The sequence below is a fragment of the Symsagittifera roscoffensis genome, chromosome 6, assembly GCF_963678635.1.
Source record: "Symsagittifera roscoffensis chromosome 6, txSymRosc1.1, whole genome shotgun sequence".
Taxonomy (NCBI): Eukaryota; Metazoa; Xenacoelomorpha; order Acoela; family Convolutidae; genus Symsagittifera; species Symsagittifera roscoffensis.
In genome coordinates, this window is record NC_087067.1 from 50133361 (window position 1) to 50204894 (window position 71534).

The following is a 71534-nucleotide window of genomic DNA, read 5'->3' on the forward strand; positions in this document are numbered from 1 at the left end:
GTGATGAAAGCAAGAACAGAAACGGAACTGATAGCAGATTGTCATGGAGGAACCGAGGTGAATCTAGTGACTGCAATAGGATTCTACAGCATGTTTGGTTCTTTAGAGTCACTATTGAATCTAGAACAGAAACATGAGATGGTCACAGCCATCAGTGTAGAAGTATTCCCAGGAGTTCTGCAGACTGAGCAGAAATACATAGGAAAATGGAGGGAAGCAATCGAGACGGAAATGAACATCAGACACAGTGAGACTTATTGTAGACCATCAGGAGCACGATATTTGGTGGGTTCGACATTGGCTCCAATGTGCAAGAGCAGATACCCTGTACATTTTGTAGCTGTGGACGTATAGAGTACGAGAACGATCGTGGATCAAGCCTTCTCAGTGCCGAAGTGTGTGAGACTGGCGAGAATGTCCGAGAAATCTTACGAGTTGCTATGTAAGATGTTCTCAGCAGTTCCAGAGAGAACCAAGGAAGAATTGAAATCAATACTAGGAAAGAAGTTTATGGGATACGTGAGCGGGAACTTCAGTGACTTTGAGAGACAGAAACAGAGAGGATCAACTGTCACAGATTACAATACAGTAGACGAGAATGATGAAGTCCACCGAGTGATGATGGAAGTGGAACCATTAATGGAAGCTTCGGGAAAACGTAAGTGGAGGAGCATCATGTTGACACATGACGAGTTTCCTTGCCACTGCTTGCTGCAGACCTGGTGGTATCCCAAGCGTAGTAATCTGATGTTGATCTGGGACTCTGGAGAGCTGCTCTCCATGGGTTTACCAGACTCATCACAGCCCATAACAATAGTGATAGTGGGAGTTATGATGGCGATACGATGGCTGGAAGCTCACGTAAGAGAAAACAATAGACAGGAAGCGCCAACGAGAGAACAGTTGCGGAAATTGGATTGTCTAAAAGATTTAGATCTTTTTGAGACAATGTGCAAAATTCTAAACATTCCTATGGAAAGGAAGAAGATATGGGCAAGGAAACGATTGATGCCATGGTTCAGAGCTAACATGACTGCATGGTTGTACGAATATGCGAAAAAGCATATGTCGAAGCGCGGCAGGGTGTACAGTGAATATCAGCTGGTCATTGGAGCAGGAGCTTTCAAGCGAGCTCTCGTGACTAATCGGAATGCAGTGACCACCGCTGGGAAAAGAATTTCCAGGACGAGTGAACGTAGTGGAAAGGAGAAGGCAGAGATGTTAAAGGAAGATTTGGAGAGAAAGGTGACGTTGTGTCTCCACAACAGCTTCTGCAGGAACAGAGAACCTAATGTGGTACAAAGGGTAGAAGAGCAGAAGTGTTGGAGGACGGCTTCCAACAGCGTCAGGATAGCTAACGACGTGTTGCAGGATACGGAAACTGAGAGTGCAGAGTCAGTGTCACAGGAGGAAGAAATGGAACATTGACGAATGACCGAAAAACAAGATGCAAAAAGAGACGACATTAGAAGAATTTAGAAGTTTTAGAACTTCTAAACGACGAAAAAAGAAGAAAACAAAGGAGTGATGAAGAGAAAGTTAAAATTCAGAATTGTTTTATGTGTGTGAAAAAACTCAAGTGAGAGACCAAGCAACCAAGTTTTAATTGAAAACTGAAACATTTAGTTGAGTTTTGAAATTGTTGCATTTATAAATTTGCATTTTGATTTTAATTGAGTGGCTTTAGAGACACTCACTTACTATTTATTTAGAAAGGCTTGAGTGAAGGAGTATATTTTAATATTCCAGCCTTTATGACTGTTTTTAATCAGCTAGGAGAACTGATCACTTTGTGGTGACATGGAAGGCTTGGGTGATCTCTCGAAGAGGGAGATTGTTTCATTGTTCTTTCTAACCACAGAGTTTCTTAGTTTTAATATTCAGGACAATAACAAGCAAGATTTCCGAAGGGAAGAAGCATAGTAGGATAATTTTAGCTTGTTGGTTGGCAGGACTGTCCTGCAAACCAACACCTTTTAAATCTAGGAGAAAAAGTTTTAATCGGGACATTGACATTGGAAGTCGGAAAATATGTTTTATCTTAGGTCATATCCTCAATGTGCAGATTAATGAAAGAATTTGAAGGCTATAGTGATGTGGTATGACGCCATTTATATTCTGCAGTGAGTCGATGTGACGTGGATAAAAGTAATTTCGTGCATGTTGTAAATTCTGTTCGATGACACTGTATCTATTTTACGAACATTGTGTGATTCAATGAGGACATTGACCGGAATGTCCGGGGAGTATGTGACATTCGACCAGAATGGACAAAATGCAATCTCTGCAGATTTCGAATTTTTAGCAGCGGACCTTCCGAATTAGTGATTTTGAAGGATTAACGACGTTATTCGGATGATTAGTAGAACGGTGAAGGTCAAGATATTCTGGTATTTTGAAATTTTAAATTTTCGAAGTGATGACGTAACATTTCTGAGAAACGTCAGAAACGGCCATTTTGGCAGAAGAGCTAAAAAGCAACAGAACAACATTAGTTGCGATTGCGAGAACAGCGGAAATTGTGATTAAGGAACGACAACGAATCACGGAGTTAACAGAGAACGTTCCGAGTTGCAACTATTGTGTCGCTACAATAGTTGCAAGGCCGTTGCGAACAACGGTGAAGGAAGGAAGACAGCCTTCCGGGTTACGGAGGAATCAAGTTTAACGTGCTTGATTCAGTGGATTCAAGAATCCGAAAGGGTTTCGGGACTGAAACTTTTATCCTTTTATATAAACTTTTAGCTTCCTGTCATGTCCTGAATTGAATTTAATTAACAACTGGATTAATTTTGATAAGGATGAGAAGCTAGGAGTTGGGGGAAAGGGTTGATCCATCTTCGATGGAGATGATGATTTTTATCTACTGAACAAAAACAATAATAATTCAATAAGTAGTAGTTGCCTTGTTTTTAGGAGTGACCTCGTGGTCTGGGGATACTGAGACCCAACCATGAGCTCACTATTTTTACATGTAATTAAGTTAATTTGAGTGTTTTGACCGAAGCCGAAAGCAGTAACGTTTTTTGTCGACCCGATGTTAGAAAAGACCACCGAAAGTACTGGCTTGGTAGAGACGGTGAAAAGCATGCAAAGCTCTGTTTAGACGTTAGCCAGTCGTCTTAGGACTTAGTTTTGTTCTCCGTCGATATGTATCTTCCGGGCGAATGTTACACCATATGTGACTTAAGTAGGAGACTGTTACAATAATTGCGAAGTTGTGATTGGTTAAATTTGTTTGAAATAGTTACGGGAATGACACTTTTTATGATCTTTGATCAGCTGGTTCAGACAGTTAAGATTTTCAAAACCTGAAGATGCACAAAACTGTGCGAAAACGTTTGTTTGAATTTACAGTTTTAACGCATTCTGTAACCAAGTTAGTTTGAGTGGTTCGGCCGATAGCCTTCAAGCTGTAATGATTTTGTCGACCCGATGTTATGAGAACCACATTAAACTGGCTATGGCAGAGACGGTTAAAAGTACGTAAGGCTCTTTTTAGACGCTAGCCAATCGTATCAGAATCTAGCTTGACTTTCTGTCGGTATGCACTTCGGGGTCGAATGTTACATACATGGAAGCTATGCTGCGATTGTGCAAGTTCTCGTAACATATCGAAAATCTTCTAACAAACGTGAAAAAAAAGGGATGAACATGCTCTGCAATAATACCGGGAATCCAAAACAACAATAGGATAGTTCTGAACGAGTACCCAACTGGTTCTGAAGCCTAGTTTGTTTGGTTTGTTAAAGTTCCTTCTATTCTGATCAGACCTTCAACGAGATCGTGCTAAAACAAGTAAAAACAGATGCATAAATTAGATTTCATAAATATGGAGCAGTTAAATCAAATGTCGGACGACAGTTAATTAATAAAAAAATCTTCATTCAAATTTTTCGTTTGTCATATTTTCAGGCGCCTAATGGAAATTCCAGATTATAGTCCGTTATTCATTGCCGTAGTTCTCTTCAAATGGGCAGTCTTTATTTGGGATGAATACCTAACTTGGCGACAAAGAAGAGTAGTGTTGAATAAAACTACAGTTCCAGAACCTTTATCACATGTACTAGATGAGGAAACGATGAATAAAACAAGGAGGTACTCTTTGGACAAAATGACTTTTGGATTTTGGCAGAGTTTGTATAGTGAAGTGGAGACTAATATCATTCTGCTTCTGTTTGCACTTCCTTGGGCGTGGGACCGAAGTGGTGATATTCTCAATAAAGTACCTCTAGACTGGATAAAAGACAGCGAAATTTTCCAATCTCTGATCTTCGTATTCTTCTTTTCCGTCTTCGGATTAATAACAGGTTTTGAGTTTAGTTTATCCGTCTACTACAAGCTCATAGAAAGTGAAATTTGGTACGACGTTAAAGCCCTTTTGAGCGTGATTGGGTTTCTAAAAAAGTTCAGAAAATTACTGTGTCGAGAGAAACTGTGGTCTGATTTTTTTTCGCTTTTCCGACAAAATAAGAAGAAATTTGATGAGGCTTAGCTTCGAATGTAAAGTTTAATATCAATGTAGTAACCAATTTTTTATGCATTTGTCTGAAATAATGGCTTTTTCTAACGAAGATAATACTGTGAATTTAGAGAAATATCAGTTTGGTCGAAATTTTCTCTGTGTTACTTGAACAGCAACTGGCTATCTTTTTTCTTTTCGAAATATATGTTAAAGTCTTCTGTTAAAGTTTGTTACCCTTGCAATAAGCAAGGGTATTGCAACCGGGTACTGGACTTTTTTTTCCCGTTAACAACCTTGTTCAAAGAACCACTTCTAGAGTATCTCTAGATGATCTTCATTTTTTTAGTAGGATCTTCACTTTCACTTTTATCATTTAAGTAGTAATTAGTTCAAGTCCGTTTCTGGTTGTAATTATCTTTTCAAAAAAATCTCAATTTTTTCGTGTTCACTGTTTTCGTCTTAGTTTCTGTCGGTTCATTTTCCGTTTTTTTTGAACGCTATGTTTTTATCTGGCTGGGTTTTTATTGATTCACTTTTTAAAGCGTGGTTTTTTTGCCAATTTAAACATTTTTTTTTTAACTATAACTGAAACTTCACAAATTTGTAAATTTACCATGTCTGATTTTGAGTTTTTTTTTCGTGTTTTTTTTTCAAATTTTCAAACAGTTTTAGTTTATATCGACTTAGTCAACTTATTTTGCGTAATTTCGAGGGCAAAATGTATCCGTTTGGGTTTATGTATTTCGGTTTGGATGGGTCGTAAAAACTTTCAAATTTTATGAAGTTTTTTATGACAACAGATTTGTTTTCGTCTCAACAGGTTTCGACCCAATGTTTGTCGCCCTTGTTAACGCTCGCTAAATGATTTCCATTTTTAAGGGCTGTTTATGAACTTCATCCGATACAAGAATAAAGTTTTTGTATCTGTAATCTTACAACTTTTGTCAAGTAATTTTTTGAAGTAATTTTGTTTTTCCGAATTTTTTTTGACTTCATTCTTTTTTTATCATTCACTATTTTGTAGCGCAATGTGTTTTTTGTATCGCCAGTGCTGCGACGCTCCGCTTCGCCTCTGCGTAAGAAATTTAAATTTATGCTTTGTCTAGGTCTACCCTGGTCAATTTATTCAACATTTGTGCTGGAAGCACGTCACAATTTCAACAAACAAACGCCTGGTTTCTTCGTCAAAGATACTATCAAGAAGTTCATTGTGATGCAATTAATCGCGATGCCGCTTTTGGCTCTTCTGATTTGGATCATAAAAATTGGAGGACCATACTTCTTCGTTTACGCGTGGCTGTTCACACTTGCTGTATCGATTGTCTTGATCACAGTTTATCCGTCTTACATTGCGCCCTTATTTGACAAGTTCACACCAATGGAGGAGGGTCCACTCAAAACAGCCATTGAGAAGCTGGCGTCTTCAGTGCAATTTCCGTTGGCGGAGTTGTTTGTCGTTGAAGGTTATTCAATAGATCATATTTTATCATATTTTTTGTTTTCAAGTTCAAGAAGACAATTTTAAAACTATTTCCAACGAGATGACAATTTGTCTTTTGTTTTATCTTGAAAAATTTTCATTCCTTCAGCCTGGCCTTTGAAATTTTCTACAAGTTTGATAAAATTACTCGTACATCTAAATTGTTTATTTTTTGTTTGTATTAGGCAGGGGAAGTGTTTTATGCAAAAACTAGTAACATAAATTAAGCTACTGATACATTTAGGTTCCAAGAGGTCGTCTCACAGTAACGCGTACTTCGTGGGACTAATTAAGAAGCGAATAGTTCTGTTCGACACACTCATGGTGGGCCTGCATCCTGACAACAAAGTCGACGAAGAGAAGAAAGATAAGGCAGGGGAAAATCAGGTACGTTGAATGAAGAATTTCTATTCATTTAACTCTTTAGTAGTTACTAATATATTCACATCAATTGAATGCTTTGTGCATTTTAAATAAGGTTGTATGATTTTTTTTTTTGACTTCCGAGATCAGACATTACATGTTTGGAGGGAAACTGCATTTTGAACGCTTTTGTAAAATAGTTGAAAATTGGCCGTTATTTAAGATTTTTGTTAATTTATTTCTATTTCGCCTTCACTGATTTGTGGGTGCACAGGAAAACATTTAAAAAAATAAATGCATTTCTACCGCTTTTGGTTAATCAGGACGAGAACAAGGAAGCAGAGCAGCCGACTACATCGGGCGAAAAGAAGACGACAAATGAAAAGAAGCGAAAGGGCTGCACTGATGAGGAAGTCTTAGCTGTGTTGGGTCATGAACTGGGCCACTGGAAAATGTGGCACATACCCAAGAACTTCCTTATATCCGCCATCAACACATTCCTATGTTTCGCCGTATTCGCATATCTCTACCAGAAGCCAGAGATTTATCAGGTTACTATACTTTCTAGGCTATTAAAGTTTCTGCGCCAAATTAAACTGAAGTCATATATATCGTTTTTTTTTAATGATCCGTTGGGATTACACTTGCGATCTGCATAATGTGTTATTACGAACCTTCTTTTTTTTCTAAATTAGCTCGCAAATAAAAATGTTCCCTTATTTAGAAATTTCACTGTAGCATTGGAAATTGCATAGCATATGTTCTCTGCTTTATATGTGACTAGTAATTAGCTATTACTTAATACGTTTTCGTGGCTGAGTGGTCAGGGTGTGAGAACCTTAATCTCTAGGTCACAGGTTCGAATCTCAGATATAGCTGATTTTTTTTTGCTAATTTGAGGTTTATTTCAACTTTTTCCTACTACACTTTTTAGACCTGCTTTTTTCTCGTGTTCGTGCTGGTGTTTGCAAAGCGAAATTTCGCCTCTGTGTTTCGATATGGTAAGTTCAAAACGTTTTTTGATTTCCAGCAGCATTCCTGAAATAATGTGAAAGAAGAACTGAAAATTGCGGTTACTGTACAAGTTGCGCAAAGGATGCTTTAAAAATTTTTTTTTGTATTTTTGTGCATTAGCTATGGCTTACTTCTAGCTAAATAGTAACAAAATTGAAAACATTTTCTTCGGGATTTTTTGATTCTTTGAACAACTACAGCTGCAAGCGTTATCAAATCATCATATGGAATTTTTCAGGTTACCAAAATGCTTTTGAAAACTTGCATTACAATAAATTCATTGTTATTGGCTTCTCCGGTCTAATCGAAGGTAGTTTTTTATGTTGGTGGTAATTTTAGGGGCTTAATAACATTCGGCTAATTTCATATCGACTAAGTGACTGAAAAAAGTTTGTGTGCGTGTTTGTGTGTGTTCTTAAGGGAAGGGGTAATATATGCGTTTTGGATTTTTTCGGCATGAACGGTTTCTGCTCAGGTTTTTCGTCTTTGTTACCGCCTGATAAGTATAAATAATTCATTCAACGATCTGGAGCATCTGGCGTAGAGGTTACAGAACTGCTCGAGACGGCAAAAGCTTGTAGTTCAAATCCGACCGGGACCGTTTTTTTTGCAAACTAGAGTTTTTGCACTTTTTCGGACAATCGTCCGTCTGTTTAATTTTGTCAGCTCAGTTCTCGTAGCACCACGTTTTTTGAAGGATTAGCTTTCCTCCAATTTATTGTAACACCCATGTTTGAGACGACAAAAGCCGGGAGTTCGATTCTAGTCGACACCTGTTTTTTTTTTTGCAAACTGAATTTTTTCGGCTAGTTTTGATGATAGTCTGTCTATTTATGTCGGCTCTGTATCGCAGCAAGGATTTTTTTTTCGAAAATTTGTTTTTCAGGTAAATTTTTTTTAAATGTGAAATGAAGTTACCTATTTAACTCGAGTGATTTTTTCGGTTTTTCAGGAAATTCTTAATAGTTATTCAAGTGTATGTTCTTGGTGTTTGGATTTTTATCGTTTTTTTTTAAGTTCACAACCAAACTTTCTTACCAGATAGAAGAAACTTACTCTCCGCGATGAAAAAATAATCAGATGTAAAAAAAAATCGATTGAACTTTGGAGAAGGAAAAATGACCTTTACAACTCTCCGCAGACTATGTTTGCTAAAAAACCAACCGTTTCTGCTTTTTGGCAAAAAAAATTGAAGAAATGAAAATTTTGGCAAAAAAAGAAATTCGGGAAATGAAAATTTTGGGAACTATCTGGAAATTGCAACAATTTTTCATTGCTGGAATTATTTCTTTGATATAAACTTTAGCTCATTGATTCGTAAGTGGTGCTAAAGCCTGCTTCGCCTATATGGGATGAAAATATGTGTTTGAACGTAATATATATTGATAATTTACGTTCTGGGCGCTGATAAAGCAATTTGGTTTATCAAAAAATGTTGCAAATTCTTGTTCCAGTGACAAGATATGGAAGAATTCTTTCAGCTTGAGTTCTTTGTCGATATCGTATTCCAACTGGACGTTCATAGTTATGGCGTTTTTCACCTGTGTTTATTGTATAGTTAGTGCCAAATTGTTGGCAAAGCTTTTCGGTGAACGAATCTGAATGATGTTAAATAACTTAAAACGAAGTGGGATTTTAGTTTCTCTTTGATCTCCACACGTAAAAACCGCTTCCTGAAACCTAATTAACCTGAAATGCAGTTTTTTTGATCGATTAAATTGTTCAAGGTCACCGATATTGCCAACAATTTGGCATTAACTATACTTTGATTGGTTTTGTGTTTTTAGGCATTTGGCTTTCACAATTCCATGCCCATTTTGATCGGCCTCTTCATCATCTTCCAGTTCATTTTTGGACCCTACGAAATGATTCTCTCCTTCGCCATGACTCTCTTGTCCAGAAGATTTGAGTTCCAAGCTGACGAATACGCTGTGAAACTGGAACTGGAAGGAAAATTAGATGACGGAAGCACGAAACTCAAATCAGCACTCATTCAGCTCCAAGTTGACAACCTAGGATTCCCTTACAGCGACTGGTTATATTCTACGTTTTATTATAGTCACCCACCGATACTGGATCGTCTGAAGGGAATTGATGCGGCGAAAGAAGCTCTGAGTAAGAAGACGGATTGACTAACCGTCCAAAACCTACAGGATGTTGATGCATGAGCTAGAGCAAAATATTCTCATTAAAAGGCATTACATGGCGCGCAAGAGGCATTTTCAATACCTGAAATAAATTATATCAAAGCTCTAAAAACTGAACGACTAGCCCAATAGATTTTTTTTCGAAGTTACAATAGTTACCAGAATAGCCAAAACGATTGATCGAATTAGAATTATTGTATTTAGAAAAATTCGAGGTTGCCGAACCCAGTAAAACTTTTTTTGCTGATTTGGTTTCTCAATCCATTCTGAGTTTTAGCGAATCTGTAAAGGCTGTTTAAATCGTGTTGGCCTTGCTAGTATTGTCTGGATTTACTGGATGAATTTAAGAGTGAATTTAAGGGATGATTTTTAATTTTTTTTTTTTGGTTAAACGAGGTTTGGGACCTATCAGTTTTTTTGGTGAATTTTTTGAAGCTGGCATGTGCTTAGGACTTGAATGAAAAACTACGAATAATGGCTTCAGGCTGCTCAAAAGAGAAAGGCGTTGCTCATTGAAAACAGTTTTGAGTGTGCGAAGTAGCGAGTTCAGACTTTTTCAGGTTTACTTTTTGTTTAACAAAATCACTTGATTGCTTGAATTATAATTAAATCTAATTTCGTGGCTTTTCCGGCACTCTTGGCCTAAATCAACGTACGTTTGTTGATTTTGGGTGCCACTCTCTTTTCATTTAGTTTCCGTGTTCTCTCGGGTGAGAGCTCGTGCTGGTCGCCGTCCCACTCCATTGGGGAGATTCTCGCTACCCTCCAGTTCATTTTTGGTTCTTTGCTTTAACTGTCTACACATCATATAAGAATGGTTTTATTGTATCCTACATGCCATTGTAAAGTGTGATCTTAGGTTCATGCCCAAACCCACCATGGCGAAACTCATCTTTTTCCTCTTAGTAATCTTTTTCAACTTTGTAAAGCTCACCGTCTGTGATTTAGATCGTTATCGATCTGAGTTGTAGTTCAAATTTATAGGGTTATAAAAATATAAATACATACAAGGACTTAATTAGGTGTAAGACAAATTTTTTTCTAGGGTGGTTTGTGAAAAAAGTCGATACTTCAATTCTGAATAAATAAGGCTCCAACTTCAAATCAATGCATAACTGTGTTAGCTAGCACACACTCTCAATATCAAACTGGCAGGTACTTAAGTAAATCAATCCAGGATTCCAGACAGCACGCACCGATGGCGCCAATAAACAAACTCAACTAACTCAAAACTATTCATCATATGAAGTGTATATATATGTCATTCCCTTGAGTTTACTAATTTTTGTTTTAAAATTAAAGTTACACCAAAACAGTAATTGGGTTGAGTTTTAGACCAGCGGTCCGCCCTCTCTCTGGGCATAAAGTTTAACAGTTTTGGTTCCGAGTTTTAGTTCCGCCGATATCCGATGGCACGTCCGAACTTAGTTGGTATCCCGTTCTCTCGCTCTTTCCCCCTTCTTTTGCCCCTCCTTGAAGATACTATCGATTATCACTCCACCGAGTTTCGTCACCGCCGTTCGCTTCCTCGAACTTTTCTGCGACCCCGTTTCATCCGAGTCTTGGCTGGAATATGGCACCAGTTGCTGCTTCCTAGGTCGTCCAGCCTACTTCTTCGATCCATTCGCGCTCCTAGTCGCTCCCTCTTCGCTACGTTTGGGGCACTATTCGCTCTTTCCGTAATTACCGCGTCGCATTTATTCGCTCCCTTTACTATGCTATTGTCCGCGGCATTGTTCTTCTCCATCGGCGTTTTTTTGGCCAAAATATGGGGAACCACCGCTTGAGATTGGTCAGGTCGCTTCCGTCGCTTGCTGTTCCGCCGCCTTTTTACCGGCCAATCGTAACGGCTCGTATTCAAAGGTTGAATCTGAATCATCATCATCGTCCCAGTTTTGTGATTTTGATCGTGGCTGGCTTTTAGAACGTGTGGTCTTGGACTGAGGAAGGCGTTCTTTGTTCAGCTTTCGCCTAACATCCTCAACTGTAGGAGGCTTCAAATACTTCCCCTTAAGCAATAGCTTTTTCAGCGCCCGGTTAGCTTTTTCCGCCACACCGCTTTTCCTAAGCGAAGACCCATTTTCTAGAGTCAAGAAATGTTTAGATTCTTTAACGACTTTCTTATTTAACAGTTTGTACCTTCGATTTCGGTCTTTAATCCGTTGGAACACTAGCTCCGTCCGCTGTCTATTCGACAGGTCTTCAGTTTTAAGGTTCCTGGCGCCTTTGGAGACAATGCCCTTGCTCGCCCCTTTGGCGTCTTGAGAGTCTCCAGATCTACTGACCAGCTGGTCGTCCGCCAACCTTCTGTTCAACATCGTACTCGTACAAATTGGTCTGTTGGGTGGGGCATTCGATTAGTGCGTGGATCTTCAGTATCTAAACATGCAGATTTTTGTTTCCACACTTTCGCCCAGTGAAGGTTTTGTAGCGACGGTTTTTTCGTGATGTTCCTTAAGACCGTGTTGTCCTCCCGGCCGTAGTGTGCCTCGAAGGACGTGATTTTTAGTGTAGTATCTGGTACAAATCTGATGGCGCTAAGTGCGCGTATTACCATTGAATCTAGATTTTCGCGATCTTTTTCTTTCGCATAGGCCAAAACAAAATTATTTCAACTACCTATCGTGCGTTCTACGCAGCCGGTGGCTCAATGATCGTTTTACTTGCGAGTAAGTGATTTGTATTCCCTCGGTATTACAAAACGATTTTATTTCTTTTGGCGTAAAAATAGACCCTGGATCCATGTAAGTTTTCCTTGACTCTCCATCGTGGGAAATGTAGTTTTTCAGAAAGTTTAGAACCTTATCGCTTTTGTTATTAAATATCATAGCCGACGCTCATCGTGAAAACCGGTCCACCGCGACTAGAACGTGTTTGTCCGATTCATTTAAATATTCAATAGGGCCCCAAAAATCTAATTGTAAGCATTCGTTCGGCTCCTTAGGTTCATAAATTTTGCCAATGTCGCCTTTAGCGCACGTTGGTTTCAGACTTTTACCTGCAGCGGTACACTCTTGGCATCCGTCGGCGGCGGCCACCAAACTCCGGGGGAGGTACGGAAACCACACGTCCAGTGCTGCGTCAAACATTCGTCCGTGGTGGAAGCTGAATGCTATTGACCACCGCAGTCTTAAGGGTCATAGGCATGACTAGCCGTTCGTCCACCCGCAAACAATTCTTTTTGATGTAAAAATCGTGCGTGTGTTAGCCGAGATATGCTCCAATCGCTCGGACTTTCCGGTCCAGATGAGGGTCTTTTGCCTCCACCTTAAACCCCTCATTTGGGGCCTGGGTTAACTTTAGGCTAAAGAGTTCGGGCCGGGTGTCACTTTTGCGAACCTTTTTACAATCCCGTGAGATGACCGACATCACTACGTTCGCTGGGTAAGCCGGTGGAAATATCTTCCCTCCAAACGCTAATGGAATTGAAGTTACAGTGTTACGTTTGACGTCACTCAATCCCGTTGTCATCGCCTCCAATCGCGCATCCGCCACCTCAATTTCGCTACTGCTCCCGCTCGTGATATCTGGATGTCGTAATAAAAGTGTATTAAACTTCTTAAGAATTTCTAACTCACTCAATTGACACCCAGTAATGGATTGGACTACCTTAGCGCCTCTTCGGTCGTGATTCGGTGACCTAACCATTTACATTCTTTTCTTGTGAACTTTTATTTCTCCATTTGCAGCGCTATATTTTCTTTATCCACTTTTTCAGGATTTTCTTGACCAACGCGATATGCTCGATCTCGGAACCTTTAGTTATTAAGATATCGTCAATGGAAGCGTGCACAGAGGGAAAGTCTGAGACTATCGTGTCCATGACACCTTGGAGTTGCGCAGGCTCTACCGATGATTGATGGTCGACAGCCCCCAATTGCATTGATTTCTAGCTGAGTTGTCCATCCATTGGAGTGAAGGGTCCCCATCATCTTCAAGGGGTTATTTCCATAATCCCTGACTTGGTCGTCCTTCGGATCTATGGACTGGAGCTGCACGTTCTGCTTCCCTAAGGTACGTTTTAGTTCTCTGATGGTGAAAATGGATATAGGCGATCCGCTGTCGATCCGGGCCTGCGCTGCGTGGAATGTCCATTAGTTTTCAATGCTAATTTCGCACCCGCTACTTTCAACAATCTTCCTTTCTCAGTTTGATCGACATAACAATGTAGTCATTCGAACTATCTGAGTCCCAGCGGTGGACTGCTTCATTTGGATCGTTCAACCATCCGACCGAGCTTCCGTAGTGCGATGCGTTCTCGTCCTGGTCCTGTTGAGGATCTCCACATGCCTCGACATGTTCGCTTGTAGTGTCCGGTTTTTCTACAGAAATGGCAAGAAACATTTTTTCGCCGGGCACATCTCGATTGTTTTCTCTGAGGGCTCCTCTGCCACCCCGATGATATGGGCGTCGGTAACCACCGCGAATCGCTCTCACCGGTTCCGTTTTTATCTGAAGCGCCGGCGCCGTAGCGAGTCCTCCACCGGAAACGTTGTAAGTTTTGGCGTAGTTATCCCCTCGCTCGTTCGATAGTGCAATCTGGTTAACTTCATCCGGAGTCTTAGTAGATCGACAGAGTTCCGTTTGCGCCTCCTTATTCGACACATATAAATAAGTCCTGTAGAATCCTTCGCTCTAGCGTTCCCAGTTCGCAACTTGCCGCTAGTCCGCTTAGTTCTGAATGAAACATTTCTAACGTCTCCCCGTCCCTCTGTTTTCTAGACAATAATTGATAGGTTTCGAACGTCTCGTTCCTTTCCTTTCTGAAAACGCTCTCGAACTCATCCAGCACACTGAGATATCTCGTCGTTGCCAAGTCCAAGTGGGGCTTCCGATTGTGGAGCTCATCATGACCCCGCTCCCCCAGGCAAAGATAAGATTTGACTAGAGGGTCTGCTCCGCCTCTACACGATTTTTTCCTTGCACCTCCTCCGGCAGCGCCGCAATTCGAGTTGCTGTCAACTTCCGAGCGAAATAAAACGGCGTAGGATTAAATGCATGCTTTTCTATTTCTTTGTTATTAAATCATTGTTTCGGTTTTTCATTGGGTATTTGCGTACGCATTTTTAAAGACCTTGAAAATCGTCAAAAGAGTGGTTCGATCAAAGAAATTTACAGATAGATTTTTAAGATTGCTGCTTAATGAAGGAACTTCAAACAAGGCTGCTTAGATTAGTTTCGAAACCTTTACAAGTTACTCGTTTTCGTTTTGATTTTAGAAAATGAGAGCTATCAAAACCAAATTGAATTGTATCAAGATGTCAGTAATTGAATTGCTTGCTTCAGAAACTATACATTTTTTCCGATTTGATTAAAACAATCAAACTAAATTAATAATTTCAAGGTTTCAAAATTTGAAAATCTTACTTCAAGAGTTTTTACCTGTTTGCCAGCCAACCTTTATTACGGTTCCTTGACATTCTACACTATTTCCATCTACCCTGTGCTAATCTACCCTATACTATTCTATCCTGCATGCTAATCTACCCTTTTCCAATCTACCCTATACCATTCTACATAATAATTAAAGCAATTGAAACTTAGCCCATCCTCTTGAAGAACCCGAAACAGCTTATTTTCGAACAAATCAAAGAACCATTAATTGTGATCAAAGAATAATTGACGCACGTGAACAAAATATCAAAGCAACGTAAAATTGTTCAAAATGGAAATGAGTTCAAAGCATGAACGAACCGAATTTTGAATCCAATTTTGCTATAGAAATGCGTTGCGGCGATTTCTTAAACAAACAAAGTCATATCACATCAAGTCCATATATCTTAGCGGATAATATATGTGTTTCAAAACCAAAAGTTTCAAAGATCAAACCGCTAAGTCAAATTTTGAATGAAATTCGGAAATTATTGAAGGTTTGAATAGTTTATCACAAAAAGAGGGGTAGACCCCCGAGTAAATTGCATAAAGTTTGATAAAATAAACAAAATTAGGAATGACTTAATTGCGCGAGAGAATACAAATATTTCGAAATAGTCTTTGTTGAAATTGTTGCAAATTTTTCTCACTTTCTCATTCAATTCCCTCAACTTCTTGCGACTGGAGTTGCTGTTTCCCACATTGCTTTCATTATATTGAATTTTTGATTGGCAGCATCCAATTTGATTTGTTCCAGAAAGGTGTGAATGGATGGGTGGTTTCTTTTAAAGAGAGTAGCACAGCCACGATGCCAGCCTTCTACAGCATTTGTGGTCCTTATTAATCCAGCAGCTGCTTCTTCGGAACGATTCCAAAGGTTTACTGGAAAGAGAGGGTCGCGAGAATTCCTTTCGATGGTTTCGCCTTGGATGTAGGTGCATTGGAAGTATGAGGCTACCTCATCAAGTTTTCAGTGATGTTGTCGTCGAGATCAAATTGGTCACACTTTTTCGATCTCCTCAATAACCAAATCGAAAGCAGCATTGACCATTTCAACTGGTACAAAACTGAGTGCTGTGACTAAGCGCAATGACAAATTGAGTTCGTGATTAGTTTCTTAGTCTCTTTAGGCCCACATCGTTTATTTTCCGGTTGAACGCCTGACATAAATGAAAATAGCAGTCTTTAAGCAACGTTCCGGTATGACTAGCGAAAGCATTTAGTGCTGCGCGTCCAAAATTGAGGAGAATCCTGTGAGGATCGGTGTTTTCGGTAATGGCTGATAATCCCTTCTCACCCTTTTTTGTGTGCTCTCTTTTGTTTGGCAAAAATGCATAATTGCAGGGGCGTTAAAACCAGCGAGTTGAATGTGGATGCTGTAAAGTTGATAAAATCGAATAGGGCAAACTTTGAATGTTCCGTCACACAGCCAAACATCTCGATGTAATATCAAACTCTGGATTTTGTCGCGATCTCCATTCTTTGTTTCCTGTTTTTTGGTAACCTCGTGGCCACCGATTACAAGCCTTCTCTGATTCTGTTGGGATAGACACCAAGAAATTTGACTCATTTTGGTAAATGTCATTCCAAGGAAAACTGATATAATGACGTAGTTTTTGTTTCATTTTTGTACGTGATATTGAAAATTGGGGATTAAGACCTGTTAATTGAATCAAATTTCAGAATTTGAGGCTCAAATTGCGATTTAGTCTGTTGAACAATTTCCTTAAGTGAAAGACTCAAATTGAGTCCAAAAATTTAGACTCAAACGAATTAACACGTGCTGCTAGCTTTCCGATTCTAATAAGGACTTTGTAAGATTACATTAACTATGCGCCAAATCGACACAGGTTAAACTGGTATATAGGGCAGATTAGTATAGGGTAGATTAGTCTAGAGTAGATTAGTATAGGGTAGATTGGCTTAGGGTAGAGTAGTATGTAGGGTATAATGGCATAGGGTAGAATGGTATAGGGTAGTTTGGAATAAGGTAGATTGTCCTGCCACCTATATTGCTACTTGCAAACCTACAGACGCTATCGAAATAACTTTCAATATTTCAAAGGTTTCAAACGTTGAAAAACTTACTTCAAGAATTTTAAACTGCTTGCGAACCAACCTATTTTGCTGTAGAATATGAAATTCTAGGCTAACCTAAGTAGTGCGTGGACACATTCCTGTGACTAGAGCGCTGTAACCCTCCCCTTTTTGTCTCCCCTCGGATTGTACGCGCTACCATACATAAATAGCTTCTGCCCCAGTTCGGCCTCGCTTATGCCCGGCGACGTAGTTCCATTTAGGAGGGTTCAGGTCACTTCGGTACTCGTAGATATGCACACCGTGTAGTTCAGCCAAAGGTAGGAAGGGTGTTCATCTCATGAAGCACTATTTTTCCTCTCCTGTAAAGTGTGTTGTCAGTCATTGTGAACGGGGCAGCTTTACGCTTAAACGCCTTCCGTTGAGGATTACTTAGGTCGGTAAGGGGCTTACGATCCCCCGTTATTACAGCCCCGCGATAATCGACTATTTTCTTGTATGTTTCGAACTTCATGGTTTGCGAGAGTTGGGATTGATTAAAGCGCACGAGTTAATAGTGGAGTCATACGTTGTAAGCTTAGTTTAGTCAATAGAGCTAAGTAGCAGAGTAAATTATTTGTTAAGTTGGAAAATCGACCAAAACAAACAGACTAAGTAGGATTTTAAAACGGTACCGATTTTGCAACCCCCCAACCCCCAAATGGAAACTACCGGGGCTAGCTTTATGAAACTTATAGGACGGACACTAGAGATGATTTGACCCCGGCATGCAAAAATCCAGACCCTTCGGACCCCCGGCCCGAGGTGATAACGGTCCCCGGAAGTGTAAATGGTCCTATCAGAACTCGGAAGCTAGCGGTGGTTTTGGGCTCAAATTTTAGTATGTTGTAGGCCTAGTAAAGGGAAGCTTAAGTTTAGAATCCCAGACTCCTAGGACCCCTACTTACAGTTTTACGCCCTAAGTAAACAAACCCACCCCTAAATTCCGTAGGTCGTTTCTCGGCCTCCAATGAGTGCAGGGAGCTGAAACTTGGAGGGATGATAGGTAGTGGAAAGACACATCTTGTATTATAATTTGAACCAAATCCGGCGGTTAACACTTGAAAAACATCCCCCCAGACCGAAAATAGGCAATTTACGCGAAATGATGAACGGTAGCATAATGATTTTATTGCGGCAATGGACATAAGATACGAACCCTGAAAAAATACCCCTAGTGAGTGAAAACTCTCCGGCGACTCCTTCCGGTGTTAATAGCCTTTTTCCGGAAAAATTTGATAATGGACCTTAGGAATGGGATAACTTGTGAAGTATTAATGGGATATAAATGAAACTTAAATGTAGTTAGGACCCCATGGTATTCTAAACCCAAATATGGAAGTTTGATCCCGGTTGACCCCTGGGTGACCTTAAGTTGACCTTTGGATGTTTTTACCCTAAAATTGCATGGAAAACCCCGAGATTAACACCGGAAAGTGGCGTATTCCCCAGCCCAACCCCTGGAAATGAGAATGGGCCACCTTGCCAAAGTGTGGGGGAAAACTTAAATATTGGGTACTAAACATTGATTTCTACCTTAGTTTGCATTGATTTCTATCTGAGTTGTGCATCCATTGGAGTGCAGGGTCCCCCTCAATGGAAGCGTGCACAGAGGGAAAGTCTGAGACTATCGTGTCCATGACACCTTGGAGTTGCGCAGGCTCTACCGATGATTGATGGTCGACAGCCCCCAATTGCATTGATTTCTAGCTGAGTTGTCCATCCATTGGAGTGAAGGGTCCCCATCATCTTCAAGGGTTTATTTCCATAATCCCTGACTTGGTCGTCCTTCGGATCTATGGGCTGGAGCTGCACGTTTTGCTTCCCTAAGAAACGTTTTAGTTCTCCGATGGTGAAAATGGAAATAGGTGATCCGCTGTAGATCCAGGCCTGCGCTCCGTGGAATGTCCATTAATTTTCAATGCTAATTTCGCAACCGCTACTTTCAACAATCTTCTTTTCTCAGTTTGATCGACATAACAATGTAGTCATTCGAACTATCTGAGTCCCAGCGGTGGACTGCTTCCTTTGGATCGTTCAACCATCCGACCGAGCTTGCGTAGTGCGATGCGTTCTCGTCCTGGTCCTGTTGAGGATCTCCACATGCCTCGACATGTGCGCTTGTAGTGTCCGGTTTTTCTACAGAAATGGCAAGAAACAAGTTTCGCCGGGCACATCGCAATGTGGTAAACCCACCTCGAGTGTTTCCTCTGAGGGCTCCTCTGCCACCCCGATGATATGGGTGTCGGTAACCACCGCGAATTGCTCTCACCGGTTCCGTTTTTATCTGAAGCGCCGGCGCCGTAGCGAGTCCTCAACCGGAAGCGTTGTAAGTTTTGGCGTAGTTATCCCCTCGCTCCTTCGATAGTGCAATCTGGTTAACTTCATCCGGAGTCTTAGTAGATCGACAGAGTTCCGTTTGCGCCTCCTTATTCGACATATATAAATAAGTCCCGTAGAATCCTTCGCTCTAGCGTTCCCAGTTCGCAACTTGCCGCTAGTCCGCTTAGTACTGAATGAAACATTTCTAACGTCTCCCCGTCCCTCTGTTTTCTAGACAATAATTGATAGGTTTCGAACGTCTCGTTCCTTTCCTTTTTGAAAACGCTCTCGAACTCGTCCAGCACACTCAGATATCTCGTCGTTGCCAAGTCCAAGTGGGGCTTCCGATTGTGGAGCTCATCATGACCCCGCTCCCCCAGACAAAGATACAGATTTGACTAGAGGGTCTGCTGCGCCTCTACACGGTTTTTTCCTTGCACCTCCTCCGGCAGCGCCTCAATTCGAGTTGCTGTCAACTTCCGAGCGAAATAAAACGGCGTAGGATTAAATGCATGCTTTTCCATTTCCTTGTTATTAAATCATTGTTTCGGTTTTTCATTGGGTATTTGCGTACGCATTTTTAAAGACCTTGAAAATCGTCAAAAGAGTGGTTCGATCAAAGAAATTTACAGATAGATTTTTAGATTGCGGCTTAATGAAGGAACTTCAAACAAGGCTGCTTAGATTAGTTTCGAAACCTTTACAAGTTACTCGTTTTCGTTTTGATTTGAGAAAATGAGAGCTATCAAAACCAAATTGAATTGTATCAAGATGTCAGTAATTGAGTTGCTTGCTTCAGAAACTATACATTTTTTCCGATTTGATTGAAACAATCAAACTAAATTAATAATTTCAAGGTTTCAAAATTTGAAAAGCTTCAAGAGTTTTTACCTGTTTGCGAGCCAACCTATATTACGGTTCCTTGACATTCTACACTATTTCCATCTACCCTGTGCTAATCGATCCTATACTATTCTATCCTGCATGCTAATCTACCCTATTCCAATCTACCCTATACCATTCTACTTAATAATTAAAGCAATTGAAACTTAGCCCATCCTCTTGAAGAGTCCGAAACAGCTTATTTTCGAACAAATCAAAGAACAATTAATTGTGATCAAAGAATAATTGACGCACGTGAACAAAATATCAAAGCAACGTAAAATGGTTCAAAATGGAAATGAGTTCAAAGCATGAACGGACAGAATTTTAAGTCCAATTTTGCTATAGAAATGCGTTGCGGCTATCAAATCGCTAAGTCAAATTTTGAATGAAATTCGGAAATTACTGAAGGTTTAAATAGTTAATCATAAAAAGAGGGGTAGACCCCCGAGTAAATTGCATAAAGTTTGATAAAATAAACAAAATTAGGAATGACTTAATTGCGCGAGAGAATACAAATATTTCGAAATAGTCTTTGTTGAAATTGTTGCAAATTTTTCTCACTTTCTCATTCAATTCCCTCTACTTCTTGCGACTGGAGTTGCTGTTTCCCACATTGCTTTCATTATATTGAATTTTTGATTGGCAGCATCCAATTTGATTTGTTCCAGAAAGGTGTGAATGGATGGGTGGTTTCCTTTAAAAAGAGTAGCATAGCCAAGATGCCAGCCTTCTACAGCATTTGTGGTCCTTATTAATCCAGCAGCTGCTTCTTCGGAACGATTCCAAAGGTTTACTGGAAAGAGAGGGTCGCGAGAATTCCTTTCGATGGTTTCGCCTTGGATGTAGGTGCATTGGAAGTATGAGGCTACCTCATCAAGTTTTTCAGTGATGTTGTCGTCGAGATCAAATTGGTCACACTTTTTCGATCTCCTCAATAACCAAATCGAAAGCAGCATTGACCATTTCAACTGGTACAAAACTGAGTGCTGTGACTAAGCGCAATGACAAATTGAGTTCGTGATTAGTTTCATAGTCGCTTTAGGCCCACATCGTTTATTTTCCGGTTGAACTCTTGACATAAATGAAAATAGTAGTCTTTAAGCAACGCTCCGGTATGACTAGCGAAAAGATTTAGTGCTGCACGTCCAAAATTGAGGAGAATCCTGTGAGGCTCGGTGTTTTCGGTAATGGCTGATAATCCCTTCTCACCCTTTTTTGTGTGCTCTCTTTTGTTTGGCAAAAGTGCATAATTGCATGGGGGTTAAATCCAGCGAGTTGAATGTGGATGCTGTAAAGTTGATAAAATCGAATAGGGCAAACTTTGAATGTTCCGTCACACAGCCAAACATCTCGATGTAATATCAAACTCTGGATTTTGTCGCGATCTCCATTCTTTGTTTCCTGTTTTTTGGTAACCTCTTGGCCACCGATTACAAGCCTTCTCTGATTCTGTTGGGATAGACCCCAAGAAATTTGACTCATTTTGGTAAATGTCATTCCAAGGAAAACTGATATAATGACGTAGTTTTTGTTTCATTTTTGTACGTGATATTGAAAATTGGGGATTAAAACCTGTTAATTGAAACAAATTTCAGAATTTGAGGCTCAAATTGCGATTTAGTCTGTTGAACAATTTCCTTAAGTGAAAGACTCAAATTGAGTCCAAAAATTTGGACTCAAACGAATTACCACGTGCTGCTAGCTTTCCGATTCTAATTAGGACTTTGTAAGATTACATTAACTATGCGCCAAATCGACACAGGTTAAACTGGTATATAGGGCAGATTAGTATAGGGTAGATTAGTCTAGGGTAGGTTAGTATAGGGAAGATTGGCTTAGGGTAGAGTAGTATGTAGGTTATAATGGCATAGGGTAGAATGGTATAGGGTAGTTTGGAATAAGGTAGATTGTCCTGTCACCTATATTGCTACTTGCAAACCTACAGAAGCTATCGAAATAACTTTCAATATTTCAAAGGTTTCAAACTTTGAAAAACTTACTTCAAGAATTTTAAACTGCTTGCGAACCAACCTATATTGCTGTAGAATATGAAATTCTAGGCTAACCTAAGTATTGCGTGGACACATTCCTGTGACTAGAGCGCTGTAACCCTCCCCTTTTTTGTCTCTCTTCGGATTGTACGCGCTACCATACATAAATAGCTTCTGCCCCAGTTCGGCCTCGCTTATGTCCGGAGACGTAGTTCCATTTAGGAGGGTTCAGGTCACTTCGGTACTCGTAGATATGCACACCGTGTAGTTCAGCCAAAGGTAGGAAGGGTGTTCATCTCATGAAGCACTATTTTTCCTCTCCTGTAAAGTGTGTTGTCAGTCATTGTGAACGGGGCAGCTTTACGCTTAAACGCCTTCCGTTGAGGATTAGTTAGGTCGGGAAGGGGCTTACGATCACCCGTTAATACAGCCCCGCGATAATCGACTATTTTCTTGTATGTTTCGAACTTGATTAAAGCGCGCGAGTTAATAGTGGAGACATACGTTGTAAGCTTAGTTTAGTCAATAGAGCTAAGTAGCAGAGTAAACTATTTGTTAAGTTGGAAAATCGACCAAAACAAACAGACTAAGCAGGATTTTAAAACGGTACCGATTTTGCAACCCCCCCCCAAATGGAAACTACCGGGGCTAGCTTTATGAAACTTATAGGACGGACACTAGAGATGATTTGACCCGGCATGCAAAAATCCAGACCCTTCGGACCCCCGGCCCGAGGTGATAACGGTCCCCGGAAGTGTAAATGGACCTATCAGAACTCGGAAACTAGCGGTGGTTTTGGGCTCAAACTTTAGTATATTGTAGGCCTAGTTAAGGGAAGCTTAAGTTCAGAATCCCAGACTCCTAGGACCCCTACTTCCGGTTTTATGCCCTAAGTAAACAAACCCACCCCTAAATTCCGTAGGTCGTTTCTCGGCCTCCAATGAGTGCAGGGAGCTGAAACTTGGAGGGATGATAGGTAGTGGAAAGACACATCTTGTATTATAATTTGAACCAAATCTGGCGGTTGGATCGGAAGCTATTAGCACTTAAAAAAAACATCCCCCCAGACCGAAAATAGGCAGTTTACGCGAAATGATGAACGGTAGCATAATGATTTATTGCGGCAATGGACATAAGATACGAACCCTGAAAAAAGACCCCTGGTGAGTGAAAACCCTCCGGCGACTCCTTCCGGTGTTAATAGCCTTTTTCCGGAAAAATTTGATAATGGACCTTAGGAATGGGATAACTTGTGAAGTATTAATGGGATATAAATGAAACTTAAATGTAGCTAGGACCCCATGGTATTCTAAACCCAAATATGGAAGTTTGATCCCGGTTGACCCCTGGGTGACCTTAAGTTGACCTTTGGGTGTTTTTACCCTAAAATTGCATGGAAAACCCCGAGATTAACACCGGAAAGTGGCGTATTCCCCAGCCCAACCCCTGGAAATGAGAATGGGCTACCTTGCCAAAGTGTGGTGGAAAACTTCAATATTGGGTACTAAAGCAGAAGTTGATAGAGATATAGCTTCTGCATTGCAACCTAGTAATAGGACCGTAGCATGAGAATTAAATCTAAATAGTATGAATGAACGGGGAATTTACTTGGCTTCCCGGGGGTGACTTTTTGGTTCGATTTGACCCCTAATAGACGAACTACGTTCCCCTGATAGCGAGAAGGTCGGGATTGGAATAGAGTACAGATCGAAAGTTTAGATGCTTGTAATAAATTCGCTACACATGAAAGGGGTCTCTACCTACCCTTAGGAGGTCGGAACGTTAATGTGATAATTAAAATAAAGACCTTGGGATGGTCACTGAGTAAATATAGCATGGTTTGGAGGTTGAGTTGAACTCGAGGGCTGAAGTCACTGAGGTCAGGAATTAGTTGAGTAGAATCGTATAACTTTTGTTTGCTTGGTCAAGTTGTGACACCTACAGCATACGGGGTATCTAATAAGCGTGAAAAGATTGATAAAAGAAACCGATGTTGGCACGTGGCAGAGTTGACAGGGGGAGGGATATAGCCTTAAACATGTGCGGACGGGTGATTCAAGCGGATATCAGGACTGATAGGGAATGGTGTGACTTAACTAAACCTAAGTGTAAAGAAAGATAAGGAATTGGAGGGTACCGGAGAGCCTGTAAGATTTAGAACAATTATTGCAAGCGAATCGAGTAGTTGGTTCTCGGAGTAAGAGAACAATTATAGAAAAAATAGTAGATAGTTGCTTCTCGTCAGAGATTCTCTAGAGAGAGAGAGAGAGAGAGAGAGAAAATAGTTAGTGATCAGTAAAATTAGTGGGAATTAGCTTGCAATCAAGCAATTGCGCTAAAAATCGAAATAACTTTTCAAAAAAATTTTCAAAGTTTTATAGCTTGATAGCTCGCTTTACAATTTTTTTTCTTCAATTTTTTGTCTACACATGTTTCCAAATTGATTCAGGCCAACAAACGCCTACATTCAAAACTTTTGAAGTTTAAGCACACCAATTTAGGCAATCAGATCAATTTAAAATTTGAAGTTTCATGCTTGAATTTTTGTCTTCAGAAAATTGATTTTCAATTTTGCAAAGGAATTCAAGCCATCAAAACACCTTCAAAAGTTTCGTTTTTTCTTGATGTGGTAGTTTGCTTCAAAAAGTTTATCCTTTTCGTAATTCATTGCAAGCCAAGCCGTCAGCTTGAATTGAATTCAAGTGAATTCAGTAAAGCTGATTTTATAAGTTAAAGCAAAACCAAACCTTTTATTTTAAATAGGATTGCTTGTCATGCAAGCGAAAGAGTTACTGAACATTTCATGTATGGCAGTTGTTCTGCCAAAATCAATACGGAAAGAGCTAGAGGGTTTTTGAAAATTTAACTCAAGTCTCCAGTTTTTCTGCATCAAACTATACTTGTAACAAAATATAATTAAAATGCAATTTTAAATAAGAGTTAAGTTTACCGTTTTCATTTTAGGTTTTTGTCTCTAAATTGTTATGACTGTTCTTTTTTTATGTGATAGTCAGTGTGTCTGTTTTTGTTTTTGTTTCCAAGGCTTGCGAAGATATTATGTTTGATGTAAATACAATAGTTGCTATAATGCTTGTTATGTAAAGTTAAATATCTTCTGTTTTATGGTCGCTAATTTTTTTTTGTTTCATTTTTGTCTGTAGAGTCCTTCAAGAATTCCGGTTGAGTTAAATATAATAGAATGTTCTGTGGTCTCAGAAGCAATGGCATTTTTCAGGTATAATGAAAATGTTAAGTATATTTGCTCGGCCAATGAGCCGCGTTATGCCGCAGTGTGCGAGGAGAAATTTTTCCGCAGCCCAGGCCAGTGTAAAAGATGCTCCAGATATCAAGGAGGAGTTCCGGCCACTCTATCTGGACGCTCAGGCCACTACACCTATGGACCCAAGAGTCGTGGACGCCATGATGCCATACCTGGTTACACATTACGGAAACCCGCACTCGAGAACACATTCTTACGGGTGGCAATCAGAAACAGCTGTTGAAAAGGCCAGGGAGCAAATTGCGTATTTGATTAACGCAGATCCAAAGGAGATTGTATTCACTTCAGGAGCTACAGAGTCGAATAACATTGCCGTAAAAGGAGTTGCGAGGTTTTATAAAAGCAAGAAAACTCATTTGATCACATGCCAAACAGAGCACAAATGTGTACTTGATTCTTGCCGCTTTCTACAAGGCGAAGGCTTCAAGGTCACGTACCTTCCTGTGAAAACAAATGGTTTGATTGAACTTGAACAGTTAGCACAAGCGATTACACCAGAGACCAGTTTGGTATCGATTATGACAGTTAATAATGAAATCGGAGTAAGGCAACCAGTTGAAGAAATTGGCTCGCTTTGTCGTGAGAAGGGAGTGTTTTTTCACACCGACGCCGCCCAGGCTGTTGGTAAAATACCTCTGGACGTGAACAAAATGAAAATTGATTTGATGTCAATCAGGTGATGTGATACAAATGCAAATGGACCATTTGATCAGAAATTGACTTCGAAAAATTGTAGAGCTTTTTGTTTTTTAATTGTAGAGTTTTTTGGTAGATCCTAGTTTTTATTAATTGTGAGAATAATAATTTGCTGAAAACTGGAGAATTTAAACAATTGAATGCTGCTACTCATGACTAAAAATGAGCCGGCGCTCTTTAGGATTTATTTCCTGGGACAAGAATCTCCCAAATGTTAATTGAAGAAAAATATGCGATCACTATTATTGCTATTTTATCATCTATCGACTTGACAAAGCTAGAAAAGATTGTTCTGTTTCTTAATCAAAGTATTCTGGTTTGGTTGAGTTCCTTTGCAAAGTTAGTTGGTTCTGTATTGAAACTACAGAGATATATCAGTTCGATTTGATCTAAATAGAAACATGTGTGTGCCACTCTTTGTATCACATCTAACCTGTTTTGTGTGTGGTCGATCTCAGTGGTCACAAGATATATGGACCGAGAGGGGTGGGTGCACTGTATGTGAGGAGGAGGCCGAGGGTGAGGGTGGAGGCCATCCAGAGTGGAGGGGGACAGGAGAGGGGCATCAGAAGTGGCACTGTGCCCAGCAACTTAGTCGTCGGATTCGGTATGTGTTAGTTAACAACCAACTAGATGTGTCGTAGGAGTATAAAACCCTATAAATTTTATCTATAACAATCGGGCCGAGTAGAAAGCTGCATTCGTGTCCTATTAATAGCTTGGTCAAGTAATTTTTTCTGGCTGGGTTTGGAAAATTCGATGATTTTTGTTTTATTTCACCGAATTGCAAAAAAAAGTAGCTCTTTTTTGGAGAAATGATCAATCGCGAGTAGTTCAAAGAAGCCGAGATCCCCGGTTTTTTTTCTACTGATTTCCTGTGTCATATTTTAAATATTGAAGATATGATAGTCTTATACTATTTCTGACTTTGCTTTTAACATCAAGGATGTGCTGAGAATTCTTTTTTTGTCATTTTACAGTTTAAAACTAGAGCGAAATAACGAATATTTGATGCGAGCGAACTATTAAATGTAGTTTCACAATTATAAATTACAAATGACCGGAAGGAAACTCGTAAAGAACGTTGAACGGTACCGAGATATCATCCTCAATTCATTGTCCGTTAACTCAATGATACGTGAATACTTCGCGATAGCTCAAACAGCTGTCTCTTAGGATATTTAAATTAAGAATAAGATTTATCTTTGGCTTCGACAGCGGGTAACAATGTTCCCGGAATGTAAACAAATTTTTATCTGAATCTGAAATGATTGTCCAATACGTTTAATTTGCAATTATTTAAAAAAAAGAATTGAAAAAAAAAATAGATTTTACATATGACTAAGACATTTCAGGAGCTGCGTGTGAATTGGCCTTCGAGGAGATGGACTACGACACAGATAGAGTGTCATATTTGTCAGAGAGACTGGTGAATGGAATCACGTCACAGCTGGACCACGTGATCCGCAATGGGGATCCAGACATGACATACCCTGGATGTGTGAATCTCTCATTCGCACACGTGGAGGGAGAGAGTCTTCTTATGGCTCTCAAGGTGGGCAGAAAATACTCGTTACTTCAGAATGCAATATTGGTTATTTGTGTCATTATATGGCTTCCTCGTTGCAATTTTAAGCTGCCTCGTTTCATGTTCTGTTATCAATGAAACTCCATAATGTAATCTCCTTAATTGCGATGATTTTGCGTTAGTTGCTCTTGCATATATCAGAACTAAATTTGTCTTGCGGCGGTATCAATGTCATTTTAGTGAATATACCCTGTATCAGAAACATTTTTTGTGGCATTTAACTGTAATACATATAGTAAATATCAAGATTCTATGGAAAACCAAATTGTTTTGATCACTGATGCATCACACATTCGAAGGAAAATGAAAAGAAATTAACACACAAATTACAAAAATGCATTTATAATAAACAGCATTAGGTTTTGAGCCATTCTAGTGTTCGACGGTGTGATTAAGAGATTAAGTACTACCCTGAGATTAAGAGTCCCATGCCCTGTCGACTGCGCTAGCTGTGTTGAGTAACTTATGTTTGCTGTTTCAGGACATTGCACTCTCCTCTGGCTCTGCATGTACTTCTGCCTCTCTGGAGCCCAGTTATGTGTTGAGGGCCATAGGCGCAGACGAGGACATCGCCCACTCCTCCATCAGATTCGGAATAGGAAGGTTCACAACAGAAGCAGAGGTAAATCTAATCTCCCTTATGCTAACTTCGATAAAAAACCGTTTCAAAAACCATTTGGTAACGTAACAAGAAATATAATTGCTTTATTTATATTATGTGCTTTTCAATACACGATCAAGAAGCTAATGTAGCATTTGATGTGATGACTAATTATGATATTTTTGGCGACGATGGTTTTGTATCATCAAGATCAAATAATGTGTGTGATAATGTTGAGAAAAGACTTCAAGAAAAACTTAGGACCCGAGCTTTGGATTGAAATGTGTTATAAGCAAAATCAGGCACTACACGTTGTCTTCAGATGAAGTGTGTCGATATGTAGGTTTTTGATAGTGTTGATTCGGGTTGATATTGATTGATTAGCGAAATATACTATCAGTAATCTGAATGAAATTATAGTAAAAGCTAAATTATTGGCAGTTTTTTTTTCATCATCGAACCTGAAGTTCATGTATGATTAAAACATGTATTATGAAATTACATGGGATGTAGTTTTTAACGCTATGGAAAGATTTTTTTTTTACTTTTCCCGAACATTGTTTTTACCGATTTTGAAAAGGTGGTTATAAGGTAAAGAACGCTCACTCCCCTGCGTGCCTGCTTATTCCTCTTTTTACCTTATTCAATTTCTACAGCCTTCAAAAACTCTTTTGAGGAGATGAATGTTTGACCCAGCTTTTTTTCATTTTCTCATAAAACACCCTGCCAATTATGAGATTTTGATTTCATTCGAAAGCAAAGCAGCTTCCCTGGACAACCGGCTACGCCCTAATTGTTTATCGAAATATTGATAATGACCGCGAAAAAGGCCATTTTTTGGCATTTCGGTCGTTTTTTCTTAAAAAGTTTTGGCCTTTCTCGAACCCTTCTATGCCAAATTTTATATCAAAGATTTCATCGAAACAACAGGATGTGTGAAGCCTCCATGCATAGAAGGCTACACCCTGTTTATGGTCTACGGAAACGAAAAATTTTTGAAACAACCGTTTGTGGAAACTTTTCGATTTTCTCGAAAACTAACCCCTGCCAATAATGAGATTAACGGTCCAACCAAATAAATGGGCCGTGTGCTTCTTTGCTGCATAAGCAGTTTTTCCACAATATTTATTGGAAACAATTTTAAGCTTTCGTAAAAGTCCAATTTGTTTCGTTTTTGTGGCTGTTTTTTTTTGGAAAATTTTTGACTTTTCTCATAAACTAAGCTGCCAAATCTGAGATGAAGGCTTCATTTGAAGAAACAGTTTGTGCGAGTTTTCTTGCAGGATTGACAACCCTGAATGCTTGAAGGAAAACTGTTTGGTTCTTCGGAAAAGTCCAACTTTAACCGTTTTTGCAATTTTTTCAATTGTTTTCACTTTTCTCGAAAAATACCCTGCAAAATTTGAGATTCAGAGTTCTATAGAAAAAACAGGTTATGGGAATCTTCCCTGCATAAGTGAGTCAGCGGCAAATTGTTCCTCCTTAATTTTGTGGAAAAATTGTTCTGAACTTAATAGTCAAAATTTTGAGATTTCGATAGTTTTTGGAAGTTTTTTTTCTCAAAAGCTGCCCTGACAATTCTGAGCTTGAGTGTTCAGTTCAACAGAAATAGTTCAGAGAGCTTTCCTGTACAACAGGCTGTTTCCTCTTTTTTTTTAGAAAACTGGTAGGGCCTTAGGAAAAACTTAAAGAAATTTTTCCACCTTTCTTGAAACCTACCCTGTAAAATAATCTTTCTTTGATTTCAAATGAAAGAACGGGTATTAAGACTCTCACTTACATAAGCTGCTTTTGATTTTAGGAGAGCAACCACTAAGGTTTTGGGAAAAGCCCATGTTTTGAAATTTTGTAAATAACGCATTTCATGCATCAGTACAACATATTCTAAATTTATCAAACAGGTATCTCCAGCTTTAGCTGAACCCTAGATTTTTGCATCTTAAGATACCTGTTTTATTAAACAAGAATTCTTTTTCATTTTACCAGAAAAACAGTATCTATAAATTTTTAATTAACCTAAAATGCGCTGCTTTTTAAACCGATTTAGATGTTCAAGGTCACCGATACTGCTTTCAATTTGGCATTAACTAAATATGTATGTGTTTGAATTGCATGTGTAGGTCGATGTGACTGTGGCCAAGACAGTGTACCACGTGAACAGACTGCGGGAGATGAGTCCCTTGTGGGAGATGGTGCAAGAGGGCATTGACCTCAAGACCATCAAGTGGACACAACACTAGAGATGGGCTAGTCAGACAGACAGACTAGTCAAATTCAGAACCATCAGACGCAACCATCGAAACATTTTGCTAACTTTGTACTTGCAGTACCGAAGTAAATTTGTACCGAAGTAAAATTGAAAACTCCATGTGAGTTCAATGCTGCCGATCTTAATGATAATTTGAGTTCTTAAGAATAATTGCACTGTTAATTTAGACTGTGCGACTTGAAACCGATGGTGTGTATTTATATCTTAACTGTAATTCTCAGTTTCTATAGATTTCGGCGGCTGAGAGTAATTATATGCATAAATAGATGGATAATGATTGGTATTGACTATCGATAAAACCAAATGCTACAGAAAGATAAAACTGATATGATCTTTTCGTTGATTGAATTGTTTGCTGTTAATGAACGATAGAGTAAATTATTTTGTTGCTGAAATAGAAGTTAGTTCATTCCAACGTTTTTATCATGGCCGTTGCCATCAGCAAGGTTGTTGCTAACGGATGCTAGACTTTCTCCACGTTACAAACTTGATTCACAGAAGTTACAAGCCAGTCTTGTTATGTTCCCAATGGAATTAATTTTTCCAATGGTTGATCTTCATATTTTTAACTTTTATTCACAGAAAAATTAAAAAAGCATTATTTTTTTCCAATGGTATTAATGTTCCTCGTCAGTCTCCCGGTTGAGGATTTTTGCGACATGCACCGGCCGAGTAGACCGGTGTTCGAGTTGCGTAGGGGTGGGTTTTGGTGGTAGTCGAACAAGTGATCGTTTTGTGGGATGCAAGAGAACAGGTGGGGTATATTGTACAAATTGAGCTGTCTAGACGGGAGACGCACCGGATTTGGGTGAGCTTACAGTGAGTAGTTCTGAGATGGGATTGTTTTGAAGAGTCAATAATTGGGGAAGGGTACAGATAGCCTTACACTTAAGGGTATGGGCAAGGAGCTTGGATACTTGCCTTGTGTGATTCAGCTTTAAAATTGATTTGAGTTGGTTAGAAACAAAATTAGAGACTTGGTATTGGTTATGACAACCGAAGGATCGATTTTAGCTGAACGGATGGTTGAAAAACAACTCATAAATATATTTTTCGTCAAGAAAAACATTCAATTTTCAGACTAAATAAGACGAGAATGACTGTTCAAAACATCTAGCTGTTGGTGAGAGGCTGTCATCCCCACTTATTTCTTGTTTTACAATTTTAACTTAATTTTAGTTATTACTACCTCTCACTCAGGGGCGGATTTAGGTGGGAGGGGGGGCGGACGCCCCCCCCCCCTCAGGGATTCGACCCCCTGCCGACCCAAAGGGTCCCCCCTTTGATACTTTTTAAGAAATCCATTTTTGGCCAACCGACCCTAAAAATGTTCTATAGGCGCCTTCGGCGCCAATATATACTAATTTTGAGGGGGGAGCGAGCGCCGAAAAAACGCAATTTTTCGGTCAAAATTTTCCAAAAAGTGCCTAAAAACGCCTTTCTGACCTGTTTTTTCAAAATTTTGCCTGCTGCGCAAAAAATTTGGCCAAAATAGGGACAAAACCGTGCTTTGGGAGAGCTCGAAGAATCAATTTGGTCGACCTAAAAAAAAAGGTCGTCAAAATTTTCGAAAATTTTTTGAAAATCCGCCCCCCCCTCGAGAAAATCCTAGATCCGCCCCTGCTCTCATCACTGCAGTTTTTTGAAGCCTAATGAGTTGCCCTTCACTGCAAAAAATTACAAATTAGAAGACATCGAAACAAATTTCCTTTGAATTTCTTTTCATATTACCCTTGCAACAAGCAAGAGTATTGCAATCTCGTACTGCACTCTTTTTGCCCGTAAATAAGTTGTTCACGCGACCCTTCTCCTGGACTCATTCATCTACCGGGCCTTTCTGTTGCAAAAGACATATTTTGAGCATATTAGGGTTTTAAATATCGCGTTTAATCGAAATTTGCTTTATGTTAATTGTAATTTTACCACCTAGGTTTGTCAATTTTTTTTTGTCTTCTATCGGCTAATAGGCTTCGGCTTATTTTGTATCCACTTAGTGGCCTCTTATTGCGTCTTTTGATGACGGAAAGTTTGTGTGTCTGTATGTGATCTTAGGGGAAGAGGGACTCAGTAATTTTTTAATTCATCTGGAAGTTTTTTTTATCGTCATTAAGGGTTTCTGTTCAGGTTTTTTGGCTTCATTACCGCTTGGCAATTATATATTCAAATTCAATCAATCATCCAGCGCCTCTGGTGTAAAGGTTACACAAATGCTGAGACGGCAAAGGTTTATAGTTCGAATCCTGCCGGGTTCTTTGCTTTTTTGCAAAATAGAGTTTTTATGCTTTTTTGGACTATCGTCTGTTTATTTTTGACGGCTTAATTCCCGTAGCCGGAATTTTTTTTGAAGGTTCAGCTTCCTTCCAAGTTTCTTTTGCAAGCATGCTTGAGGCGACAACTCGGAGATTCGATTCCAATCGAGACATGCTTTTTTGCGAACTGAAAATTGATAGGTAGTTTTTTGTCTCAGCTTATTTTTTTCGGCTTAGTTCCGCAGAAGGACTTTTTTTGAAAGTTTGACTTCTCTCTTGCATTCTGAAAGCTCCTTAATAAATTTTTAATGGTGCAGGTAACTTTGTTCCGGATACTTTGGGAGTTAGTTGCAATTTTTATATTTTTTATTGACAAAAACGGTTTTTGGAAGGTTTTTCTTCAGTTTTTTTATTTTTCATTTGATTTTAATCATAGTCATTCATTGTCGCCCCCTCCTCAGAAATTCGACACCCTGCCGACCCAAAGGGTCCCCACTTTGTACTATTTTCAGATAATTTTTGGTGACGGACCCTAAAAGTTTTCTAAAGGCGCCTTCGGTGCCAATATATACTAATTTTAAAGGGGAGCGCGCGCCGAAAAAACGGCGATTTTTTGGTCAACGTTTTCCAAAAATTGCCTAAAAGCTCCTTTTTTGTCATGTTTTTTTTCAAAATTTTGCCTGCGGCGCAGAAAATTTGGTCAAAATGGGTCTTTGTAGTGATTTAGGAGAGCTCAGAAAATCAATTTGGTCGACTTAAAAAAAAGGTAGACAAAATTTTTTGAAACTCCGCCCCCCTCCCCTCGAGAAAAACCTAGATCCGCCCCTGCCTATGATTAAGGTTTAGAATTGAAGTATGTTTTCTAGATGAAGCTCTCGTTGCCCAGTCATAGATTTATAACTCTTCGAAGATACTTCTTGAGCTAATACATTGTTTATCTACTTATAGGGTCGTTTTTGCTTTAAATCATAAATCTCATTTTGCAACAATTTGTTTCAGATCAATTAAATGTAAATTGAGTGTCGTACCACCGAAAGTTTACTAACTTAGACCTAGTTCGTTAGAACGTGACATCTCGTTAAACACACCTGGAAAGAAGCCAGTTCAGAAATGGATCTTAATGAGACATACGACATCGAAGCGGAGATCGAAGCCGAACTAGCTAAGATCCCTGATGACGAAGTGATCTTAAGTGACAATGAGAATGACGAGACAGTAGATGTCACAAGGGTGTCCGACATAGTGACTGAGGGCTGGTCATCTGAGGAGGCGACTCCTGGAACTTCCCCAGAGAAGAAAACCACAGGTTCTGGAACACAGGAAACAGAACCAGTGACGTCACTCGACGAGGTAAGTTTGATATTTTATTGCTACTTGTTTAAGCACTGGAATTGTTCGTGTTTTTGTTTCTCTATGAACTCGGCCTGTATAACTCCTGTTAGCCTCTTCGAAAATTTTGGTCTAATTTCTCTCTTGCTCCAGCTTTTCGTGCTTGCAGCAACTATGACTCTCAAAAAAACAACGTTGAATGACTTTTGACTCAAATTTCAGCAGCAGCATTCGAGATTAATGTGACGTCATGTGCTGCTTTAGGACGAGGATGTGTCTGTGATTTGGAGTAAACTGTGTGCGGGCGACGAAGTGGCCAGTCAACTGAGAGCGGACTTGGAGGACTGCAGCAAACTACTACTGGACGCTGAAAAAAGTCAGTTTTATTAATGAATGTTGTAAAATAAGCTGATACTATTTTTGTTAAGGCAGTTAGATACTCTTAGAAAACCTGCGTGTTTGATACCTTATGATATTACCCTTGCGATTTTTACCCGTAAACAACTTTGTCCACGGGACTCATTGGACTTATTGAACTGGTGGTACCTTGGTTCATAATTGCTTCAAATTTTGTAGTGTCTCTTGCACGCTTAGCTTGGTGTTAACCAAAACGCCTGGGAGGGCAAAGGTCCTGAGTTCGAATCTGATCAGAACCCGTTTTTTCAAACGGTAATTGTTCCGGTTCAAAAAAATTTTGGCCTATTATTTGTCAGCTTATATTTTGTCGGCTTAGTTGTCACATCTAAGAATCGTTTATTTTAGCTGTGAAAAATTAACCCTGCAGTTTAAAATCCGGCCGAATCGAAATTTGCTCTTCACAGTGGTTGTAAATTAACCAGCTCGATTTGGTAAAATTTCACTTCTTTTTTCATTTTTTTCGTCTTTTTAATCGGCTTGATAAAATGTTAATATTTATATTGACTTAGTTAGCCTCTTTTTGCGTCGTTCCGTCCGAAAAAAAATTTGCGCGTGCGCTCTGACGGTAAAAGGGACTTGACATTTTTTGTAAGTTTAAAATTTTTCTGAATTTCTCGGCATGAAGGGTTTCTGCTCAGGTTTTTTTTGGCTTTGTTACCGCTTGGTTATTGTAAATTCAAATCCAATCAATCATCCGGCGCATCTGGCGTAGAGATAAAAACAACTGCTTGAGATGGCAAAGATTTGCGGTTCGAGTTCGGCCAGGCCTTTTTTTGTAAACTACAGTTTTTGTGCTTTTTCGGATTATCATCCGTCTGTTTATTTTTCTCGGCTTAGTTCCCAAAGCTCGATGGCTCAGCTTTATTCCAAGTTGCTGTTACCCCCTTGTTTGAGACGACAAAGCACAAGAGTTCGTTTTCAGTTGAGACTTGTTCTTCTTGCAAATAAAAATTTTTGGATAGTTTAGATTATTCTATGTCTGCTTATTTGTGTCTGCTCAATTCCGCAGAAAGGACTTCGTAGAGTTTCTAATGGTGCAGTTAATTTTGTTCCGGATATTTTGGGATTTTGTTGCAATTTTTATTGACAAAAACGATTCTGTGAATTTTTTGCAATCTGGAGTTTTTGTGCTTTTACTGATTATCGTCCGCAAAGCTTGTGTGACAATAGGAACTCTCTTTTTTTCCAACCTAAACAGCAACTGTTCGTGTTCTTTTTGAAAGTGTTCGTTTTGATTAATAACCAGCTAGTAAGTGCAGCCAATGCTAAGAATATTAACACAGACTAGTATATTACCAATAGCACTTTAGCTTCAAGGTATCATGGATTTGTAGCGTAGAGGTAAGGAAGGAGACCAGTAAAAAATAAGAGGGTTCGAACCTGGGCAGTGCCAGATGTCTTAATGAAATTTTTCGTATACTAGTTAAAATGCGTCCCTCTATAAACTGGGGTTTGTTAGTTGGTAAATTTTTTTTTTTTTCAAATTCACTGTTACTGCTAATGCGTCATAATTGGCTCGTGTCACTTAAAAATCTTGTAGACTCATAATTGGCGTGCGTCACCTTGGAAATTTTGTAGACTCAAAGTTTTACTCATTCAGTTTTTCCCATTATCATCATATTTTCGCTTGTTTATGCGAAGTGCAACTTCGCCTCTGTGTTATTTTTGTCGGCTTAGTTACCGTAGCTTGATGGTTCGGCTTTATTCCAATTTGCTGTATCCAGTATGCTTGAAACGACAAAGCATGTGTGTTCGGTTTCAGTTGAGACTTTTTTCTTGCAAAATTTTTTTTTGGCCAATTTCGATTATTGTATTTCTGCTTATTTTTGTCTTGTCAGTTCCGCAGAAAGGACAAAAACGGCAAGAACCGTTATTGACAAAAACTTTTTTTGTTCGATTTTCATAAAATTCATGTTTGCATCGCAAGTGGTGCGAAGCTAAGCTTAGCCTCTGTGTAGAATAGTGATATAGATGATATTAAAAGTGCTAAATACTGTTTGAGTTTCTATTTTCTCGAATGAAAAAAATCTTCGGCTCTAGTTAAAATGATTATAACATCGGTTTTTTGTTGCAGAAATCAGCTCACTGGAAGATGCTGAGTATTCTCTGGAAATATCAGAATTGGCTAAAAAGCAAGGCAAGACGCCAGACGAGCTGAAACGAGAGGTAAACATTGGGCTCCAGGACATTTCTGTTATCTAAATGTTACTAATTTGTTTTGTGCTTAAGATATTAAAAGACGTGGAAAAGTTGGAACAGGAACTAGAAATAGAAGCTAACAAAGCCGACGAAGCAGAAGAGCTGCTGAAACAGCAACAACAAATGAATGAGACCTCCAACGAGCCCGAGGAACATCTGGAACTTGTAAAGCTTCATCAGAATGAAAATAATCAGCAATCTCAACCAACAACATCGGACTATTTTGATAAAGATAGTTTGGTACTAGTTCCATCTAAACAAAGCAACAGGATCAGTATCAGTTCGTATGGAGGAACATCAGTAGTTCCAGGCACTCCTCTGGGTTCCCTGATGTCTGGATTTGGAAGTTTGAGAACTCCAACCTCCGCCTCGACTGGAAGGCCAGATACGATGATGAGCACTGGTCGTATGAGCAGTTTAGCAGTCGAATGGGAACAGTTTTTAACTGAGGTCGAGCAAGGTCAGTTCTTCATCTGGAAGTTCTGCTGAGTGTGAAGCAATGTTGTCGTTAATCTAAATTTGAGATCAAGTGCTTTAAGCTTGGTTCGGTTGCAGTTTTGCTCACTGTTTTTGAGGATTTCAAGGGTAGCACTTGTTATTAATTAATACACGAGCAAATAAATATAAACATAACAATTTTCAACATTAAGTGGACGATTTCTAGACCTTGAGTGAGTTTTGGGTTCTAATTATGTTGAATTTGGTTTTGTTGCGAATGAGTGTTGGTTTGTAGAAATGGAGCAGAGTACTCAGCAGCAACTAGAAGCAGTGGACTTGGAGAGAGAGGCGTTCAGAAGACTGCTGGACCTCCATCGGAGTCAGAGGAGGGAGGACCGAGGGAGGGCAGCCAGGATGCTCAAGTACAACAAGAGGGCTAAGGAGATGGGGCTGGAGAGCAAAGAGAGGAGAGAGGGGGAGAGGAGGAAGTTGGAGGGGGAGAAGGCTCTGTTGGAGCAGGCCAAGAAGGTACTTCATTCTTAGACGCGTATTCGTCAAATTTCAAAGACAATCAACTTTGTGTAGCTTATCTTGATAGCGGTCGTCGTTTTAAACTACCGTCAAATTACTTTGCGATGGAAAGAATCTCACAAGCCAGATTTAGTGGATCCGTATTGTTTCGATGAGTTGAATACCATTATCGTTTTTTTTCTTTGTTTCGATAAACTTCATTTTGTCTTAACCTACTTAATGCAAGGCGAAGAAGTTTTGAAAGATTGGTCGCCATCATTTCAGAACTACGATACGCAACGTTTGGCATGTGAGATGTTATGCCAAAATTTTGAGCAAGTTTCTGTTAAAAACGGCGCCCATTATCAATTCCTTTGAAAAGTTTTAGTATTGTTCACTGAAACCATTGTTGTTTCCAGGATCTGTTGACGTCAGTCGAGGAAGAAGAGAAAGAAACGCAGAAAAAATTGTTGCAATTGGAAACTGAGCACAAAGTAAGTGTAACACTTGACCTGCTGTTTAAATCCTTGATCATTTAGTTTTTATCGAGCTTGGGATTTTCTAGGAGTACATGAGACTGAAGGCAGAGGCTCTTGATAAGGAGAGGAGTGAGTTCCTGAAGATCCAACGGGAGTTCGAGAAGGAGACGAGAGAGAAGAGAAATGCGGCTGCCACCAGGATACAGAAACTCTACAGGGGAATGATGTAAGTATAAGAAGAAAATACCCCATACATTATAGCCTATGCTATATTGCACGTGAGATAAGCAAGGTTTAAGAGATATAAGACCACGATTCATGATTTAAGTTAGTGCGTTCGGGGTTACTGCGATATGCAGTGCTTTAAAATTATGGCATCTTGAATAAGATATTTTAATGGACGAGTTTAACAGGAGTTAAAGACTTTTTAACCTCAGCCAAAATGAAAAATTCTTTAACTCCTGTGAAATTCGTTCACTAAAATATCTTATTCGAGGTTTTTATAGTAGACTATTAAAGCATGAAGAGGTATTACTGTTCAGGTCTCGCCAGAAGTACCGTCTGCTGATCAAATTGCGCAAGAAGAGAATGGACGAGTGGAGGGCGATGAGAGAGGCAGACGCCATTGCAGAATTGGCTCTGAAGAAGAGAGAGAAGACCAAAGTAGACGAAGAGAAACGGGCCAAAGAGGCAGCTGCGAAAGCTGAGAGGGTGAGCCATGCATTCATCTTAAGTATTATATTCTGCTTATTCATCCCAAGTTCCTTCGTTGAGATAATTGAATGGATGGAAAAGGGAGATGAAATTATTAGACTCGTTACGGGATTCAAGATTTGTGTTATAGCTCTTTTGTTGCTAAGTCTAAGTTGTAGATAGCATCTCCAGGTTTTAATTGCGCTCAAGTTTCCAGTGCAAATGGCAAATTGACTGGACGACGTTATTTTATTTAAAAATCATCCTTATAGATCATATTTAATACAGTTGACATAGATATATTTTTAAAGTCATGCTCACAGATCAAATAATCGAAAAATGTTGTTCATTAGCTTCCAAACATTTTGTTCAGTAGAATCACTAAGAACCAAAAAAATTATAATGCGTTATGTTATTCATTCAGCAGCTCACCTGTTGTTTGGGAAGATCCAACTAAATACTCAAATCGGGAGTGTGATGATTGTTTTGTTTGAACTCAACTGATCATCTCTCTCTAATTTGCCCTTCTGTTACTGCAGGTGAAGAAAGAGAATGAGGAGGCGAAGCTGAAGATCAAGCGGGAGGAGGAGGAGAGAAAGAAAGAGAGGGCGGAGAAGAGGAAGAGGAAGACGGAAGAGAGAATCAAAGAGTTGGCAACCACACAGGAAGTCGATCAGGTTCGATTTTCTTTTGTTTTTGCCCATTATTCAGACAGTTCTCAAAGTAAAGATTATGACACACAGATTATGAATTTCACAAAAAGACACTGGACTCTAATTTAAATCTGCACTTAAACATTAATTTAGCTATGATTGCCTCTCATTTTTGCAGGACTTAGCCTAATTCAATTGCTCTATATATATAAAAAAAAAAATTCAAATTATGCACGCATAAATCGAAGGAGTTCTCATCCCTATTGTGTATACATTGCTTACAGATAAGAAGAAAGAGATCTATATTTACACAATCGAGCAGCTAGTGTATTAGTATGAACCTTTTTTCTAACCTAACTCGAAAATAAAATAGTTCACTTATTTGATGGCACTTTTAGCGTTGGAAATTATTGTTCTCTGCTTTTTTTTGTAATTAGTGTTTGTGATGCATTGAGCGTATGTGGCTGAGTGTTTAGTGCGTGAGACTCATAATATTTAGGTCATAATAGGTCGCAGCTTGAATAGGAGACGTAGCCGCATTTTTACTAATTCGACGTTTTATTGCTACTGTTTTTGCACTTTATAGAGCTGCTTTTTGCCGTGTTCTCGCTAGTGTTTGCGAAGCGAAGCTTTGCTTCTATGGCGACTTTTGGAATGTTTTGAAATAGACTTCCTCAAACAAGCAACCATTGATTTCGAAAAAGCGGCCAGAATTGCATTTATTTCAAAATCTGAAAACAAAAAACCCAATACTGCTACTTCATGTGTGCCACAGCGTCTGGCGTCTTATTCTATCTAATGGAAGCTCAAATAACTATAGGAGTGATTTAGAATTCCGTGAGCCTGAATGCTACTTAGTACCGCTTTCTTGCCAGTGAGTGATGTTTCCAGTGCCTTTCAAAGTTCCGGAAGACATAGCCCACGATAGCCCAGACAATATTTGACTACCTTGAAGATATTTTGTTGGTGGACTCTCGGCGCCGAATGGAGAACGTAGTCAAAACGATTCGTCGGTGACTACTAGAATTGCCATCAGCGTTTTAGAACCGGGCGTCCAAAAATGCAGTTGAAGGCTGTAATTGCAATTTCGTTAAACTGGTCAACGCAAATCAACCTTCATTTCCAAAGCTCATCGAAAGAACAGAATGCCGAAATCCTGATTCAAAATTTTATCCCGTTATAAAATCAGCGTTGTTTAACTTGCTAAAAACCGAGTTATTTGCAGCGGCAGCAATATCAAATAATGATTGCTATTCATTATTCAAAGCAGTAAGTTTCAATATCGAGCTTGATCCGGACAAAATGATCGATTTAATTAAGCTTTTCCCATCTTTTTCGATTTTAACCTAACCAAGTCGAGTCTTTTCGACTTGGGCCTATTTTTCTCGTTTTCAGGTTTTTCATTATGGAAATTTCAACCGAATTGCGAAAATGTTTCTGAGCCGAGATTTGAAGTTGTGACCTTATGATCTTGAAACCAATATTTTCACCGCTCAGTCAAGCGCTTGTTAGTGTGTCCATTGTTTCTTATGGAATTTTCGCCTCACTTTGACTGTTCCATAGTTATTGGTTAATCATAAAGTCTAATTATAGAACGATCAAACAGAAGCAAAATATCAAAGCTTTAATGATCTCAAGGACAAGTCAAGAATTTATTTTTGGATAATTTTATCAGGACACAAATGACAATGCACCGTGTTAGATGCTCTTGAAAAATTCAGCAGTGTGCTGGTTGCTCTGAAAATTATATTATCACTTTTTGCAGCCGAGTTCATTAAATTTTCAGTTTTTCTTAGCATTTAACAAAGTTGCAATAAAAATGCTTCAGTTTTTTCTAGTCAAACAACCCACTTGAAGACATTTTTACGGGAAATTACAAACAGTAACTCATTAAAAAAATTATTTAACTTATTTTCACGTTTTTGGTTGTCTTGTCGTTTTTGTGTTGGGACAAAAAAAAATTTGGACCTGATTATCGTTGGTTTTATGGTTTTATGAAGATTGATAAAAGTTCGGCTAGAATTGATATCCTACCTCTCGAATTGAACTGCAAACGTTTCAGGTCAGAACTTATGTTACCTAGCAATCAAAATTTGTGTGCCGTTTCAGCTAGAATTGGAGCAACAGGCGATAGAAGTGATCGAAAAGCTACGATCAGATGAGAAATCGAAGGTCGAGAAGAAAGTAGACAGACTGAACGAACAGAAGAAGCAGGGAGGAGGCAAGAAGAAAAACAAAAACAGCAAAGACATGAAGCCAAACCAATCTGAAGATACCGAAAATACTACTGCGGACGAAAGTGTTCATTCTCTCGCCACAATAGACGAAGAACAAGAAAACAAAAACAACAAAGTTGACGGTGCCTCGATAGACCACGATGAAGAGAAAGAATCCAATGACCTCGAATCATCAGGTGTTGACGGGGTTACTGTTAGTTCCAATACAGTTCCTCGTGATGTTACTTCTCAAAGTGAAACTACTAGTAGTAGTTTAACAGAAGTTACGCTGATGGCAAACATTGCGAAAGAAAGTAGCGACTTTGCTCAAGCTAATCTAGAAACAGAGAATGACGTTACTGAGGTTCCAGATGATATTGACGAGGACAACGACACGGCGGTTGAAAATGATCTGACTATGGGTGATTTAGAGGAGAAAGGAGACTCGAAGTTTGACTTCAACACAGAGATAAACAATCTCATTGAGCCAGAAAAGGCTAATGATGAAAATAAACAGACTAACCCAATTGAAAGTTCAGAAACTAATCACAAAGGAGATGATAAAGTCGCTCTAGATAATGAAAAGAAAGGCAGTTCGGGCGGCGCTCATGGAATGTTTGTGGTTAATGATGCGCCTGAAAATTCAGATAGCAATGAAAGCAATCAACAGGAAAAAAATGATGTATCTATTTCATCTGACAGACGAAACAAAAATAGCGAAAATGTTGGTGCTGTCCAGCTTGTAGATAAACAACAAGCTGAATTTACTGGAGGCGGTAAAATTAGTTTTGATATTTACGATAACTCAACTAAGGAGAACCCTAAAGCTTTGATTGAACCCGAAGAATTATCAGAAGCAAATGAAAACTCGCATCAGATTTTGCCGAAATATCCACAAGTAGACGACACAGGGCATACTCGAGGAGGAAGCGTGGATTCACATATCGTAGACCACAAAGATAAGGAATTGACTAAAAATTCGTTGCCTAGTCAAAATTCGCAATCGAAAATTGAGCGAACAAAAAGTGCAACAAAACGAGTATCGTTTGAAGAAAACGAAGTTAACGGAATTGAATCATCCGAAAAAGCTGAAAACAAAACCGATCGAAAATCTGAGGAAGGTAATTTAAATAACGACTTGGCTAAACAAAGTAGTGAACCTGAAATAGTTGCGCAAAAGAATAATTTCGAAAAATCGTCGCCTATCAAAACATCAAGCGAGAGAATGAATAGGAACGAAGAGCAGTCTGAGAAAAGTCTGGACCCGGAAGAGGAGAAGCAAATTAAGGAAGCCAATGCACTGTGGGCTGTGTTAGAACAGAGGAGGATCCAGTGGATGTCAGACTGCATCCCCTGGACTAAAATCAAAACGGTGCAGAAACAGGCACAGAGCACTGCCAAAGCACGCATGCCAATGTAAGTAACAGATAAAATCTAGCCAAGGATTCTTTTCATAGGTGGGTATTTGATTTTCGTGTTAGATTTGCAAGAGCTGACAAGACAAAAAACGCCTCATCTGGTAAAAACTTTCTTGGGCTTGGGCGACTTTCTGAAGTTTAAAAAAAAAATCTTTCTAATGTGGACGTGCGAGATAGATGAAGCTGGACTTCGATGAATACTAAATAATCCTTAATAAAAATTTGTTTCTTTTTAAATTATATGCAGTGTTTCAGAAATGAGAGTTGAAACCATTTAGTTCGATTATCATTAAGCTTCAATGAAAGTATTACTGACTGTTTTCTTTTCAGGAGGAGTGCAGCCTCGAGGAAGCTGAAGACGATTCCTCAAGATGTTCTGCTAAATGGAGCAATCGGCCATGCCACTGCGCTGAGCGACGTTAGTTCTATTCAAAATTTGGTTCGCATGATAACTTAATCAGTTTGTGGTCAAACTTTTGTATCACGATTTTCCATAAACGGGTCTATTTGAGTAGACAATGGAATCATTTATGCTGCATCCGATTAAGCTAAAATACTCGGGCTAAAAACAACAACAACAACAACACTATCTTAAATTACTGGGTGATGTAGGTGCAGACGGTGGTACTGCAAGACCTGCCTGGCTACAATCTGGAGCCATTCAACAACTGCCCCCTGCTGCAGTACTTGGTGCTGGACTCGTGCAATATTCTCTCGCTAGAGGGACTGTCAAATTGCACCAACCTCAAATTCCTACACGCCAAGGTACGAATTCATAGGCAAAAAATATGGTACTCGTAAGTTATGTTTGCAGTTGTTTTTTCATTTGAGGAAATGGTTTAAAGAATCAGAGGAATAGTTTAAATGTTTGGTTTGTTATTGCTATCCGCCATGGAGAAAACCATAATTAACAATTAATGAATGTGTAATTTATGACTTTTATTGAATAACTAGATAAATATCATTTTTGCCAATAAACCATGCTAATCTGTGCTGACTTGTAGGGGTTTTAGAAGTATCTAATTGGTTAATTTATCTTTCAGCACAACAAGTTGGAGAGCTTATACTTGGGTGGGTTGGATCAACTGATTGAGCTGGACGTGTCCTCCAATCGCATCTCTAGTCTGGCTGGACTGGACGGGTGTTCCAATCTTCGCATCCTCAACCTCATGGACAACAAAGTATCCAGACTCGGTAAGCAACAAATTTGAAGTATTTATAAAAGGAGGTAACATTCAAATGACAAAGTAATGAGATTTTTGAACCTTCTTTTGACGATCCTCTGAACAGTTTTATATAAAACACAATATATAATGTCAAGTAAACCTAGGCTACAGTTAGTCAATTTTTCAGCGGTTGTTTTCAGGCTCTCTCGTTGGTTTGAAGAATCTACAGCAGCTAAACATCTCAGCCAATCAACTCATCTCAACTAGAGGTCTCTCTATGATCTCCACTCTGACGTCACTAGATGTATCAGCCAATCACATCACAGCACTGGAGGAGGTTGAGTCTCTAGCTCTGCTGCAAACACTGATTGCTTCTAAAAACTCAATCCAAGAGGTAAATTTTTGGGCTCACTTTGCAAAGAGCAATTTATAATTAATGATCAGACAAATACTCCCTCCGGTACTTTTTAAGAAATGCATTTCTGGCCGACCGACCCTTAAAATTTTCTAAAGGCGCCTTTGGCGCCAATATATACTAATTTTTAGAGGGGAGCCTTTTTTGGACTATTTTTTCAAAATTTTGCCTGCGGCGCAGAAAATTTGACCAAAACAGGGACTAAACCGGGCTTAGGGAGAGCTCGAAAAATCATTTCGGTCGACCTAAAAAAAGTCGACAAAATTTTCGAAAATTTATGAAAATCCGCCCACCCCCTCGAGAAAATCCTAGATCCGCCCCTGACTCCCTCTAATATACGCAAATCTTTCAAACTGGTGAGCGATGAACATAGTTCGAATCTTATTGCACTTGCGAGCTTTAACGAGCGTTATGCATCAGCACGAATATTCTTTTTTTTCAACCTAAGTCGCAAATATTGCCACTTTTGGTTGGTGGCACCTTAACGGCATTTTGATAGCATGTGCTTTGGCATTCGATTATGGAAAAATTAGAACAGTTGATGCATTTTTCATTCATCAAATAAACCAAAAAAAGTTATTTGTTTCAAAGAACAGTACAATAGTATAAACTCGATCGAAAATTTTACAACTCATTTTATCTCGCAATATTTCTGAAATACACAATTACCCTTGCGGTAAGCAAGGATGCGGTAAGCAAGGATGTTGCAATAGGATACTAGATTTTTCACCATCAATAACTTTGTTCAAAGGACTCATTCATCTGGCATGCTCTGAAAACTAAAATAAAACTACTATCACTCAAATAGTAATTAATTAAAGCCCGTTTCATGTTGTAATTATATTGAGAACTTTGTCTCCTTTTTTTTTTACTGGTTTATGGTTTTTATCCTAGTTTCTCTCGGTTCATTTTCCGGTTTCTTAAACGCCAATTTTTAAAAATCTTGTAGGGTTTTTATTAGCTTACTTTTTTTAGCATGGGTTTTGTTCCAATTTAAACAGTAATTACTTAAATTGAAAATTATTAAATTTGTAAATTTACCAAGTCTGAAGTTGCCGCTCGGTGAATGATTTTGGTTTTTAAAGACTGAATTTCATCCAATACAAACATGAAGTTTTTGTAGCTGTAATTTTTAAATTTTATCCAGGTAATTTTTTCCACCTTAATTTTTCAGAATTTTTTCGACTGCTGTCTTTTTTTTCCATTCACTATCTTGTAGCACAATGCTTATCATTTTTGCCTTGATACATAATATGGCTTTATGCTTTCCATTTTTTTATGTAAAGATAATGTAAATGCCCAGTTTCCAGTTTATATTCCAGTTTCCAGTTTGTTCCAGAGTAATGAACGTAGAGAGTACTCTTATATAGGTCTTGCTGAATTTTTTATTTGTTTTTGTTTCAGGAAAAAGTCTGAAATATTGTTCACGCTCAGTTTTGATTTTTCGAGGTTTGACTTGTGATTTCTTTCTAAGTTCAGTGCCTTTCCATTGTTGAAAAGAAGGCAAACTCCACTATCGAACAGCAAAGGTGTAAAGATCACGAAAAACGTGATCGACTTCTGATTTCGAAAATGGAAAAATTAAATATCAAATTTACAAGCGAAATAAAAGTTTCACGTATTAATCCAGTTTTCTCAAATGTGGTTAATTTTAACAAAAAAAGTGTCTTCACTAAATTGTTCTGCAAAATCGAATTGCTTTAAAGCCATCTATTTTTTTTTGAAATTGAAAAGTTGAAGGCTCTTGAAAAAACAATTCAGATTTTTTTCAGTTTTCCTGCGTTCATGACTCTTTTTCAACTGTTAGTTGGCTATGTTTAGTAATTATTACATGCAAAATTTGTATTTGGTGCCACTTTTACTGCATCGAGGCAATTTATTAGCATATGTATCTGCTTTATTGGTGGCTAGTGTTAGTAAATATTTAAGGGCCCATGTTACAGTTGCGAGGACATGGGACTCTTAATCTCCTGGTCGTACGATTGAATTCGCCGCAGCCAATATTTTAACTTTCAAGGCTTATTTTTACCTTTTCTCACTTGAGCAGCTTCTGTTTTGACGTTTTCTCGCTAGCGTTTACGAAGCGCAGCTTGGCTTCAGTATATAAGTCGTGATGTTTATTTGTTTTTTTTTCAAGAAAATTCTTAAAATTCGTTCAGGTGCAAAGTTTTTTTGTGGTTTGACTTTTGATTTTTTAAGTTCATTGTTTTTTGTTAGAAGGGAATCAAACTCCACTATCGAGCAGGAAAAGTGTAAAGCTTACGAAAAACTTGATTGTCTTCTAGTTTCGAAAAGAATCGATGCACCTAGTTAGACTTTTATATAGGTCGTGATGATTTTTTTTCGTCCTTTTTATCAGGAAAAGTCTTAATATTAGTGCAGGCTCAATTTTTTTTCGCAGTTTGGCTTTTGATTTCTATTTGATTAATTTGATTGACTTATAGTTTAAACATTTTACTTATGATCCAGTTTTCTGAAATTGGGTTAATTTTATCGAAAAAAGGTCGATCACGAATTATTCTGGAAGTTCAAAGAGCTTTAAGTCATCTATTTTTCCTCGAAGTTCGAAACTTGAGAAAATCAAGTTTTTTTTTGATTTTTTTTGTTTACTTGCGTGCACTGACTCTTTGCCAACTTTCTGTTGACTGATCAGTTTCCCAGCAAAATAAAGAGTTTACTTATTGATCCCGTTTTCTCAAACTGAGTTAATTTTATCGTTTCAATCATAAATTTTTGTTCAAAGAGAAATTCGAGTTTTGGGCCATCTAATTTCTACTTTGAAAATCGAAATTTGTGGTCGGTTCTTCTCAGCCGATTGTCCTCCCGATGCGGCTGAGCGTTTTCTTAGATATATTTTCTTTTGCACTATGCAAATGAGCGCAATTGGTAGTGATCACGAATTCTTCGAACGCTTTTCTCTGGTATGCCCGAGGCCCATGATAGGGTCTAGCTGGATCTCGTAAGCTCAACTCAATTACTAGTCTTTTAGCCATCGACATTCAAGCAACACAGTTGAACCCGATGAAAGCTTGATACGCAGAGATTAATTCAAATTATTTCTTTCTCGAAATATTTCAAAAGTGGAGAAAGGTACTGATGGATTCAAAAGGGCACTTTTGTCGGTTTTTTATTACCTTTTATTTGAGCAGGATGTCTGTTTTCCTCAGAGGTGAAACTAATTTCTGTTCCTTCCAGATGCCCCGTCTGTCCAACAATGTGCTGCTGAGATACCTGGACTTGGCTTCCAACTGTCTATCAAGTGCAGCCACTCTGTCCCTCTGCTGGCTACCACTGCTCAAATCTTTCAACATTTCAACCAACGCGTAAGTATTTTTAGAGAATGCAATAGGGAAAAAAAACAAAAACAAATAATTCAAAATCTTGAGAAGTCTCCAGTTCTAGCCTTGTTGACCGGATGTTGGCCAATTGTTTTGATTGTTTTGAAATCGAATTGATTGCATACTTCTTGCAGCAGGTTGTTTTGAGGTTGTTTATTGAAATAAACCGAGATTTTTTAATATACAACTCCAAAATGTGATGGGAATTACACCGAAGGAAGCTGTTTTATTACTGTTGTGACAGGTAACTACTAAAAATGACAAAAGTCTGTTGACTTTCTGTTGAACTTTCATTGCGATTTAAAAATGCTTTTTTTGGCACGGGGAGCCTGTGGGTGGTCAATGGACAAATCCCTGAAAGGCAGGTTGACCCTCTAGCCCCTCCCACCAAATCAACTACTGCTCGTATGCATAATTTATCCAAAATTAGTTTGAAAGTTGGTACAGGCGTAAGGGTGCTGTAAAAAGGTACAATGTCTCTCGATTCAATATGGGGCATTTTCTGGTTGCAGTCTTGATTCTCTGCCGAGTCTGAAGGCGACTGTGAATCTGGAGGTGCTGGACTGTAGCTGCAACCAGATCAACACAGTCCAGTCTGTCATTGAATCCCTCTCCTGTCTCAACAGTCTACGAGTGCTGAAGGCCGAGGAGAATCCTTTCATCATTGAACAAGATTTCCGGTGAGCCATACAAATTAGCATCATTTTCGAATAGGTGGTTTTATGTCGTTCACATTTGAGCCTAAGTGACGACCCGTTGTCCGTTGCTTATTCTTTTATGATTTATTGGCAAAAAGTTCGACATTCATATTTATATATAACTGAGAAAAACTGAAACTATTTTTGTTTTGAAAACTGAGAAAATGTTGTATTATTGAGGCTATTTAGAAGTGGTCAGAAACAGCTTTGTTTTTTTTAAGAAGCAGCATTGAAAGCGCTATTCCATCTATAATACAGCTGAATGATGAAGAGATTACCAGAAAGTCTTCCAAAGTAGACCATGGAAAACAATCCGCAATGTTCCGCACAGTATGTCAGTCTCAAATTGCAGCTTTAGAATCGATCGACTCGGCAATAAAACTACTAAAATTGGATGGATCTAACGAGCAACGAGGAGTCCTCGAGTACATGGGAACCAAGCTATCGTTACTTGATCTACTTTTTGAGACTTCGGTCAAATTTCGGGAGGAGCATGAATACGGAGAAACAAATACCGTGCAACCTTTTCGTTCGTTTGAATTGCTGATCGAGGAGCATACTGTTAGATTAGCCGAGCGTACAGACGCCAGGGAAACAGAAAATGTGCAGAAAGTAACGGGATCCAACAATGAGGTTCGGACTTGTGTGCCTCCTACGACTGATAGACCTAAGAGTTCGGGAAGACGAAGACCTAAAACAGCAGAAAGGAATCAAAATAGAAAGAGCGAGGAATTGGTTGGGGGATCTCCGGGGACTAAACATCTCCTTGGGGGATCGCCCTTGGACGAGATGAAGGTTCCGGAAGTGCCTAAAGAGACCGTGCAGTTTGTGAGGAATGCGTGGAAGAGTGTAGTAAAGGACTCTAATGATGAAGCTGCTTCCAAAATCCAGGTGAGTTAATTCGATATTTCGACAGCATTGCATCAAGTCAGTAATTATAATAGTTAACCTATTTTTTTTTTTGAAAAATCGTAGGTTCAACTTTGTCACCCGTGGATCTCGTTCATTTGCAGCGCAACTACCCATAACTAAATTAATGAATTGTGCTTAGTTTTTTCTCTTTAAGCTACACTTGATGAAACGAGTGTTTTGCTTCGTTTTTCTAGCAAATCCTACGACGAAGAGTGGCCTATTTTTGAGTTCTTCGTAAAAACCCTAAGTTTGGTTTTGAATTGGTCTTTGTTTCTAGGCAGTGTGGAAGGGTTTTGCAATGCGGAAGAAGCTGTCTTCCATCCAAGCACAGGTGGAACAGGAGATCAACCAGATGCTACTTGAGGAGGACATACAGCTGGAGGAGGAGATAGACCTGGAACAGTTCAACTTCATGGATGAGGTGAGGGGAAACAGTTGATTCTTTTTTACTGTGCTAAGGATCCATGCTCATAGTTCAATGCTAAGGAATCTTGAATAAAACTGGAGAGTTAATGCTTTAAGAAAAGGCTCGTCGACTAGGGCAACTAAATGAGAAATTTGTTGTATTAATCTTACATGGGAGCTTTTTGACATGAATTGCCTTTATTTGAGCTTGTATGTCCTCCTCAAAAACATCTCAAATGACACTGAAAGTTTTGGAAACAATAATATTGGATCGAAAGTACATTTATATGAAATCCATTAATTTTCTGTTAGCAAGAACGACGGTTATATTTTTAGTTTTTCAGTTTGATTTGAAAGATGTTTTCTTAGGAGTTTTCAATGGACGACTGGACAATTGACTCTATTCAACAGCCAAAGGTCAAATACGATTCTAATTCTAATTCAGTTTCTAACTCAAACCATCCCATAAAGCGCAATACGATATTAACCAATGGACCAACATCAACAGAAAACAGTCGACATTTAGACACAGTTTTGGAAACAGAGCGGGAAAAGGTGAAGCCCGTAGTTCCTAGCGATCTGGATGCTTCGGGAAAATATACTAGATCCAGTGATAGAGTTAATAAGAATTCATGGGGTACTAGTAATTTGGAAGTCGGTGCTCCTGACAAGCGTCTCGGGAACTCGTATGGAGATGGATCTGTTGCAGCGAGTGAAGGAAGAATAAGCAGGATTGATCTAGAGGATGCAGGAGAGGGGGAAGTGGAAGACCCGAGTTCGAACTCATTCTCGGCACGACAGAATAAAATTGCACAAGACTGGTGAGCTCCTATTCTTTTCATCAAATTAACAAGAAAAACATAAAAATGACTGAAACGTAAAATGTGTATTCTGAGTAGCCAATAGTACAAAATGATCAAATCTATTGATTAGCTTTCCAATGGATATCCTGAAAAGCAGTGATATTTTGTTTCAGGGGTTTCAAAAACAGTGCCACTGCTGAACTGATGCTCAAACGAGCAAAGAAGATGTCCAAGGTCAAGAAGCATATAGGTATGTTGAATAACCTGGTTTAATCAGAAATCAGCAAAACATCGGTACTTCGATGGGTAGTAATTCGGATTCCGAAACTGACAGTGAAACTGGTCTGAATTGTTTTTTTTAAATAGTTTTTCGGACTTAATTAGGTCGATGAATTGAGTACAGGCTGACCTGTAAACTTGGTTACAACTTATTAATGCATTGTTGTACCTAATTCAGTCGTCTTTTTTGGAAAAAAATGGTCAAAAAAATGAAGAAAAACAAAAATAAAAGTTTGTATTTTGGATGTACTTTCTTAAATCAGTGGGACTGGAACTTATTCAGCAAATGTTTATCCTTGTTACGCCATGAAGTTGTTAATTCAGCATAAAATTTAGGACGAATTAATCTACCACCAGGTAATGTCAATCCTTTGGTTTCTCCATCCGTTTCTTGACTTGGAAAGCTTTGACAGTTGTGAAGTGTGGTATATACCTTTAGCAGAAATTATTAGCACGAACACTGCTGGTTTTCTGAATTTGGGGAGCCGTTGATATATTACATTCTATTATCTGCCTGCTACCTCTGCATAAATATACCTTCATCATGTTTTGTGACGTCACAAAAGAAAAAAGTGTTTAGTGACCGATTTGCCGCAGCATTCTCGACTTGAGACGAGAGGCAGTCAAGGTCACAGTGTCAACAGTCGCAATACACCTGGATCAATCAGTTGCAAGACATCCTCGAGAGTGCCAATTGGATCGGACCTCTTGGCTTCTTCGAGACACTCAAACTCAACTGCAGTTCAGCCGAAGTTATTTGAGGCTGCGGTTGATTTGAACAGTAGCAATAATGTGGATAACTATTCGAGAATATTTGCGTGAGTTTCGAAGCCATATTTTGTTCCTTAAAATCTTTAAAGATTTGATATTTAGGAAATTGGTCTAACAGTCTGTTTTACTTTCTAATGTATTGATAAGGAATATAATTAAAGGGTAGGTTACTTTGATGTTTGATTAATTTTTGATGACTCGGTCGGAGTAAGGCTTTTCATTGAGCTTTTTTTGAACCATAGCAATCTTCGAAAGATCTTAAAAATTTACAGAGTAGCTGTCATGTTCCTGATCAAGAAATATAAGGAATTTTCTGGTTAGTTTTGTGAGTGGAGAAATGTTTCTTACCTCTAACATCGAGAACGATCATTGATTGAAGTCAGTTTAAAATATATCCTTCTTAGCTTTTTGTTTAATTTAGATGGGTGAATTTGGGTCAGACGGAGAATGAGGGCGACAAAGATCAAGTGATTAGCAGTAGACCTCTCAGTGGTAATAGAGGCAGTCCCATGTTGAGGAGTGGACCCCCCAAACCGACCGCCAACCCCATCCACTTGACCCCAACATCCAATAAGAGGGGCTCAATCACTAATCTGCAGGTGAGGTGTTGTTGCTTATTTTATTTATAACTATTCTTGACGAGTAACTTACGCCAAGTGATAATCAGAAAGAGTTATTTGTTTGTTTTATTATGCCAGAATTAAGGCTGTCAACTTAAGACTGTAACTGAGATAATTTTTCATTAAGGGGCGTGATTAAGTTTAATTTTGTTTTGGAAATGAAGGGCGGATTCAATGACTGCAATTTTAATTGTATTTCGTCGATTTTGTGCGCTCACACTACTATTTGCCAAGTACTGAAAAAGGGCGCAGAGAATTAGAGTGACTTTCGAAAAATGAGTTCCCAACGGAATAAAAAAAACTTTATCCAGATTTATCCAGTTTTATCAAATTGGGTAATTTTAGAAAAAATGTCGATCATAGATGATTCTTGTATTTCATAGCCCTTTAACTTGATATTTTATTTTCTTCGCATTTGGAAGTTGAAAATGTGTTATTTTTTGTTTCCTTGATTTCGTTGGTTATGGTCTATTAAAAATCGATAAACTTGGTTCAGACTCTTATATAGGTTGATGATATTTTTCAGTTTTTTTTTCAGGAAATGTCTGAAAACGCTCTAATAACCACAGATGTGCATTCATACATACTCATGCATTTATGAATGCACTTAGGTATATATGAACTTTTTGAGCTGAATTGAATTATTCCTGCTAAAAGTTAGTTCATAGCGCTCTCCGATTACGAATGTGGAAATGGGGGAAAATTGAGCGACGTTTACTTGCCTTCATTACACACGGAGCGTAATGTAATTATACGAAGTCCACTTTTTCCTACCCAAATCCCAAATATTACTGCTAATATTGGTGGCACATTTATTTGCACAAAACTGGTTACAAGACCGACGAAAAGACAGTCTCTTCCTCTCTGTGCCCTATATTTTGCTAGTCTCCTTGTACCGAATCCGACCGTATTCGAAACTTGCAGTGAGGGAATTTTTGACGTATTTTTAAAATTTCTCTGACGAAAAAGAAATCTGAGATGGGGAAGGCTTCAATTGAAAGAACAGGTGCTTGGACTTTTTGTGCTCTTATTTTTGCTACGCTCTTTTTTGTAGAAACTCGGTTATGGTTTGTAAAAAAGTCAACATTTTAAAATGTTGACCGTTTGTTGGATTTTTTTTGTTTTTCTTGAGAACTAAGGTGTCAAATCTGAAATTAAGGGAGAAATTGAAGAACAAGTTGTTGGGACATCCCCTGCATCAACGGATTCTACAAAATTTTGCAAGCAATCAGCTATAGAGCTAAGACGTGAAATATTTCGACCAAAAATTTTATTGCCATAGAAAATGTTTTAGGAGATGTTTTACTGTTTAAGAGTAACGAACCTAGTGAATACTCTAATATAGGTCTTGCTGGTTTTTTTTTCAGGAAAAAGTCTTGTTCACGCTCATTTTTGATTTTTTGCAGTTTGACTTGTGATTTCTTTTTAAGTTCAGTGCGTTTCTATTGTTAAAAGGAAGGCAAACTCCACTATCGATCAGCAAAATTGTAAAGGTCATGAAAAACGTGATCGACTTCTAATTTTGAAAATGGAAATTAATTATCAGATTTCCTAGCGAAATAAAAGTTTTACCTATTGATCCAGTTTTCTCAAATTGAGTTAGTTTTAGTAGAAATTGTCCATCATGAATTGTTCTACAAATTCAAAGAGCTTTAACGCCATCTAATTTGTTTATTCGAAATTCAAAAGTTTTTTCAAAAAATTTTTGAAAAAAAAATTCAGTTTTTTTTAGTTTCCTTGCGTTCGTTACTCTTTTCCAACTGTCAGTTGGCTATGTTTTCCCCTCGCAAAAACTTTTTTTAGTAATTTTGATAAATAATCAGCCAAAAACTTTTCAATTTTTGACATTTCGAAAATTACTCCACGTTTGCATCAATTCATTTAAAATGATCAAACAGCCACCTGCAGCTGTGATTGGACCCCTAGTCTGTTTTGTTTGCTGTGATTGGACCCCTAGTCTGTTTTTGTTTGCTGAATTAATATCATATCTTGGTAATTTTTTTGATGCATATTGTTTGGAAACTGTGAATTGACCTTGGCGCAGAGGCTAGGACGGGTGATTCTTAATCTCGAGGTCAAGGGTTCGATACTATGTTTGTGTTACTGCAGTCTACACGAGAGGGAAGTGACCTTGACATTCTGTCTGTTAGTGACACGAAGTCACACAGGTCATGGCAGCACCAACAGCAGGACACTACTAACAGACACATAACAGAGAGACTAAGACAGGGCAGTGTGGGTTCAAATGACTCATCCAGACACACTGGTGGGGAGTCAAACTCTATCTCGAGTTTCCTCAACAGTGAGTAGCGAACAGTCTTGTCAACCACACCATTGTCCTTTCTTTTCTTACGATCGAAGACTTAAGTTAAGACTCAGTTTTAGTTTTCAGACGCAGTCCTAGTTTTTTTTTACGTGTTTACGACTTATCTTAATTTGATGTTTAGGACATACACTTAATTCGTTTTGTTTGGCATACATCGCCTTGAGAAAAATAGATTTGGTCCGCAAATCTATTTCATTAAATGCAAAGAAACTAATTCCTCACTGAATAGGGCCAATCGTATAGGTAAGGCTTGACACATCTTGATTTTGGTAAGATATGGAAGAAGCTGCTAAAGGTAAATAATTTTTCGTTTTTTCTTTCTCTGAAATATTTCCTTGTTACAGAAACGAAAGTGCTTCCTCCCATAAATGGAAAATATTTCGACGGGGGTGCTGATCGGAACTGCAGTGCAGGATGGGGAACGGGAAAAAGAAATACTGGAAAACCCCCGAAGCCAAGCAGAACTCCCGCTGCAAAATGATTGCCGCTGCAAAATCAGTTGAAAATAGCAATAAGTTCTATCTGTGACAAAACTCATGATAAATCACATGTGTTCAGGGCATGTAAGTTGTACATAAATTAGTTTTGTTTGTCCCAAATGTAAATAGTGTCTAATTGTAAATTAATGGCTTCAAAATTTTATTTTGTTTGAGGCAAAAGTCAGGAATCAAAGAATTATCACGTGGATCAAGTTCGATAGTAAATTAATTGGTAACTAAATGAAACAATAAGAAAGAAATTTTTTGATTACCCTTTTGAGCTTTAGAACGTATCAGTACGAACCTTCTATAATTATCGCATTTTTGCTATAATCACGATCTGTAGCATTGAAAATTTCATAGCATCTGTTCTCTGCTTTATTTGTGGCTATTTTTTATGTACCACAACTTGTTATGTACTACAACTTGTCATTGATCGTTAGGCGTCACTTGCTGAGTGGCTAGTTAGTGCGTGATACTCATAATATGTTGTTTGCCGGTTCGATTACGACTCGTAGCCGAATTTTTAGTAATTCTAGGCTTATTTCCTTTTTTCTCATTTCACTTTATAGATCATCTTTTTTGCCGCTTTGTTCACGCTAGTGTTTGCGAAGCCCAGCTTCGCCTCTGTGTTGTTATGTGTTCCCTCAGCTTAAGAGATTTCTCGTTGACCTCTAAAGCAGTTTTTGTATTGAAATTTATTGTCGCAATTTCAAGAACAAGGATAGACGGTTGCTGTGTAAGTAGCACAAAGTTGCGACAACAACAAAATTGATCCACTTTTTCTTTTTTGTGCGTGGTGTCATGAGTGGAATTAGACAAACCCTAAATACATAGAAGGTTTAGCAAAATTGACCGCAGTTGTCTTCCAAATAGAAATAAAAACACGAAAGAAGTAAAAAAAAACATTTGAATTGTCAAAAAAAATCATCGCGATCTAAAAAAGAGTCTGAACTACGTTCATCTGTTCATAATTGTAAGTCAAACCGCTAATTTTTCAGAAATTTTCCTGATAAATTGACCACGACACAAGATCGATCACCACGTTCAATACTCTTACTTAATTATTTCAGCTAAAAACCTTAGTTTTAACAAAAAGCATTTATTAAACTTTCGAGTAGCGGCTCGGCAATTTAAATAAAGTTAAGAAATTTTGACATTTCAAATTTTTAAAAAAAAATCATTCGGGTTTTTATTTCCAAAACTTTTATATTGCCAAAGAAGCGCTACTCAAAAATTCAGAAACTGCTTTTTTGATAAAAATAAAAATTTGTAGTTGAAATAATTGATTACGAGTTTTTTGAACGTAGTGATCAATCTGATATAGGTCTCGGAGCTTTTTTCAGGAAAATTGTTAAAATATTTTCAGACTCATTCACTGTTTTGACTGTTTGGACTGATTTTTTTTAACGTTCAGTTCATTTCCATTGCTAAAAGGAAGGCAAACTCCACCATGAAACAGCAACAGTGTAAACGTTATTGTCTTCTATTTTCGAAAAGGACAGTAAAATAAAAACTTTCCAAGCAAAATAAAAAATTTACCTATTGATTCAGTTTCCTCAAATTGGGAATATTTTATCGAAAAAGTTCGAATAGTAATTTTTTTGAGAACAAATGAAAGAGCTTTGCGGGCATTTCTTGCAAAATTTTGCAAATTATTTTGTTGTTTTCGATTTTGGGAGTCAACAAACGTTATTTGTTTAGGAAAATCCTAATCTTTTTAACGCTCAAATTAGATTTTTTGCGGCTTTACTTTTGATGTTCTAAGTTTGGGTCATTTTTTTGTTGAAAAGAAGGCAAATTAAAATACAGAAAAGAAAAAGTGAACTAAGTCACGCTAAATGTGATTGACTTCTGGTTTCAAAAGTGGATTCCAATTTTTAGACTTTCCAGAGGAACAATTTTTTTCCATTGATTTATTTTTCTCAAAATAGGCCAATTTCATATTGCGAGCAAATGTCTTGTAATCGTGAATTAGGTTTTTCCCACTGAACAATTTTTCTTACCAAAAACTGATCTTGCTTTATTATTCAACCTTAACAATTTCCAAGTTCCTTCCCACTTGTCCTGAAATTAACGCATCGCTTTTGCACCCTAAGGTTTGGGGTTAGGCTATAGGCAGGGCCTTGTTTTTTCAGTGTTTATGAAATTGAATTTTTTTCAGATGAAAATTAAATGTTTGGAATTTCGCTTTGCGAGAGTTTTGTCGGTAAAGGTGCCACATCACGAATTTTTCTTCTCTAGTACGCAAGTATCATGGTTGTTGCAATTGTTGTTCATTGTAGTTTCAGGGGGACCTGAAACTTTTAAAAGTTTTTGAAGAAATTAACTGGTGTCTGCTCAACTGGTGTCTGCTCAAAAATGGTCGGCTTTGTTTCTGCTTCGTAATTTTTAAAATTCAACTCTCCTGCTTGACATTTTTGATAAACACCGGTATTTTTAAAATGTATATATTGGAATTTTCATTTCATTTTGATTTTAATCTAAACTTAAATGAAAGATCGCTTACTCCCTTGTGTGCCTACATAATCTTTTTTTTTAATATGCCTCACTGTCTACAGCCTTCAAAAAGTACGTTGGTAATAATTAACCTAAATTTTATTGACCTAAATTTTATGTTCAATGTGGAGAACGGATAGTGTGAAAGCTGCCCTAAATTTAATCTAACGGTTTTCCAATTTCTAACACGAAAATTTTTTGCACTCGTCAAAGTGAAACTTTTGATTTTTTGTCTGTTTTTTTCAAACTTTTTGTTTCTAAAAAAACTACCCTAGCATATCTTAGATTTTGAGTTCAATCCCAGAAAAGGGTTTTTTGTAAGCGCCCTGTATAAACGGTTGAGCATAAGTTTTTTTGCAAAAAGTAGGGGCTATCGGTAAAGTCCAAAAATTGAATTTTTGACCGTTTTTCGGAAACTTTTGACTGCTTTTGTGAGTTATTCTCCCACATCTGAGATTTTAGGTTAAATAAAAATAATTAGTTGTGGGAAATTCTACTGCATAATTGACTATGCGTAAGTTTTCTACGCAAAAATTTATGGCCCTCGAAACTGTAAATGATGGGTTTTGTACCTTTTTTCGGAACTATTTGATTATTCTAGAAAAAGACCCTCGCAAATCTATTTATGTAAAAAATATATATGCATCATTTGATCAATTCCTACAAATGTGTTTGTTCTGTAAATTTATCAACAGCAAAGACAGGCGTAATCACATGCGAATAATTTTCTTCATATCCCTGTGTTGCTTCAGCTACTAAAAATCATGCTGGTCGTGCTGTCGTCTTCTAGTCTAAGTGACCTTCATTTAGTCCGTGTGCCTCTAATGCATATCTTGATTGCTCTCAGAATGGCAAAAAAATTCTACAACGAACCCAGCACATAACCTAGCTGTAAGTTATTTGCACTTTGCACTTCATTTATCTGCAATTCGCTTTAAAAGGAAGGTAAACTCGGGTGACAAAAGTTCATCCACAGATGTCACTAGTGGAGTAAATGAATATACCAATCTTCGCAAGCTGGTACATATTTTTCCTTTTTTTTTCTCCCTCAACAGATATCAAAATAATCATTTGGTTACGATTCAGTTAAGACGGAGTCTATGTTTGTGACACGAATATCGAATGACGCCACAGATTGCCTGTCCCAAACACGACAAGCTATAGGATCCGCAACTAATGCTGGGGTACCTATATCTGCGTTTTCGATAATGGCTTCGCATTTCACGTAGCTCCGTTTTGCCGCTGCGACGAAAAAGTGTCAGTCAAAAATGCTAGTGAATTTTGAAAAAAATTCACTCTCTGTTGTCTATATAAAAGAGTCAGGAATCTTATGAAAACTTTTATATAAGTATTGGTGATTTTTTTGTTTGTTTTTGTCATCAAGAAAAAGTTTTAAAATTTAACCAGTATCTGTCGCAATGTACTGGAAGTAAGGGTTCTCGAAGTGTTCCGCTGTATTCCTCCGCTGTATTTCGCTCTTTCATGACGACCCCGAGAAAATAAACTATGATATTCATTGCAGATCAGGCATAAAAGTAGCTTCAATTTTTTTGCGTCCAACAGAAAAAAAGAATTTCGTCAAATTGTTGTCCAGAAAGCTCTGCGGCTATGAAATCATTGACATCAATCAATGGCTCTGTGGTAAAATTGAACTCTCAGAAATTAAACGTAATCTTAAAAAGAATCAACCTCAGCAGAAAATTCTAAAAACAAAAATTTTTCTACAATTTTTCTACATAAAAACAGAAAACTTTTCACGACTAACCTAACGATTTTAACAAAACTGCCGTAACTTTTTCGATGGATTATAGAATTGAGGTCTATTGTTTTGCTTCAAGGTACAGCCAATATACTATTCGTAGACGAGGCGTAGAAGCTAAAATATCATAACTAGTTTCCGGTGGAAGTTTGCTGCGGAAACACCCTTTGCAGACAACACTAAAACTTTAAAATATTGGGCTCAAACTGGTTCCATTGAAAGCCGATGAGCGTGACTCATTTTTTTGATGTGGAGAAAAAATATATAACAAGTATTTTAAAGAGCTTTTTGGTTCAAAAAAATCCTCAGTTCCCATTCTCTCTGGAATAGTCATTGAGAGTGGCAATTAAAAGATAAAGCTGAACATAAAAATTGATTTTTTTGTCAATGAATTTGAGGAATTTTGAATCAACAAAACAAATTTTGGATCAATTTCATCTATTTCACCTATTCATCTATCAACTTTAATGGTTATTTATCTTCCACTGTGTTTAAGCGTTTTGGCTCAAAAATTTAAGCGTTTTACAATTTGTTCACTTTTTTCACTCGAAATCAGGTACAAGAAAAAGTAATCAGAATGGAAATTTTGCGCACAATAAAAAACATCCCTCCGACCAGATCAAGTCAAAGTTTCTGCAATTGAAAAAATCGAAACCAAAATATCTAATGTCCGAGTAAAAGCATACATTATTAGCTGGTCATGAAACAACTGTGTGATAGAAAAAACTTCCGGGTTAACTAAGTTACAAAAAAGTCCCTCTTTGATACTGTATGAGATTATAAAGTTTTTTCCTTCACAACTACCATATTTCGTTCCTTTGTTTGTAGACTGATGAGCTGGTCGCTTCGAGTTTCACGTGAACATAAAAAAAATTTAGTGCGATTTTAGTGAATAGTTTTCCTAAAAATGAGCAGAATAAGAAGAGTTTTTTTCCACTAACCGTGGCAATCTCTCACTTGTAAAAAATGATCTATATGAAACTTTTTTTCGTGGTAAAAAATTTAATCCATAAATTAAAATTAAAGTTGGTTTTTGTGTCAAAATTTTTTGGCGGAATAAGAAATTATAATCAATTACACTCAATTTGGATATATTTTTAGGAACTATTATCAACTATCACGCTTGAGACTAGCAAGCGTTATCAGACTGGAAGAAAGGCTTTTTTTTCTAGTAAACAACTAGTTTAACAAATCAGTTGAATCACTTGCTGAGCAGCTTCTTTTCTATGCAGCTAAATTCTTTTCACTTATATTCTCTTCTATCAACTATCCAGGTTGCTTCCCCTTTGGCCTGGAAATAAATCAGTTGTCTTTGTACCCTAAGGACTGGGATTCGAGTCGTGGCCGGACCTTGTTTTTTTCAGTATCAAAAATTGAAAAAATGTATCCGAGAAAAATGAATTATTGGTTTTCTGTTTGTTCGCTCTAGTTTTTAAGGCTAAATTTCCACAACGGATTTTTTTTGTGCTGTAGATAATTTTTATTGTAATTCCAAATGTTGTTCAATCTAATTTCAGGGGGACTTGAAAGCGTTTTAATTTTTTTTTCCTTGTAATTTTTTTATAGGTTTAGTTGGTGTCTGCTCAAAGATTGTCGGCTTACCTGCCACATCACTGGTTTTTTTACATAAGCAACTTTCACTGTAGTTGCATGCGCAAGTGCTGTTCATTCTATTTTCAAGGGGGACTTGAAAAAATTTTCAGAAAAAAATCTTTTTTTTTCGGCTCAAGTGGTTTCAGCTCAAATATTGTTGGCTTAGTTGTTCCATCACTAATTTTTCTTGTGCTGAAAACAACTTTCATTGTTAGTTGCAAGTGCAAGTGTTATCCATTGTTTATTAAGGAGGGACTTCAAACTTTTTTTAATAATTTTTTTTTAGCTCAACTTGTATCAGTTCAAAGATTCCGGCTTTGTTTCTTTTCGTAAATTTTGTTCCGTTGTGTTGCTGTTTTAAATATCAATTATCTTGCATGTTTGCCTGGAATGAATTTTATCGAGACATATAAACGTTTATATGACCTAGTTTTGGAAAAAAATCCATTTTTTTTATTTTTAAAGTTTTTTATTTATTTTTGTGTTGTATCGCAAGTGGTGCGAAGCTCCGCTTCACCTCTATGTAATTGATATAAGATATTATAATCGTTTGAAAAATATACAATTTTAAAATATTATAAATCCTTCAACTAACCAATGTTGATGAATATATTCCACTATAATTGTCAAAAAATCTGTATAAAACCCGTTACAATTGTTTAATTCAGTCTAAACTTGGTTGCGTGTGCGCAGTACCGGATTGCCCTCAAAAACGCTAACCACGACTGCTGCAGTTTTCACAAGCTAAAATTTTTGGTATATTTTATTCTATTTGTTCTTTTTCTTTGTCAATAGTATAGTTTTGCTTACCTAACCGCTGCGAGTTTCAGTTCAACAAAATGTTGCTTTCTACAAAAAGCTGCTTTTTCTTGCTTTGCATTTTTTTTTTCATTTTTTCGAAATCGAAGTTTTTTTTTTTCAAAATCATTTTTTAAGTTTGAACTAATTGAATGCATTACACAATTGGTTTTTATTTGAGATCACTTGTCGTTCTGATCATAGTTCCTTGATCTATTTGCAGAGTTTCGCATTTTTATGTCTGTTTACCAGTTTTCGCAAGGTATTTCCAGACTTTCGAGAAATTTTTTCAGACTGACGCCATTTCATTAACGGACAATAGCGACTCATTCTTAAAATAATCGAAACTTTTCCTAGATTATCAAAGCTGTATTATAAAACTCTGCCTAGACAGTCTTTATTCGGGAAACCATTTAACTTCTAAACAATATTCTTCAAATGCCAGCATCCAAAAATAACGATGTTTTAAAATTTCGACAAGGACTTAAGTTCCACAAACTTGAGTAAAACGAAAATGATAGAAAGATACAAAATTTCAGAATTCGTTTATTAAGGTGTGAACCATAAAATTGACTGAATGGAGCCTGTTATGTAAAGAATGTCGCGGGAATTCATATGGAAGTATCCTATTTTTGTATCTTTTTTATTAGAATTTAAATTGATAAACATCATTCTGAAAAAATTATCTTTATGATGAATACCAGTCGACCCAATATTAAGTCTATTACAATATTGTCACTTGGATAAAGTTTGATTTTCGTGTTTCGTTTTTTCTTTTCAAATTTGGGTTCAGAAACTGTATTGTTGGTTGATATTTCTGTTGACGCGGTTTGGTTTTCTTCAGATGTCAACGGACATCCAATTTCTGGGTCGCAATGACGTAATTTAGTTGAGCTGGGCCATGAATGATCTGAAATTGATTTCTTCTTTCTCTCGGATTCAATTTAATATTATAGTTATCCTGTTTGGCTCTTTTTCCTCCCCCCGAACCCCCCCCCCCACCTCACATAAGCGTCAATTTTATGGTGTAACGAGGGGTTTTACAAGGTTAATTATGAAGACCAAAAATGTTTGTCATGGCCTAATTAGTTCGCATGCCAATTTTTGTAACATTCGAATAAAGTGAACAAAACTTCACTAGTAAAATTTTGCAGGTGGGGGGGGGGAAGGAAAAAGAGCCTCCTGTTTTAGTTTCTTTGGTTCCAAAAAACATATTTAAAATCATATATTTTTCAATGCAATTCTATGGTAGAGATTCGTTTTTTGGCCGGTTCCAAAGATTTATGCATTCCATATATAAGCTCGCTCTGTTCGAAATTGAAGTTTGTTTACCATTCGAAATTTCATCGCAAAATTGAAAACATAGCTAACAAACAGTTAGAAAAAAATCAATGAACACAATTGAACAGAAAAAAAATACTGACATAAATTTTTTGAAAAAATCTCAACTTTAAAAAAAAATGTAGATGCCATTAAAACTCTTTGATTTTCTAGAACAGTGTATGATAGACAGTTCTTTGATATAATTAACCACGTTTGAGAAAACTGGACCAATAGATAATTTTTTTATTCCGCTAGGAAATCTGAAAATTAAAATCCATTTTCGAAACTAGAAGAGTATGTTTTGCTCTTTTACACATGTTTTTTCACGACAAGGCATGAATGAAAAATGAACTATTAGAACGCATGAATGAAAAAAAAAGAAATCATTTGCATACTTTTCCGGGCTCTTTCACAATTTTCCGGCCTCTTTCACAATTTTCCGGCATCTTTCCCTCAGAAAGGGCAAAAACAAACTCTTCAACAGTTTTTTATTCCGCTAGGAAATCTGAAAATTAAAATCCATTTTCGAAACTAGAAGAGTATGTTTTGCTCTTTTACACATGTTTTTTCACGACAAGGCATGCATGAAAAATGAACTATTAGAACGCATGAATGAAAAAAAAGAAATCATTTGCATACTTTTCCGGGCTCTTTCACAATTTTCCGGCCTCTTTCACAATTTTCCGGCATCTTTCCCTCAGAAAGGGCAAAAACAAACTCTTCAACAGTTTTTTATTCCGCTAGGAAATCTGAAAATTAAAATCCATTTTCGAAACTAGAAGAGTATGTTTTGCTCTTTTACACATGTTTTTTCACGACAAGGCATGAATGAAAAATGAACTATTAGAACGCATGAATGAAAAAAAAAGAAATCATTTGCATACTTTTCCGGGCTCTTTCACAATTTTCCGGCCTCTTTCACAATTTTCCGGCATCTTTCCCTCAGAAAGGGCAAAAACAAACTCTTCAACAGTTAGAACATAGTTGAAGATGGCCTCGGGCAAAAGAGCCGCACTCGGGCACTTCGTGCCCTCAGGCCAGGCTCTTTTTCCCTCGGGCATCTTTCAACTATGTTCTAACTACTACAAAGTCGATCACGTTTCTTCTGACCTATACACTTTCGCTGTTCGACAGTGGAGTTTATCTCCCTGTTAGCTCAGAAAATAAACAGAATTCAAAAGAAATCAAAAGTAATCCGCGAAAAAGTAAATTTGAACCTGAACAAATTTTAAGGCTTCTCCTGAAAAAAATTTAGTCGCGACCTATATAATAGTCTGAACTACGTTTAACGACTCTTACTTGAAAGATGGGGGATTTGAAAAGAGCCCTAACATGATAGTGTTTTCTCACTTGTTTTGTCGTTGATAAATTTTTAGATTGTTGTCAAATCAATTTAATGTTTTTTAATTTTTTTATAGAAAAAATTTGACATTTTGATAAAATTTGAAAGCTCTCCAACGATATGGACATTATCACCTACTTTATCTATTCAATTTTTTTAATCAGATTAGAAGATGAGAATCCGTCGAGAGATGAAATTAGCTATCACCTTGAAACACTTCACTCCAGAAATCAGGATTGCAGAACTGGTCATAAATCGAGTCATTAAACACACATCTTAATGTTTTACAATCGGTCCAAAAATACAGTTGCTCGTAAACACAAGCCAAGTAAATAAATCGATCAGAATTGATTTTGGTTTCCAGTTTTTGGCACCCCACTTTTTCTGTTAATAGTGACGTAATAGTTATGAAACTATTACGCGTCAACTCGTCCACAGATTGAGTGAAGTTTCCACAATATTCGGTTACAATTTCATTCATGCCTGGGTATCTGTATTTCACAATTGAATCCATCACCCAAAACTTAACAGCTTCATCGGCTATAATTTTGTCGGTTAGACTTGCGTTTTCATCAAATTTCAGCTCAAATAAAGTTGACAAGTAATTGTTGTCCGGGTCTTTAAGGTAGATGAGCGCGATAGATCGGGTGCAAAGAACTGACACTGTATATTATTCAAATAAGGTATAATAAAAAAGTCGAATGTCGAGGCTTTTATTACCAAAAAATGGTAGCAAAATTGCGTTATCTATTAACCAGGGTTGGATGAGGCGCGGGGGGTTGGGGTTCGATGGACTTTTCTTCTAGATCACCTGGATTCCCCTTTGTTTTTGGTACTATTTACGACATCCTTTTTTGTGCCGTCCAACCCAAAACTTTTTTTTTCAAATTGACTTGTGAGAAAATTTTGAAATATTACGGTTTTTATTTTTTCGGAGTGTTTGGTCGAGCTGATAAAAAAGCTCGATTAAATTTGTTTGAAAAAATTTGAAAAACCGCCCCTACCTCACGAAAATTCTAGATCAGACCCTGTTATGATGGCTTTGTGAAACAAGCAGAATACACGTATATTTAGAGAAACTCATCTATCATACTCCCACCTTTAATGGAATTGTAATCGCCAGCTTTCTTCAAAAGAATCACTTCGGCTTGTCTCGGGTTTTCTACTATTTTCAGATCTTCACTAAAAGGTCGTAACGAAGTCAATCTCTTAACAATTTCCCTGGTGGGAAAGCCTTCTACACACGACTGAAGATCCACATCTGGACCCAAAGTTTCTCGAAGAGCTGTTTTTAAATAGAAAAATTGGGCGTGGTCAAAAATGACGTCCTTTGTTTTTTCATGCTGTTTTTCATTCCATTTCAGAGAGGAAGACGAATTGAAATAACAGGCGATGTAGAGATAGTATACCAAGTCTACCTCTGGGTAAAAAGTGTCCATTGGTATTATAATTATTAAGTACTAACTAGGGCATGTTACCAAACTGGAACCTGATCTAAACTACATTTTATGATTGGATAAATTAGATATTTTACCAATGTAAAGTATTTAATATTAACCAATCATGATCCATCTGACTAACAATCCACTTATTTGTAAGTGCTGAAATTACTTGTAATTTCAGCACCAGAGAGATTTGAATTTAACTTAGAAGTTAGTTGAACTCTCCCGAGTACTTCAGCAGCCGCAATAAACCAGTATACCCTAGATCTATTGAGCCTAGCAGAGACTAGTTAAACACCCTGAGACTAGAAAGTATAAGAGTAAGATTAGGATCGGTATTAGACTAAGAAGTTGCACGAATCTATCCGGCCGAAAATAAGATAGCGTGACGAGCAGACGGTGTACCCTATCCGAAATTACTCTATGAGTTATACCCATCGGTCCTAACTCAAAACTATCAGTAGCCGTGAAATAGAAAAGAACAGTGAGACAAAAATCGAATCGAATTTTCTTTAGAAGTTTGGTTCCTGAAAAAAAAACACATACCTTGTCTTAAAATTGAAATAATTTTTCTAATAAATAGTTACCAATGAGTTGAATTATTGACGCTTGTTTTTCTTGGAAAAGAACACTATTAATAAAAAAACATCCTAATTTATTAAACATTTTACTATCTATTTAATACCACTGGATTTGGCAGTCGAGGTATTTGTTTGTTCAGATGAGTCTACAGCTGAGGTTTTTTTCTCTTCGTCACTTGGGATAACTGTTGATGACTAAAATACGTTAAAATACATTTTTCATCCATATATTGGTCGCAATAAAGTGGTGTAATTGTTTCTACATGACGTTTCTACTGACAAAAAAACTTTAAAAACGATTTTTTTGGGCAGCAGTATCGACAATTTTTTTGGTTTTGGATAACAATCAAAAGTATCTTGACTAAAAAATGACCCCTTGCAAAGTTTAATCAGAATTTTGAAAATATTGAAATGCCTCAGTTTTTGCAGTTGAAGGAGGTGAAAGTCCTCGAAGTCGTTGTGTGCATTGAATGGTAGTTGTTTCTACACTCGTCATCAGTAGAAATCCATTGCGTTCGATTGACGGCACACATCCCGCAGCAGTCTACAAAAATTGGCTAGATTTTTTTTTCTATATCAGAGACTGATTTAATAATTATACTAAAAGTCAAAAAGTTTTAAAAATATCTTACGATCAGGGACCCTAAAAACTTTCTAAAGGCTCCTTTGGCGCCAATATATATCAACTTTGAGAGGGAAGCGCGCAGAAAAAACGCAATTTTTTGGTCAAAATTTTCCAAAAAGTGTCTAAAAACACTTTTTTCGGAGTCTTTGGTCGAACTGATAAAAAAAGGTTGATTAAATTTTTTTTAAAATTTGAAAAACCGCCCCTACCTCACAAAAATTCTAGATCAGACCCTGTTATGATGACTTTGTGAACTTTTTTGGTCTGTTTTTCAAAAATTTTGCCTGCGGCGCAGAAATTTTTGCCAAAACACGGGCTTTTTAGTACTTGGGGATAGCTTGAAAAACAATTTTGTCGACTTTAAAAAAAGGTCGATGCAAATCCGCCCCTTGAGAAAATCCTAGATCCGCCCCTGCTTACAATAATTTTTTGGGCGGGTCTGTGCAAACTTTTTTTCGTTCCGACCATTCAAAATTGTGGAGAATTTTGTTTTCGTGAGTGTCCACAACTAATTATCAAACGAGATGGAGTGATATATCATAGTAAAGCCCTTTAAGTTGTAATTCGAACACTATTGTACTTTTTCGAAACGTTTATTCAGTGTTAAAATGTTAACTCAGTTTTAAAATTTTTGTTTTTTGTCTAATATGGAGCAAAAAAGCGAGCGAGTAACGTTTGGCAGAAGAAAACTTGTTATTTGAACCGCGATAAATTTACGTTTACACACAAAAAACAAGTTTTCGAGGTTTATTTAGCTCTGCTTTGTGGGTAAAAAATTCCAAAGCATTCTAAAATGCTGTTAAAATTTTTTTTTTAAATAAGCCAGATTGTTCATGCAGGCAGTGCGTAAAAAACAATGCGTGTGAACAAAGACTAAAAACACAGCCGGAAGTAGACCGGCCACAGGTCACAATTGGTTTGTAAAATTGGTTAGAAAACACCACCCGACTGCCTTATCAACAAATTGTTTGCTCCAAAAAGTTTGGTTGAAAGTTTTTCACTCTAAAACTTTTGACGAAAGTTGTTTCGTCAAAAGAGACGGACTGTAAACGAACAATGGAAGTTTGTTTGAAATTTCCTCTGACGAGACAATAGATTGTTTCCTCTATGCTGTTGAGAACTGATCAAGAAAAGTATTTTCCTGCTTTCGAATAAACAGTGTTTTTCAAGGATCAAAAATTGTTTCGGATGAAAGGAAATCTTATAGAGAACATGGTAAAGTTGATTTTTGTACGGAACCTCTAAGAAGATCATGGAAATTATAGATCTAACCTTTTGAGCATGTTATAAATGCATTAAATGTTGAGAGACACTGAGAACAAACATCATTGGGGAACTTCAAATTCAAGTAAGAAAGACAAAAAGCATTGATATGTTCAATGCATTTTATGATGATGTTAGTAAATCAAATCGCGTCCAGAGAATTCGGCCAAAGACAATTCAGCCGATTTAAAATTCAGACAATTCAGCCGAAGATATGCAGACAATTCAGCCAATAATAGTGACCGCCGCTGTCGCGCCAACGTGTTTCGAGCTTGCCGACAGAGGGTAGGACTCTATACGAAGTTTAGAGCCGGTTATCGCGGCTAAGCGGCGACGCGCGTAGCGCGCACACTGGCGACCTTAAACCGAGAAATAACTCCAATTCCGATTTTTTTCTGTCGAATCAAGCGTTTTGTAACACTGGCTGAATTGTATCATGCTGAATTGTCTGTATATTTCTGGCTGAATTGTCTGAAATTCAAATTAGCCGAATTGTCTTTGGCCGAATTGTCTGTGCGCCAATCAAATCCAGTTCGAAATTAATTTTTCATTTTAACAAAAATTGAAGGAGGGAGCGAAAACGAACCATTTTTGAAAACAATTGTATGCGGTTATGCTTACTTTATCGAAGTTCTACGCTAATGTATGTCTTGACATCAAAACCTTGAAACAAGTTTTTAAAAAAGAAACAAAGATTTTGAAAGAAAAAGAAAAAACAAAGTACAAGAGCCCAAAAAAAGCTTGCTTGTCGCTGGGCAAAGAGCACCACATAGTTTGAGAACAGTTAACAGATCAAAACATTGGCACTTTTCCGTTCCATTTTAAGTGCGATTTATGAAAGCCTATTTAAATAGCTCTTGTTGATCAAAACGGTAAGGAAAACTCCCAGAGCGAACAAGTGTATCAAATTTTATGGTGTAATACGAAAAGGCCCATGAAAAGGCTCTTTTGCAGTTTCGTCCTCCAATTTTTTTCTGAAATTCAGTTTACAAAAAGTCTAATTGAAATAATTTTTGATGCTCTAAACTGCAATAAAACGTGTAAGCGTGAACAAGTGGACATGCAGTGCTGATTTAAATTATCCGGACAAAATGAATAAAACTTTAAAGTTCAAATGCCTTTTTCTCCAAAAATGGGTTGAGTTTTTGGCAAAAAATGATGGGGACCAATCTTGCTTAGAGTTGGCTCTTTTCCAGTTCCCCCTTTCAAATTCAATTTTGAAAAGCTTATTTAACGTTGTCATAATACAATGAAATTTGGCGTGGTGAACAAATCGACAACTGTGAACAGATTTGTTCTTTATACTTTACATCGTAACATCACGCATTTAGACATAATAACACGTAAAACAAACATAAAACTCGGTATTTTAAAAGGGGGGAAGGCTCTTTTCCAGTCCCCCCTTCAAATTCATTTTTGAAAACCTTATTTAACGTTGTCTTTGGCCTTTAACGTTGTTGAAACTTGGCATGGTGAACAAATTGACAATTATAAACAGATTTGTTCTTCATACTTTACAGCGTAACGTCACGCATTTAGCCGTAATAACACGTAAAACAAACATAAAAATCGATATTTTGAAAGGTGGGGGGGGGGGAGCGGAAAAGAGCCGGGGGGAACTGGAAAAGAACCTTAAAATTTTAGCAAAATTCATATCATCTAATTTATTTTACGAAATTCGGCCGCAAAATTTTGCTACAAAAATGGGTCATTCTGGCGTTTTTTACTTAATCAGAAGTTACGCCAAAAATATCCAGTCGGTCACAGACATAATTATATCAAAGACAGCCCCTTACATAGCCCAACAAACTTTAAGAAGGGTTGTGTACTTCCTCGATGAATGCTTATTTGAATGCTTAAAACGTATGAAAACTGTTTTTAAATAAAAAAAAAACTGGTGTTTTATATATTAAAAACGACCGTTTTTGTCTATCAAACAAAAAAAAACATTTTATACAATGTTTTGGAGAGTATACTCTCCTTAAAATTTTTTGGGCTACATAAGGGAACTTGATATAATTATGTCAGTGACTGACTGGGTAGTTTTGGCGTAATTTTTGATTAACTAAAAAACGCCAAAATGAACCATTTTTGTGGTAACGTTTTGGGCTCGAATTTCGCGAAATAAATTACATCATGTTAATTCTGCTGTTCTGCTAAAAATCTAAGCAAGGTCTGTCGCCATCATTTTGGGTCTAAAATCAACCCATTTTGAGAAAAACGCGTTTTACATTTCAAGTTTTATTTTTTTTGTCCGGATAATTTGAATCAGCACTGTATTTTTACAATATTTCTTACATGCAAATTGCCGTATGATCAATTTTTCAACAACTTCATTTTGTAATTTTGCTGAAAAACGGGAGAAGAGGCCATAAAAAAACTTATTAATTCTTCATACTTAACCTCATAAAACCAATCGGCTCTTTTTCCTTTTCCCCCCACCTCACACGATCCTCACTTTTATGGTGTAATGAGTAGTTTTACGAGGTTAATTATGAACAGCAAATATGTTTGCCATGCCCTTATTAGTCCGTATGCTAATTTTCATAACAATCGAACAATGTGAACAAATTTTTCATTGTAAAACTTTGCAGGTGGGGGGGGGGGGGAAGAGCCAACCAATCGTTACACCATAAAGTTGATACTCATTCGAAGTGGGGGTAAAAAAGAGCCAAAAAGCCAATTGGCTCTTTTTCGTTCCCCCACCTCACACGAGCATCAATGTTATGGTCTAACGAGTGGTTTTACAAGGTTAATTATGAAGACTAAATATGTTTTTCATGGCCTAATTAGTGTGCAAGTCAATTTTCATAACAATCGGACAATGTGAACAGTAATTTTAATTATATAAACTTGCAGGTGGGGGGAATAGGAACCAGAGCCAGCCAATTGATAGCTTTTATTGGCTCTTTTTCCTTTCCCCCCCCCCCACCTGCAAATTTTTAC

General features: G+C 37.7%; 3 protein-coding genes across 3 annotated transcripts; all 3 read left to right on the plus strand.

Annotated features, from left to right (window-relative positions):
- Nucleotides 1-3919: 3919 nt before the first annotated feature.
- Nucleotides 3920-9842, plus strand: LOC134847830 (CAAX prenyl protease 1 homolog). The gene is made up of 5 exons (XM_063865053.1): nucleotides 3920-4310; nucleotides 5572-5928; nucleotides 6190-6332; nucleotides 6632-6859; nucleotides 9110-9842. The coding sequence occupies exons 1-5, from the start codon at nucleotides 3923-3925 to the stop codon at nucleotides 9452-9454; spliced, it is 1461 nt and encodes a 486-aa protein (XP_063721123.1). The 5' UTR covers nucleotides 3920-3922; the 3' UTR covers nucleotides 9455-9842.
- Nucleotides 9843-25354: 15512 nt separating this feature from the next.
- On the plus strand, nucleotides 25355-30965 carry LOC134848221 (cysteine desulfurase-like). The gene is made up of 5 exons (XM_063865605.1): nucleotides 25355-26072; nucleotides 26551-26699; nucleotides 27448-27647; nucleotides 28162-28302; nucleotides 30402-30965. Exons 1-5 carry the CDS (start codon nucleotides 25357-25359, stop codon nucleotides 30519-30521), a joined length of 1326 nt encoding a protein of 441 aa, XP_063721675.1. The 5' UTR covers nucleotides 25355-25356; the 3' UTR covers nucleotides 30522-30965.
- Nucleotides 30966-33802: 2837 nt separating this feature from the next.
- LOC134847968 (leucine-rich repeat and IQ domain-containing protein 1-like) lies at nucleotides 33803-55508 on the plus strand. The gene is made up of 24 exons (XM_063865277.1): nucleotides 33803-34149; nucleotides 34393-34504; nucleotides 36620-36711; nucleotides 36775-37204; nucleotides 37478-37710; nucleotides 38112-38186; nucleotides 38258-38397; nucleotides 38714-38882; nucleotides 39404-39541; nucleotides 41627-43149; nucleotides 43482-43569; nucleotides 43764-43916; nucleotides 44195-44345; nucleotides 44518-44711; nucleotides 47928-48055; nucleotides 48583-48750; nucleotides 48990-49659; nucleotides 49958-50101; nucleotides 50455-50906; nucleotides 51062-51138; nucleotides 51748-51985; nucleotides 52360-52537; nucleotides 54668-54860; nucleotides 55229-55508. Exons 1-24 carry the CDS (start codon nucleotides 33910-33912, stop codon nucleotides 55363-55365), a joined length of 6123 nt encoding a protein of 2040 aa, XP_063721347.1. The 5' UTR covers nucleotides 33803-33909; the 3' UTR covers nucleotides 55366-55508.
- Nucleotides 55509-71534: the final 16026 nt, after the last annotated feature.

Bases quoted from the DNA above. Each gene is read 5' to 3' on its own strand.
- LOC134848221 (XM_063865605.1), top strand. From the start codon at position 25,357: ATGAAAATGTTAAGTATATTTGCTCGGCCAATGAGCCGCGTTATGCCG. The intron at 26,700-27,447 runs GTATGTGTTAGT...AAGACATTTCAG, and splicing joins CAACTTAGTCGTCGGATTCG to GAGCTGCGTGTGAATTGGCC. The intron at 27,648-28,161 runs GTGGGCAGAAAA...TTGCTGTTTCAG, and splicing joins GTCTTCTTATGGCTCTCAAG to GACATTGCACTCTCCTCTGG.
- LOC134847830 (XM_063865053.1), top strand. From the start codon at position 3,923: ATGGAAATTCCAGATTATAGTCCGTTATTCATTGCCGTAGTTCTCTTC. The intron at 4,311-5,571 runs GTTTTGAGTTTA...TGCTTTGTCTAG, and splicing joins CGTCTTCGGATTAATAACAG to GTCTACCCTGGTCAATTTAT. The intron at 6,860-9,109 runs GTTACTATACTT...TTGTGTTTTTAG, and splicing joins AGAAGCCAGAGATTTATCAG to GCATTTGGCTTTCACAATTC.
- LOC134847968 (XM_063865277.1), top strand. From the start codon at position 33,910: ATGGATCTTAATGAGACATACGACATCGAAGCGGAGATCGAAGCCGAA. The intron at 37,205-37,477 runs GTCAGTTCTTCA...GTTGGTTTGTAG, and splicing joins TTTAACTGAGGTCGAGCAAG to AAATGGAGCAGAGTACTCAG. The intron at 44,712-47,927 runs GTAAATTTTTGG...TGTTCCTTCCAG, and splicing joins CTAAAAACTCAATCCAAGAG to ATGCCCCGTCTGTCCAACAA.